The sequence below is a fragment of the Miscanthus floridulus genome, chromosome 15 (genome assembly GCF_019320115.1).
Source record: "Miscanthus floridulus cultivar M001 chromosome 15, ASM1932011v1, whole genome shotgun sequence".
In the NCBI taxonomy this organism is placed as follows: Eukaryota; Viridiplantae; Streptophyta; class Magnoliopsida; order Poales; family Poaceae; genus Miscanthus; species Miscanthus floridulus.
Window position 1 is genome coordinate 71,611,229 of NC_089594.1, and position 72,089 is coordinate 71,683,317.

Here is a 72,089-nt window from a genome sequence, read left to right on the forward strand (position 1 = left end):
CAAAATGGTAATTTGCCCGTTTGGGCAAACCAGCATACGCAGTATTATCAGAACAAATATATATTTGCATGATGGCATCAGAGTAAAGCAGATAATTGGGCTGCATGCAGCAAACAAACATCCATGTTCCACCTGAGATTCTGAGACCAGCATCTTGTACACATGGCATGTTTCAGGGGTTACCTGAACTACTGATCTGTGATATGTCAGTGTTCACTTTTAATATCTCCATAGATTTAAATTATGAGTACAATTAAATCTCTAACCAGAGTCAAAAGATGCTCCGACCATAGGTTATGTACATGTGTTAATGATTAGGGATTAGCAATGAACAGGCCTCTATGATTTGGTTTAGACAATACCAGTTGCAACAAATAGAAAACCATATATTACCACTGTCCAAAATAAGCATAATACTGAATTTGTTCTAGCTGTACAAGTCCCTGCATATAAAAGTAGGTATATTACACACTTGACAGGTACTACCTCCGTCCCAAAATGAATGCAATTCTAGGCACATTCTTCGTTAAAGTACCTAAAGTTTGACCAAATATATACTATATATAGGTAAAGACATTAATGTTGATGACACCAAATAGGTATACTATGAAAATATATCATGACAAATCTAATGAATATGTATACATTTTTTATATATAATTAGTCAAACTCATGATACTTAACTCCGTACTGTGCTAGAATTGCATTCTTTTTTTGGACGGCAGGAAAGTAACAGAATTTGTTACTGAGATCAATCAGATGGAAGGGTCGAACGTATCAAACATTACATTTTGTGGCCAACAGACCAAGGCAAGATGTGACTAGGATATGATACAAAGAATACAATTCACAAAACAAGAGCATGCCTGGCCTCACTACTACTGACTCAGCGGCGACTCCTAAAGAACCTCTCATAAATAGCTTTCAGCACCCTACTTAACTGAGAAGAAGAAGCTCATCACACAGTTATGCTCCCCTGTCCCTAAGAGCTCAAGGAGAGCTCAGATTGTTAGCCTTACAGTGGTGCCATTCCAAGAGCAGCTACTCATCTAAGTCTTCAAAGTATGAAGCAGGGATCACAACAGGGGGAAGAAGCGTTGACACACATTTGAACTGTTCCAAACGATTGGAGAGTTAGACTCACAATGCCATTACGACATTAACATTCATATACAAGGAAGATTACTAGACTTTAGAAGATGTGTATACCTTGTGTTGCTTGTACTTGTCTCGAATTGCCATTAATGATGGACATTTCCTGTTGAGCTGCAAGTCATGTATGGCTACAATGCAATCCTTGAGTTCAGAAACTTTGTAGCCTGTCATCTTCTGCAACTTCGTGTTCTATAATTACATGCAAAAAAATGAAGGATAATGAGCCTTGAGAAACAGAGAGATCCTTTGCAGGCATCAAGAAGATCCTTCAGTTCCTTACCCAAGGATTGACATTTGGATCAATGGTCAGCCTAGCAACAAACATAACTGAAGCAGCAACTACAGATGGCAAGAACCGGAGACAGCCATAATCTAGTAGGCTCAACTCAGCGAGGTAGCTCCCCAAGAATTCCATTAACAAGATGGAGCGCTGCAACAAGGATGCAAAGAAAAACATCAGACATCAATGCACATTGAAAGAAGAAAACAATTGGATATGATAAATCAGAATGGGTTAGCAACCTTCTTGTCTTCATGAGCAGATCTTGTGAACCGCCTGAAATCAGCGAAACAAAAGACATGTGCTAGCAGATATTCTATTAGCCAACATGTTCAGATGGAAATTAAGCAATAACATGAAAATATGAACTTGTGGGTCAGTGGGCATGCCACCTCAGGAAGGTCTTGATGGTAGGATTGCCCAACTCGAACTTGAGAAGCTTGAGTATGTCGCTCTCCATCTTGAGGAGCTCCTCTTTGGTGTAGGTGTTGTCTGTGATGTAGCAGAAGTCCTCAGGATGAGGCGGGCTGATCTCCTCGTACTTCCTGCAAGCACCGGACCCGAATCAATCCCCATTCTTCAATGCCCCAGAATTAGAAGCAAAGGGCACAATGTGGGTGGCACTTACGCAGCAATGAGCATGGAGGCAACGCCAAGGAGCTGCAGCTTGTCACGGCCGAGCGCATTGACGGAGAGGAAGCAATCGACATAGGAGATGGCGAGGTAGAGCGTGTCAGCAACGAGCTTATACTCCTCGGCGACCTCGACGAGCCAGTCGACGAGGATGCTCCGCATGTGGGCCGTAACGTCCGCCTGCACCGCCTCGATGTAATCGGATCTGGACCGCCGCTGCGGTTCCACCTGCACCCGCAGCCCCAAATCCGTAGCAAGCCAGCGTCATATCAGACGAGCCCCAATGCAGATGCGTCGAATCTGCGGAAATGCGAGGGGTTGGAGAGCGGAGCGGAGTGGAGTACCTCCAGGGAGCGGAGGTAGGTGTAGATGTCGGAGGCGTAGGACCCGCAGAGCTGGGGGTCGGCGGGCGCCGCCGCCGGCGGCGGCGGCGGTGGCGCGCGGCGGCGAGGAGGAGGCGGAGGAGTCGTTGTCAGCGGTGGCGCACGGCGCGGAGAAGGAGGCGGAGTTGGACTCGGCGGCGCGCGGCGGGGAGGAGGACGCGCAGCGCTCGGCCTCGGCGGCGGCGGCGGGCCCGCGGGCCTCCGACGCGCCGGGCCTCGCGTGCCTCCCGGGCCTGGACGCGGGCGTCGAGGGCTTGACGGGGCGGGACGGCGCGCGGAGGGCGGCGGCGTTGTTGGCGAGCGCCGGGAGCTCCCCGAGCGCCACCCGCCTCCGCTTGGCGTCGCCGGGACCCTCCGCCGGAGCACCGCCGCCGCCGCGCGCTTCGCCGCGGCCCGCGTGAGCCGGGGCCCCGCCGCGGCCCGGGCCCCCGCCGAGGGAGCTGCGTTCTCCTTGTCCGCCATCGTCGGCCTCGTCAGCGGCGGGGGAAGGGGGACGCGGAGGCGCGGGCCCCTAGCTAGGGTTTCGGCTCAGGTCTGCCTAGGCTGGACGGGGAAATGCCGAAATGCGGAACAAATCGAGACGGTTAAGTAACGAGCGCAGGCTGCGGAGGAGAGAGGAGGAGGCCGCCAAAACGCGATTTCAAAATGAGCGAAGGGAGGGGGAGCGCGGCGGTTCTCGCTTGGGTCTCCGGCGGGAGCAGCGCGCCCCTGTCCCCGCTCTGGCTCCTGATCTGAAATGCGGAGGCGCGGTGGTGGTGGCGGCGGCGGGCGGAGGGGACCAGGGTTTTCGCTCTCTCTGTTTTTTTTGTTTTGTTTTGGCGCGGCCCGTGGTTTTAATAAAAATTAAAAATTTGTGAGGGGAAAAGGGGGCCGGCAGCATGTGACGCCGTGACGGTGTGGGTGTGAGTGTGGTTAGGCGGGACGGCTGGCGATTAAATATTTCCGAAAATCCGAGGCGTGGGCCACCACAGTGTACCGCCACTTTGGGCTTTCGGCAGGAGCTGGTACGCCGTACGCGTCGCCCGGTCGCCGGCGCACGAGCAGTCCGGCCGAGCACGAACACGAGGAGCAGAGCAGGCAGCGCTACCTCATGGCGACCTGGCCCCACCCTGGCGGCTCTCTGATGACATGAGAGGGGCCGCCGATGCGTCGGCCTCGGCCCCGATCTCCAGGAGGCCGTGCATAGCCCAGCCCCAGCTGACGTGGATACTCGATTTGTTTTGGGCGTGCTTGATTTTTTTACCAAAAAACACTGTACTAACCTTGCCAAGTCAGAATATCAAGTGAGTGGTGTGTTTGAAAGTCAACCTAGTTTTTCTAGGGACTTGTGCAAGCAAGGATTGCCTTGCTACTTGAAGAAAGCCAAAGGCTCGCTTAGGCTGTCCGCACCGCGGCCTGGAAACAGGCCTGCAAACGGCGCAGCAGCGCCTGTATCGCGCGCAGCGCGCACCTGCATGCGGCACGTGACGGTAGCGGCCCGCGCGCGCCGCTACCTGTGGAGGCCACGCTGCCGGCCGCTATACGCCTCCCGAGGTTCCTACGAGAGAGAGAAAGAGAGCTGGGGAGAGAGAAAAAGGGGAGAGAGAGGAATAAAATATGGAATAATGGATATAGAATATGGGATAGAGATAATACGAGTGTAGAAGAAATGAGTATAGAGTAGAGAATCTCGATGATTAGGATAGAATATTCCTTTTAAGAGATGGAAATAGAGGTCGACGAGTGCGGATAGCCTTATGCTGGCAAGGTCCTCGGTGCCAATGTCGGTGAGGTGAAGCAAGCTGGGCAAATAACCAAGCACGTCCTATGTTCGTTTGTTGTGTTTTTGGCTACCTGGGTACAACAAGGGCGGAGCTAGAGCAAATGCGAGGAAGGTGTGCTTGTCTTGTGGGTGCATAGGATTTTACCGTATTGGTGCGAATATGGTGAAAATGTGATCATAATCACTGTTTTTTGATATTTTTGTGGGTACGCCCGCACCATGTACAGTGTATATAGATCCGCCCCTACGGTACACGGTATATTTCGTGGGTTAAACGAATAAACGAACCGGGTGCCCCATCGAAGAACTACCATTATATTCGCATATCTCCTACCAAGATAGTTGTAGCGGCAATAATCCAATTAACCCTTAACCCGTGTCTCTTTTTAAAAAAAACACACACACTTACTCTTGTGTAAGCACCCACGGAATCAAGAAAATATACCCAAAGATACTTGGTTTAACAAAGTTACCTAGGAGGTCCTTCGTTTTGGGGCTTAGTGAAAGGACCTTGATGTCGCTTAGGAGGCCAAGAGAAGGGGTGAATAGGCCTGTAAAAATTCAACTCGAAACTCTGTTAGAACAGAGGGCGACACTGCCGCTCTTAAAAAATAAAGCAGACAGCGTTGAGATTTCACAGATAGTAACCTGACCCTCTCAGCTGCTCAATCCTGCAACAGAAAGACAAAATCCAGTTCGAAGACTGGATACCACAGAAATCTCACACAAGAGAGGATCGAGCTACCAAACCCTAACAACAGCTAGCAAAGAGCTGAACCAGCAAGAACACAAAGTGAAGCACGCGAGACACAAAATTTATCCCGTGGTTCAGCTCGTCACCAAGACTTGCCTAAGTCCACGTTGTTGAGGCACCCACAAAAGAATTGGCTTGCCTTGCCCTTGTTCTCAAATCAAGAGAATGAACTCTTGAAGTGAGGGGTAATTTTTTAGCTACAGGATGATGTTACAAACCTCCCAAGGCTGCCACACGAGTTAGCAAGCACAAGGGCGACGCCTAGCCGGCTAGGAGCAAGCTCCAAGAGTAACAAACCCTAGAACCGCCGGCCAAACATGAACCAAATGCTCTTAGACTTTGAGAATCGGTGGATCTTCTCTCCAATCGAGTTTTACTGCCTTTTCTCTCAAGTTTTGATGGTGGGAATCAAGGATTTGCTTAAGAAATGAAGGAGCAACAATAGAGGAGAGAGAGGTGAGCTTTGGTCTGTTTAGTTTTGAACTGAACCGTTGGAGAAGAAGGATATCTGTTGAAGGCCGGCTCAAATGGTATTTATAACTCTTGGGCCCCAACGGTCGTTTATGGGCGGCACTGTCGCCCTAGCCAAAACAGGTAGAATCTGAAGATTTTTGGCTGACTACTTTGGCTAGGTAAGAGGATATAGATCTGTAGTTTTGAGCATCTAGTTGCACAGTTGACCAACTGTACTAGAATCCCTCTTTATAGTATGGCTTTTCCTAAATTTAAATTCAAAGCATAAAAGAATGTAAATGCCTTTGACCTGGTTACCACTTTATTTGGCAATTGAAAACTTCTATTATTGAATATGTTTTCCTCATTCTCATTATACCTTGATTATGTGACTTGAACCATTTCCATACATATGAGTTCACCTTCATGGCTTCAAGTCACTTCCACTAATAATTTGATCCTTAACACAATATGACTCCTCATAGCTTGATTAGTACATTGACTCAATGTAAGTACTATCTTCTTCACCTTAGCCATGGTACCTCGGTCACCAAGCCGTCGCTTGCCCTTCACCTTCGCTTAGTACCTCGAAGCCCTTTCATTGCTATCTTCACCCTATCAAGCCATACTTAAGTCACATTATATTAAGCATCCATTGAAAAATATTTCTTCAATATTTTGATCCTTGCTTGAATATTTTCTAGATATGAATGTTGAGATCAATCAAGCTTAAGTTTGTCTCACATAGAGACATACATGGATCAACATCAATATGGTCAAGCTAATTCACGGTTCCTTATTCCCTTCTCATTTTGGCTTGACATTCCAATTGATCTTTCATATATTCATCCATGTAAGCAAACCAAGGTAGAGACCGACTTATATCCACTATACATTGTCATTTACCAAGTATGTTTGCTTTTCACATGATGCTATGATATCCCACAACATAGAAGCCATTTCATTGATTCCATTTGCATTGTTGTCTTTTGCTTGAACTAGATTGCTTCCAAAAACTTCCAATACAACAATACACAGTTTGGCATTCACTTTAACACAATGTGGCATATCATAAAGTTTGCCTACTAGTTGAACCTTGTATATACTTATTAATACACAACCCACAAGTATATGCAATAGACTCAATTTTCTATTCAACACTTAGCAAACTTATTAGACCTTTAATTGTGTTGTCATTCAATTTACCAAGACCCACTAAAGGGCTAGATGCACTTACAATCTCCCCCTTTTTGGTGATTGATGACAACACAACTAAAGCTTACAAGATATTGATAAACATTAAGATTTTGAATCCTATTATATAGTGAGCTCCCCCTAAATGTGTGCATTGAAGGAATTCAAATTTTGGCCTCAAATGCCAAATGCACATATTTAAGATTAAGTGTGGGAACTCCCCTATATCTTAGCATCTATGGGGTGCAAGGTGTAACATGATAACCGTGATGCTCATGACAGTTCATGCACTCAAAGATTGCTGGCCAGCAGAGGGCGGCATTGCCACATCTGCCTGACCAGCACAGAAGAAAACAAGCATCACTCAAGGCATGAATGCCACACACTACCATAAATGGTCCTTATCAAAAGCATCAATTTAAACTATCCTTGCACACACCATAATTTTTTTAAACCTTATATGTATGCCTCTCCTTTACCCCCTTTTTATCCTCATATCAATCTCTCTCCCCTTATATTCTCCCCCAATATTTCTCCCCCTTTGGCATTAATCTCCAAAAAGGATCTCTCCATCAAAAGAAAGAAATGATGGTCGACAAGTGAGGGCAAGAGTAGGTAAAAATTTAGCATATGTGATTTCTCACCTATTTTCTACCAAACAAAGTATGCAACTTTTAGATCAAGATTCTTGAGATGTTAGCATATTTGGCTCATACCTCACTTAGACGACAGTATAACATGAGACAAACTTATGCCATCACCACACGAGGTATCAATCAAATATCTAAAGAATTCTTTAATCGCCACCACAAGAACAAACTTATGGTGTGACTCAAAAATTGCATACACATGCACACACTAGCATGTAAAGGCCTAGATACACAAAGGTAATACATGAGTTCATGGAGTGATATACCTTTGTTCTAAGCCTTATAATCTCCACCATGAAGATGATTTCAATACTTGGATTTAGTGCTTTTATGGGACTAGTACTTCTTTATGCAACATAATTTTATTTGTGCCCATCTCTCATCATCATCATCTTCAAGGAGATATCATAAACTTGTGCTTGATATCAATTGAAAGTCCATTTCTAGCTCTTGTTATCATATTGAGATATCAGCTGAAGACAAATTTCTTGATATACCAAGTTAAAGATTATCAATCAATACCAATTGAAATATGATCTTCATAATTATGACACCAATTAAGAGAGTCTTCACAAGGCTTTGTAATGTTTTGGTTGTCAGCAGCTAGTCCAGGGGCCGTGGGATGAGTATATATACACCCAAAACCAAAACTAGTCATTGAAGTTCAAAAACTAGCCATCAAGACCTGTACTGGTGTGGCACTGCCGCCCTTATGCGCGGCACTGCCGCAGCTCTCAGAAACAGCACAGGCCACCTCACAGAAAACATCATATCTCTTTACTCCGAACTCTGTTTTTAGTGATCTTGGACTTTCTGGAAAGCTTGTTTCGAGAGCTATCCAGCCCAACCAAGAGAAATCTCAAGATCAACAAGTGCAAGTGTTGTTCCATTGAAAGGATCTTCACCAGTTGATGCCAATTGGAATGAATGCCCGTATCTCATAATGTCACCTAAGAAATGCTCATAAAGACAAGAGATAGCATTAAATTGCACAAGAGAATTTCACAACTAATGATCATTTTGGATGTGGAAGGCATGTAGATCACTAATTGCAAAACCTTATAACATAGACTAAATTCCCCTTTTTTTTGATAGTGCATACATATACATGTGGAAGGCAAGAACATAGTCACTTTTGGTCAATTAAGTCCAAACAAAGGAATTTAAGCTATATTATAGAGAGTAGCTACTTAAGAGATAAAAATACAATCCAAATGAATATGAGAGATAACCAATTTGGATTAAGTCAATGTAGCATACTCATGAGAGACTCATTCTCAGCAAGAGACTACACAAATTCACTAGAAGAAAAGGTTAGTCTTAAAAGACACAAGGCATAGGATGAGCTCCCCCTTAATATGTGCATCAAGTGCTTGAATTACTTATGAAATGCACTAGAATCGGTTTAAGAGTCGAGAAAAGTTCATCCTATATCTTGGTCAAGGCATGATAAATTTGCAACAATTGAAATTATTCCAAGAAAACATACCACCACCAAGGTAGATAGATCACCACATAAATTTTCATTGATATGACCATCATAGGTGAGACTTCAATGATTTGGATGGCTATAGTTCTCACTTGATGAAATGTGGTAAAACTGAGCTCTTGTGATCATCCAAGATCCATATTAGTTTCCTAGTTCTTTCTTTACCTAGAGCAACTCATATAGAGAGCAAAGGTAAAATTCATGAAATTTGCAAGTTATGAACTAGGAGTTATCACTCTTTGTTGATAAGATCCTGGGAGATCAATGGGATGGATCATAGGTACTTGATGAGCACTTAGAGAGGAGAAATAGCAATGAAAGCCCACTCTTTAATTATTTTCTCCATCTCATCCAAATCTAGGTCCATTTAAAGGATTGGAACATTCAACATTTAAACCAGGAGCATTTGATTTATAAAGACTGAGACCTCCTAGAATAATTGTGAAACACCTAGAGAATCCAAAGGAACTACCCATCCTCCTTTTTCCATGTATGGGACTGCACATCAAACACTTGAAAGAAACCAATAATCCCACAAGATATAGGCTAAGCTCCCCCTAAATTTGTGCATACAAGAGTACACAAAGTTCACTTAAGCACATTAACAATATGAGGTCATGGGAGTGACTTGCACTATACTTCAACTGATTTGAACTCCTTAAAACTGCTTGCAATTCAATAGTCTCAGTTGATTACTTCTTGTTCCAACTAGTTGCAATCACTTGCTGCTGCTTGTACTCTGATTACAACTTATTTGGACCCTTGTGTGAGTTCTTTTCTTTCATTGAAACTCCTTTAGACCAAATTTATATTTCTCATATTTACTGATTCTTCATGACCAATTTGAGAGCTAACTCAATCTTGTTGCCACAATGCAATCTAATTTCATTAAGTCAGTTTTCATATTATGTCATCCTCAGAAAGGAAAAAGAAATCCATATCTCTCAGACCACTAGCCCAATATGCATGAAAATTGATAGAGATCTGCATCTATGAGTCCTCTAACTTCTCTAAAAAATTTAGCTCATTTGAACTCCATTTGGTCAGTGAAAATAATTTTCTACCAGAACTACTCAAATCTAAAACTGCACTATTGAAGCTGACAAAAACCAACTCAAAACTGATTTTCTTCAAAACCAATCTCCATACCAATTGTACAACAACAAGTACTAGATGTGTATAGCATGCTCACAAAGTTCCAGGTCAATTTATCAGTATTTGAGTCTCCAAATCCATGCTTGAAGGCAGTCAACTTAGATTTACAATTTTCTGGATAGATTTGATGATTGATGATTCTTCTTCTTTTCCTGTCCAATCTTTTGAGGTGATTTCAGTTGAGAATACATACAAGATGTTATATCCATTTAGTCCTCTCATCAACACTCGTAATCTTGTGAATTCTTCTTGTATAGCTTATTCAAATCAACCTCAAACTTGAGTCAAGCGAAACTGAAACTTTTGATCTAAATGGCCTTTAGCAGTAACATCTTTCTTTAGGTGAAGAATAACCTTTAAGCTTGTGAATTAAATTAGCACAACATCTTCTTATTGATTTTCTATGAATAAGCTCAATCATAAGAAGACATTAGTAACACAAGCACTAGTTTTCCATTTAGTAACCATTTATATGTGGATGACAAGTGGGTTACCAAAATGGAGAAACCTCATAACATGGACTAAATCTCCCTTGATGCCTCATGCACATTCTTTTGAGTGGAATGGAAATGTAAATGTGCATGGTTGGTCATTTAAGTCCAAAGGGCATATTTAAGCCATATTATGGTGAGTGGCTAACATAGACAAATCTAATCTAAATTAGCTAGAGAGAAAATACATCACATAGTTTTGGATTAATAGCCTTCATATAATAGCACACTCTATTTGAGAAACACATTCTCATTTAGTGAGACTACATAAATCACTTTGAGAGAAAGATTAGTCTCACAACTCTAGCCATAGATTAAAGTCTTCTTTTATAAGTGCTCTAAGTATTTGAATTTCTCACATAGCACTTTATTCATTTAAGAACTTGAGATTTTCACTCTATGTCTAGGTCATGGCAACAATAGTATAATCAATTTGAACTATGCTAAGAGATACTCACAACCATTATAGCATGTAGATGCCCATAAGATGAGAATGAGAATTTGGCAATCTAACATATGACAAGATTCCATCAAGTAGGAAGTTCTTAACTTGTGAGTAATAAGTCCCTTTACTTGACTTGAGCTTGATTCTTTATTCTTGGCCATTTTGAAGTCTACTTGTATCCTTCAATGGGTACCAAGATTCCAAATCCATCAAACCAACTCATAATATGCACGAACATAAACTTGCTTCATCTTGTTTTTCTTGGTTTGAAGTCCACAAAGGAAGGTCAAGTCATCTATGTTGCTTGGTGTGTATGATCAATTCAATTTTGATCATATTTCTATTCTATGACCAGCAACCAATGAATATCCTCAAGTGCTTCTATTATCCTAAGTGGCTACACAAGACACAAAGGAGTTTAGTTTCAAATAAATTGCACTTGAGATTTAGATGTTACCACCCTTCTTGATTGTAATGGATGAGGTGGTCTCTTCATCTTCATCTTGCACATATGAAGGTTGTAGATTTGTCCATGAACTAGAGTGAAGTCAGCTGCTACTATGTAGGAGGGACGGCACTATCACCCTTGGGTGCGGCACTACCGCCCTGCTGATTTGCAGCAGGAGTGTGCTGCACCTCTGCATCAAAGTTGTCAGTGGAATTTGGTACAATAGCAACTTGAAGAGCTTCCACTTTTGTAGCATGTACTTCTTGTGGTCTTATATCACAAATGGCCATGACCCAATCTAGATCTCCAAGTGCTTGTTCTACCTTGAGAGGTTCCAAAGAGGAAATAAACGAGTAATATTGATAAAAAATTGCTAAATGTGAACGAGTTATTACCCCCTTTCGAATGCTCCCAAGGATGTTGTCAACGGGGTGATCCTGTTGTATAGTGTGACGTAGCCTTGGATGCTCAACACCTCCTTGTTCTTCCTCTGGACTTTTAGCTTCTTCTTGTTCAAAGATAGGCTCCAGGTTGAGCCCTTGAAGTGGTGGAGTAGGAGTTGAAGGAGCTGCTGCTGAGGTGGATGGGGCGGCACTACCGCCCTCAGGAGCGGCACTACCGCCCTGCTAATTTTCAATGGGTGAGTGCTACCCTTGTTGATGGAGTACGTCAGCGGAAATTTATGCAGCAACATCATGTAGATCCTCATCATCAGTGGCTCGATCTTCTTGTGGTCTAATGTCGCCTATAGCCATTTGCTTGATTGCTTCACATGGTGGATCCTCCTTTCCTACAACATGAATAAGATCTTGCTCTACTAGAGAGCCATTAAAAGCATCATATGGCAAATGATTCACTTAGACTTGAAGTACTCTAGCCACTCTTAATAATTCACAAACACACATATATTTGTGAACTATTAGAGACTACACATGTCAAGTGGCTAGCTAGCAAGGGTTAGGTACTAGTTATCGAGGCGAATATAAAGTTTGAAGTATTTCCATTGATTCATCTTTGGGTCAACCATATAAGAATATGCAATGTGAATTAATTGATAGCTTGAGTGAATATTTTTAATCAACTTGCTCAAGCACCCCAAAGCTTTATATCACCTTCAAGTACCTACAACACTTACTAAGCACAATTTGGTACCCAAACTATGTTGGGTCCATTATGGTTAGTCACAAGAGACTTAGGCACCCAAATGGCCTGTGTGCTAGCACATGGTGAACCAATCACCTTTCTAGCACAAGTGTCATTTTTAGGCCTCCTAAGCATATTTAAATCAATTGACAAGTTGAGCTTAGAAGTGTTACCCATGGGACAATCCTTACTTAAATGTTCCTTTCCTTTGCAAGTGTAGCATAGGCAGTTCTTGTTCTTTCTAGCCTTCTCTTCTTGCACTTTGCTTGCTACCTTGCTAATGAACCTCTTTGTTGATGATGACAAGCCTTCACTTTTCTTATTAGAACATGAGCCAATTTCATGTCCCTTCTCATGATAACCATAACACTTCCTCTTGCTTCTTCTTGTCGTATTCTTTGGAAGTGTGGTTTGATCATCGACCTTGTTGGAACACATAGAAGCATTGTGTCCCATGTTGGAGAACTTGACATGAGCCATCTTCTTCTTCTCTTGGATCTTGCTCACGCCCTTCTCTTCTTTCTTCAAGGGGCAATCTCTGACATGATGACCGTCTTTCTTGCACTTGAAGCAAGTGATGAGAGTCTTCTTTGATTGATGTTGCACCTTGATGGCCTTGGGAACTTTCCTGTTCTGTCCAGGTGCGGCACTACCGTAGTCTGTGCAGCTGGCTGAACTACTGCATTCTAGACAGATTGCACTTCTTTAAGTATCCCCTTCACTTTGCCATCGTTGGACTTGTAACGCTTTTGATAAGGCTTGATGCATGCATCGGTTGATCCCTTCTCGAGCTTCTTCACCATGTCTTCATGGTTATCTTGAGAAGGTTGAGCATTGCACTTGCCCTTCCATTGAATCAAGTCCCCTTTTAGCACTTCAACTTCTTCCTTGAGCTGTTCATTTTCTTTTGCAATGGAATCATCACAAGTTTCTACAATTTCATGCTCAATGGAAGGTTGGCTTGCTTGAGAGCAACACTTGTTAGCACATGATAAAATAGATAAAACTTGTGTATATGTGCATTTGTGAGTGTGAGGTTGGTATGATTTTACCATTGTTACCACAACCTCATGAGCAACTTCTAGCATGAGATGAGACTCCATAAGCTTCTCATGAGAGCACAAAAGCCCATCATGACTTTCTTGCAAAGTTCTCATTTTTGCTAGTAAGCCTTTCCAACTTGTCTTTGAGCATATAATTTTGATCTTCTAATTGAGCAACACAAGATAGAGAGTTAATAGTATGAGTTTGTTCAATTAACAAGTTTTCATACCTTTGGACCAAGCTAGCATGAGAGCACTTAAGCTTTTCATGCTTTTTGGTCAACTTCTCCAAGCATTTGATCTTTTCAATGAGAAGTTCTTCTTGCTTGTAGAGATCTTCTTCTTGCTCTTGAATCTTCTCTATGAACTTGATCACTATCAACTTATCTTTCTTGCTTAGATGTGCAAGGTGTTGATTGATCTCATCATCATCACTACCACTGTCACTGTCACTCTCACTCTCACTCTCACTTGCCACTTTCTTCTCTTTGTTTGCCATGAGACCGATATGTGAAGTGGTATAGAGAGTTGAGCTTCTTGGTAAGGTGGATTCATCATTTGGCTTCCACCGATCATAAGCTTCTTCTTCCTTCAAAATGTTAGTCTCACAAGAACTAAAGAAAGTAGAAGTACCACATGTAAAAATATTGTTCTCACCAACTATTTCATTACCATTCAATAAGTCATATGTTGGCGAGGAAGTGGATGTGGCATGATCAAATAGGCCTTTTGAGAGAATCACTTGAGGCTCATCATTTGTCGATGAAGTTGAGCATTCCTCAAGTGGTTTTTCCAATGAGAGGTTGCTCTCTTCACATTTGGAGTTGCCATACATTTCCTTGAGCGTGGTCCAAATGATATGAGCATCACCAAGCGGTTCACCATCTCCAAATATGACAGCATCAAGTGCATCTTCACTCAAAGCACTAAATAAGACATTAGCAGCTTGAGCATTGAGTTGTAAGCATTTCACTTCCTCTTTAGAAAGGTAGATCAAATCATCATGAGGAGGTGAAATGCTCACATCTACAATCTGCTCTATTTGAGGACCCATGGTCCTAAAAACATCAAGCACACTAGCAGACCAAGATGTATAATTTGAGCCATCTAAAAGTAAAAGTTCTAGAGATACCTCCTCACTTGTCGACATCGTTCTCTCAAGGCGGTTAAGCCCGAAATTAAGAGCCAGGCTCCGATACCAATTGAAAGGACCTTGGTGTCGCCTAGGAGGCCTAGAGGGGGGGTGAATAGGCCTGTAAAAATTCAACTCGAAACTCTGTTAGAACAAAGGGCGGCACTGCCGCTCTTCAAAAATAAAGTAGACAGTGTTGAGATTTCATAGATAGTAACCTGACCCTCTCAGCTGCTCAATCCTGCAACAGAAAGACAAAATCCAGTTCGAAGACTGGATACCATAGAAATCTCATACAAGAGAGGATCGAGCTACCAAACCCTAACAACAGCTAGCAAAGAGCTGAACCAGCAAGAACACAAAGTGAAGCACGCGAGACACAAAATTTATCTCGTGGTTCAGCTCGCCACCAAGGCTTGCCTAAGTCCATGTTGTTGAGGCATCCACAAAAGGATTGGCTTGCCACCAAGGCTTGCCTTGCCCTTGTTCTCAAATCAAGAGAATGAACTCTTGAAGTGAGGGGTAATTTCTTAGCTGTAGGATGAGGTTACAAACCGCCCAAGGCTGCCACACGAGTTGGCAAGCACAAGGGCGACGCCTAGCCGGCTAGGAGCAAGCTTCAAGAGTAACAAACCCTAGAATCGCCGGCCAAACATGAACCAAATGCTCTTAGACTTTGAGAATCAATGGATCTTCTCTCCAATCGAGTTTTGCTGCCTTTTTCTCTCAAATTTTGATGGTGGGAATCAAGGATTTTCTTGAGGGATGAAGGAGCAACAATAGAGGAGAGAGAGGTGAGCTTTGGTCTGTTCAGTTTCAAACTAAACCGTTGGAGAAGAAGGATATCTGTTGTGGGCCGGCTCAAATGGTATTTATACCTCTTGGGTCCCAACGGTCGTTTATGGGCGGCACTGCCGCCCTAGCCAAAATAGGTAGAATCTGGAGATTTTTGGCTGGCTGCTTTGGCTAGGTAAGAGAATATAGATCTGTAGTTTTGAGCATCTAGTTGCACAGTTGACCAACTGTACTAGAATCCCTCTTTATAGTATGGCTTTTCCTAAATTTAAATTCAAAGCATAAAAGAATGTAAATGCCTTTGACCTGGTTACCACTTTATTTGGCAATTGAAAACTTCTATTATTGAATATGTTTTCCTCATTCTCATTATACCTTGATTATGTGACTTGAACCATTTCCATGCATATGAGTTCACCTTCATGGCTTCAAGTCACTTCCACTAATAATTTGATCCTCAACACAATATGACTCCTCATAGCTTGATTAGTACCTTGACTCAATGCAAGTACTCTCTTCTTCACCTTAGCCATGGTACCTCGGTTGCCAAGCCGTCGCTTGCCCTTCATCTTCGCTTAGTACCTCAAAGCCCTTTCATTGCTATCTTCACCCTATCAAGTCATACTTAAGTCACATTATATTAAGCATCCATTAAAAAACATTTCTTCAATATTTTGATCCTTGCTTGAATATTTTCTAGATATGAATGTTGAGATCAATCAAGCTCCAGTTTGTCTCACATAGAGACATACATGGATCAACATCAATATGGTCAAGCTAATTCATGATTCCTTATTCCCTTCTCATTTTGGCCTGACATTCCAATTGATCTTTCATATATTCATCCATGTAAGCAAACCAATGTAGAGACCGACTTATATCCACTACACATTGTCATTTACCAAGTATGTTTGCTTTCACATGATGCTATAATATCCCACAACATAGAAGCCATTTCATTGATTCCATTTGCATTGTTGTCTTTTGCTTAAACTAGATTGCTTCCAAAAACTTTTAATACAACAATACACAGTTTGGCATTCACTTTAACACAATGTGGCATATCATCAAGTTTGCGTACTAGTTGAACCTTGTATATACTTGTTAATACACACCCCACAAGTATATGCAATAGACTCAATTTCCTGTTCAACACTTAGCAAACTTATTAGACCTTTAATTGTGTTGTCATTCAATTTACCAAAACCCACTAAAGTGCTAGATGCACTTACACTTAGCCCTAAACCAGTTGGGTGCACTTTAGTCATGTTTGGTTGTATGTGTCATGCTCGTTGCTAGGCCTATCTAGTGCAAAAGATACCCCTTAGCCAGTCTTGCTTGGAACACACGCATCAATCGTTTCTAGCAAACAAAGCTTGTGCTAGTGGTCAGTGGATTCCAAAAATAATCCCATTCACCTATCCGTTGCCACCACTAACCACCCAACGACCACTTGTAGCCCTATCATCCTCCTCAAGCAATGTATTTGGTGGCATCGTACGGTAGTATGCTCTAGGGCGTCTGCATGTGCTCATACCTGATGCCTAGGCAACATCTCTGCACACACCACACAATGCCCTAGCATTCGCTGCAGTGCCATACATTAACTTCCCCCCTTGGCAACGACCTTTGTGGTGTCGATCATCCAACCTAGCCCCACACTCTCGAGCACACATTGTGGATGCGTCGAGTTCCAGTAGCTAGAGCCATCAGCCCTTCCAGGGCCCAGCACATTGTTCCCCTGTTGCTTGCTCGCCAGCGCCTTGGCAACAACCTTCCCCTCCCCTCCTCCTCGACATACATGTGTTGGCATAAGAGACACACATAGATGAGTGATCCGACTATTGTGAGGGTGTGAGTAGCCATGACAGTTGAAGGTTGCTTTCAAGAACGCTTGAGATCATATCCATCATCTGATGGAGACGGTGGTCTTCATGGCGGTTCCAAAGGTGATGTGGAGCAGCCCGTATCAATGTGTGGGGGACTAGGAGACCCCCTCCTACTACATGGAGAAACTATGTGCTCGTACACTGGAATGGGTGGATGTTTGGTAGTGGGACTTGGTGACTTACGCCTTCTTTGGTTTGTGGTACAACATTGTGACCTTCTTTAGTGATAGTGATGACAATGTGAGACTTGGTCACTCACAACATTGTCTTTAGTTGGGTGCAGTCCAACACCAGGAGTGTGGGGGTATTCGGTTGACTAAAATTATAGTGAAAATTACAAAGATTTTGTGACATCAAATATGTATACTATAAAAATATAACTAACGAAGAATCTAATGATACTTATTTAGTATCATAAATATTATTATTTTATTATAAAAATTTGGTTAAACTTAAGATGTTTTGACTCTCTAAAAAAATCAGAATGACTTATAATCTGAGATAGAGGAAGTGCAACGGTCTTCTTAGCTCCCACGGGCGAGCTTGTAGTGCATCATGTCAATATACTACTTAGTTACTATTACTATTACTAATAGAAATAATACGTACTGAATGCACGTGAAGGAGACTGAATGAAAAGTAGGAGTAACAAGGAGGTCTCACTATGTAAAAAAAGACATTACAGACGCGCGTTGAAGCACATTATAGATGCGCTTCGGCGCGTCTGCCATAACGCGTCTGTAATAATGTCTTATTACATACGCGAACACGCGACTGTAATGAACAAAACACGCATCTGCGAGAAGAATACACACGTCTGTGTAAGGAGTTCTCACAGACGCATTTAGTCAAAACGCGTCTGTGATAACGATTTGCAAAAAAAAAAATCCCTAATGCCAGGGTCTTATATACATGTCACTTGCTAATTATATATAGTACTCACTTCTAATTAGCAATTTCATATTACATGTCCCCACCAACATACTACAAGTAAACCTACTTGCTACTCGAACTAAGATAAGAAGCTCTAGTAACTAATAATCTTCTTAGGAAATATTCAAGTCATTGGATTCTGCTATCTGCCAACCTACATACAGGTATGAATAGAAGTAACAGAAGTACAGGTATCATAGGTCATACATGAGTAACAGAAGTATAGGCAGCATGTTTGCAATTAACCATGTCTAGTAAGTTTCTAGCTATGACAGAACTTCGCTACTACTTCACCTAGGTGCATGAACTTGCCTTGTTATCTGGTTTTCGGCACAATATTTGGCAGATTCATCTTCTGGCATATCCACTAGTTTCTGTTCAAAAGCACAGCTGAAAGGAAGTATGACAAGTGTGAAAGGAAGCACAGCTGAACACAGCAAAAATATCCCTACCTGTGAAGCAGCACCTTAGATCAGAACTCTTCTCCACACTCCACTTGGCTCTCCAACCTTTCACCTCTGCAAGCACCCTATCAATGGCTTTATGCTGCAAACAGAAAAGAAAATCATAAGAATGAGTAAGCTTACCAAACTGCTGCAGCAAACAACTGATTTGGCTACCATCCTTGACTATCTTGATTTGGCTTCCATCTGTTCCAAGTACCTGATAATTAGCACTGAGGCTTCAAACAGCTGTGCAGCCAAACTGTTGGTAATCTAACGCTTGTACCGCCAGTGATGCAACTGAAGCCTCAGTGATGCAAGACATACATTATTGGAGATGACGACCCTCCCCTATTTTAAAATAGATGCCCATCAAGTGATCTGAACAAGCACGTAGAGGATGGCCTTAAAGCCCACATATCTGCACAACTGCTTTTGGCCAACTGCTTCTGACGTGGGCGGCTCGACGACGGGCTCCAGCGGCGGCGGCGGGAGCGTCGGATCCTGGGAGGACGCCATGGCCAGCCCTGCCCGCGTCTGGCGGATCCGCGTCACGCCGCCCGAATCCGTGCCAGCGGCGGCGCTGCCATGGCCTGCCTCGAATCCTAGCTTTAGGGGGCGCTCGACCTGCGGCCTGCGCCATCAGGTTGACGAACCACCACGCAGTGGAAGCCCCACCTCCCCACCTTTCTAGATCTAGACTAGATCGGAGAGGGAAAGGAGGGGGTGGTGGCCGCACCGGTGGAGGAGGAGGAGGTGGCCGCGATGGTGCAAGGAGGGGGCGGTGGCGTCATGTTGGTGGGGGTGGGGGTGGGGGGTTATGGTTTTTATACCACTCACATCGTAATGATGATAAATATGTAAATAATTCTATGTTTAACACCCTATTTTGATTGGGGAGATTTCAATATCATAAGATTTGCTCGTGAGAAAAACAAACCGGGTGGTGTACACACCCTGATTGACTTTCATGAGTTGAGAGAAATCAATATGTCTGGAGGCTGTTATACTTGGTCTAATAATCAGGAGATCCCAACTTTGGAAAAACTGGACAGAATTCTAGTGAATAAAGAATGCGAAGATCTCTTTCCAAAGGTTACTGACCATAAGCCTTTGATTCTCTCCTGTGGACTTGGCCAAGTGATTAAAAAACTCCAATTCAAATTTGAGTCGGGCTGGCTCAACAATCCAGACTTTTATACAATTGTAAAAGATTGGATAAAATTCAATAGAAATTGAAGATACTAAAACAGTACTTCAAGGGTTGGGGATTTAATCTCCAAGGAGAGCTAAGAAAAAAGAGAGCTGTTATCTCTGAGGAACTCATTGATTTGGAATCTATTAAGGGGATAGAAGGTCTTAATACGGAACAAATGCATAGAAAAATGAAGTTAATTACAGAAACTTTAGCTTTACTAGATCAGGAAGAAACATACTGGCATACTAGATGTCATGAACAGTGGTTACTGAAGGGTGACAATAATACAAGCTACTTTCACAGAATAGCTAATGGGAGGAAGAGCAAAAATGCCGTTATCTCACTGGAAAGTGAAGGTAACACCATAGAAGGAAATGATAATTTGGTAAAACATGCCACAGACTATTACTTTGATCTTTTGGACCAGGGGAGAGTCATAACATTCATATTGATCAGAGCCTTTGGGATAAACTCGAGAAGGTATCACATGAGGAAAATGATGATCTATGCAAACCTTTCTCTGAGTCAGAGATTAAAAATGCATTAGATCAAATGGAAAAAAACAAGGCTGCTGGACCGGACAAAATCCCAATAGAATTCTACCAGGCGTGCTGGGGAATTATTAAGCATGATATTATACAGCTGTTTGAGGACTTTTTTAATAAAAATGTGAACATCAGCAGGATTAACTATGGAGTAATCACTCTATTACCAAAGGTGTCTAATGCAACCAAGATACAACAATTTCGGCCTATATAATTGCCTATACAAATTGATCACAAAAACATTGACTCTCTGATTTGAACATGTGGCTGACAAATTGATTCATCCCAATCAAACTGCATTTATGAAGGGAAGAAATATTATGAATGGTATAATGGTCTTACATGAAATTCTGCATGAGACTAAAAGAAGAAAGCAAGTTGGGATCATTTTCAAACTAGACTTTGAAAAGACAAATGACAAGGTGAGCTGGAGCTTTTTATTTGAATGCCTTGCTGCCAGAGGGCTATGTCATAAATGGTGTAGATGGTTAAAACAAGTGGTGACAGGTGGGACTGTAAGTGTCAAATTGAATGACCTAATTGGACCATACATAAAGAGCCATAAAGGTGTTAGACAAGGGGACCCTTTATCCCCAATTTTATTCAACTTTGTGGCTGATGGTTTATCTAGGATGATATTGAAAGCTCAATCGAGTGATTTGTTCTATGGTCTTATTGATCATATCATTGAGAAAGGAGTGGCTGTTCTTCAATATGCCGATGACACGATTATATGTCTTGATCACAACATTCAGCCTGTTCGCTTGTTGGTTTCAGCTAGCCCAAACCAGCCAGGCAACAGTGTTTTCCTCTTACAATAAATCAGCACTAGCCAGCCCAAACCAGCCCAGAATCCAACCAGTGAACAGGCCGATTGAAGGGGCAAGAAACTTGAAGTTGCTTTTGTATATGTATGAGTTAATGGCAGGCCTCAAGATAAATTTTCACAAGAGTGAGATAATGGTATTAAATGATGAGGAAAATTGGACCACATTCTATGCTGAAATGTTTAATTGTCAGATTGGTAATTTTCCCATTAAATACCTGGGGGTCCCTATTAGCCCCAGTAGATTGCACCTTATTGACTATCTGCCTTTAGAAGAAAAGACTAAGAAGAGGTTGGCTGTATGGAAAGGGGGGTCAATGTCCATTGCAGGGAGGTCCACCCTTATTAATTCTAGTCTCAATAATGCTCCCATATATCAAATGTCTATCCATATGTTGCCAAAAACGGTGGCGAATAATCTGAATAAACTTAGACGAACTTTCTTTTGGCAAGGGGGGGTGGGGGGTGGAATAGAAGGAAGTACCATTTAGTTAGATGGCCTAAGATTTGTAAAAGCAAGAAAAAGGGAGGCCTGGAAATAAAGGACATTAAACTTATGAATTTCAGTCTGCTCTGTAAATGGTGGTGGAAACTTGAAAATGAACAAGGGCTTTGGCAAGAGATTATAAGATACAAGTATATCAAAAATAAATCTGTCTGTACTGTGAAACATAGGCAGATAGATTCCCCTATATGGTATGACTTGATGAAAATCCGAAATATCTACTTGCAAGGAAGAAAGATAAAAGTTAGAAATGGGCAGAAAACTCTTTTTTGGAAAGACATCTGGTTATATGATCAACCCTTATATCTACTTTTCCCTGATTTATTTGCCATGTGTCAAAACAACAGGAGTTGACTGTATTTCAATTCAAGTCTGATCCTCAATTGGTAACTTATACAAGATGGTTAGTTGACATTTGGAGAGTAGAATGGGATAATATTCTTGTGGATGCTGCTAGTGTACAACTTTGTGAGGGTGATGATATAGTCACTTGGAAATTTGGTTGTCATGGGCGTTTCACAGTTAAATCAGTATATAACGCTCTAACTAAGAATGATACTGGACCTTATCATAAGAAAGTTTGGAAGGGTAAAATTCCGGCTAAGATTAAGATTTTTTTGTGGTTAGTTTTGAACAATGCCATCTTAACTAAGGATAATATGTTGAAAAGGAGGTGGCAGGGTGATCCATCCTGTTATTTCTGTAGTCAAGCTGAAACTGTCAACCATCTTTTTATTCCAATGCAGTGTTGCTAAAGCCGTATGGGCTATCATTGCTTTAAGTTTGGGAGCAAACAATATTCCTAAATCTCTTGAACAAGCTTGGGTTTGGTGTGAAAAATGGTTAAAAAAATATCACACTCTTGGTATTACTGCAGTACGTTGGGCCATATGGAAAACTAGGAACAAAATATGTTTTGAGGGCAAAACAATACATGACCCTGCTTCTATTGTGTGTTATGCGTGTGTCCTGATGAGTTACTGGGCAGGCCTCTATCCAGATGTTGATAAGGAAGCGCTGGAGGCTGGCATCAACACCATGCTACAGATTGCGATGAAGCTGGTGAAGAAGAAGAAAACAAGTAATGTGCAGCTCCGGCCTGGAGGACAATAGCGACAACAGGGATGCAACCTGAAGCTCAACAAGAAGAGGGTTCCAGATTGAAGCAAGGTTTCTACGTTGATTCATAAAAAGACGCTGCCTTCTTTTTGGTGTGCCAGATCTGTGGTCCTGGCAAATCTGTAGAATGTTACTTCTGTCTGCGTCTTAAACGCTGCTTTTGTTAATCTGTGATGCTCGAGGTGGTTGTATTGGTCGTAAGGAAGTAGCCTCTCTTAGTTTCTGTTTTTTTTTCTGTTCATCTTCTGGAAACTCTTAAACATGATGTATTTCCATTAATGCCGTTTAATGGAAATGGGGGATCCCCTCCGGTTCGAGAAAAATACATGCATCTCAGGCTCATCATGCGCTATACTTTGAGTTGTGACTTGTGAGTTGAGTGTGCCATTTGGGTGTTCCACAAGCACATGCATGGTGCTCTCTGCTCACTGTTGAGTAGTCATGGCCTCTTGGTTTCTAATTTACCTCAGGCCTCAGCCGTCCATTTGAACTCCATTTTCCATGGTAGGGTCAACAGAGGCAGGGGATATATGATAAGGATTTTGATACGGCGACAGGACAGTCTAGGACCCAGATCGAGGTTATCTTGCAAACAGTATTTTTTGTCCTGCCTATAAATAAAGCCTCTTTGATTATGAATAGTGAAATTCCTTATGTAGCTGGTATTCAATTCAAAATACCAAATACACGAGAGCTGGGACCGTGCTATTTGAGGGTAAGATAAGTTTTCAAAAAGGCCTAAAATGCAAAAGTTTCGCGATGCCCAGATGTGCTCTCTCTCCTCTTTGGACATCCTCCAATACAATCACATGCTGTGGAGGGCCTTAATAATTAAAAGAAAAATATATAGTGAATCTCTCCTCTTTGGTGCTTGTGGATGCGGGGCAGCAAGGCGAGACGGCAATGGGTGGCAGAGGACGGCGGTTGAGCCAGTGCCAAGGAGGGGACATCATAGTAACAGCCCGGTTGCAGATATCCGGCGGTGAATAGCAACCAGAGATGAGGTAGGTAAGCAGGGCGGAGGCGTCGTCGGCCATGAAGCTCTGTGAACAAATGAAGAAAGGAGAAATGGCTCAAGGTTGAAGATGAAAGGAGAGCTATCCTATATTTTTGATCGGGTGGGGGGAAAAATCTGAGTGCTGAGCTATTGTAAAACACCCATATGTTCAGTATAGACAACTTGTTTTTTTATAAGGGTAAAGTGCATGTTTCAGCCTTTAACTTGCACGAAAGTTCGATTTTCAACCCTAAACTACGAAGCCGGATACTGAACACCTTCTAACTATCAAAACTAGACATATTTGGTCCTTCGGTTAGTTTCCAAGGTGGTTTACTATTTTCTAAAATAATAAAAAACTTGTTTTAATCTCTAAAAATTAATAACTTATGTATTTTAAATAAAAAATATAAAACTAATACATTTTTTCTAAAAATATTATCTAACCATTGGTAATCTATTTACGGTTATTTGGAATTATTTCGTTCCTATTGAACAAATAAGATTCAAATAACTCTAAACAGAGGACCAATGAATAAATAATTTTTAGGACAAAATGGTATCCTTTCACATTTTTTTGATTTAAAATAAATAAGATATTAAGTTTTAGATATTAAAATATTTTTAAGATAGAAACTCACCTTTTGAAACTAGTTAAAGGTTCAAATTTATCCGATTTTGATAGTTAGAGGATGTCCGGTACATGGTTTCAAGGGTTAAAAATCGAACTCTGATGTAGCTTGAAGGTTGAAAATGCGCTTTTACCCTTCTTATAAAAGCGAAAGGTTGCTTCTTTAAGCGGTGACGTTTAGCCTTTAATTTCTCGCTCGATTAAAAGGTTGTTGCACGAGAACTTATTCATCAATCTACTGCCATTTAATTATGAGCTCGTGGGAGAAATCAAGGGCAGCAGAAACTCGCTGGAGTCTCTTACGTGCCTTCTGCAAGCAAGGCCGATCGATTTCGAGAAATCTAATTACTTTTTTTTTTCCTCAAAAGACCAATATTACCATTGTAATGACGGGTGCACTTTCGATTGTACGTGGAGTATCATTTCCTTTGTCGTGTTTTCATATAGTCGTATCTGTGATTGCGATTATTGTTTTTTTTTGAGAAAAACATGAGGGGTTTGATCCCCTACCTTTCTTTTATTAAAATTAAATACAAGCCCTCCACACTAGTATCATGACACAAAGAAAGTTACAAAGAAAATTGAAACCATTACACATAAGCTTCTAGCCATAAATCTATAATAGGGTGATAAGAAGGCTTTGCCCTTAGTATAACTAAGGCGAATTCTGACTTGAAGATCATTTTGCAGTGCTGCACAGAAACTGAAATATTTCTGAAGATGACATCATTTCGACATGTCCAGATAGCCCAACACATTGTGATCACAACTTCCATGAAGAAAGGCAACTGAAGCTGGAACCTGATGGACTCAAAGATTTGCTCAATTGTTTGATTCACTGGGATCAGCAAATGCAGAGTATCCCAACAAGCTTGACCAAAGGGGCAGTCAAAGAAGAGATGGAAAAGTGATTCCTCCACCCCATGAGAGCAAAACACACAATTATAGTTCTGTAAAAACATGTTCTTTCTCCTTAGCAATTCTCTAATACTTAGCCTGTCTTTGAGTAGCAACCAAAAGAAGAATTTTCTTTTGTTTTGGCACGAATTTTTCAACAGCCATTTATAAATCTGATGAACTTGTGAACGTCCATTAAGGACCCTGTAAGCTCTTCGTGATGAGAATAGATTATTTCCCCATAAGTAGCACCATTGGTCTGGCTCTGGATTGCGATTATTGGTTGAGGAAATGGGATTGGCATTTAAGCAACCTTACCGTACGTCTTAATGCATGCCCGTGTCTCAGTCTCAACAACCTCCCAAATCCCTTCTCTCTGTATAATAATAAGCTGATGGCTGAAGCATCACTGCATCAGCAATCACCCATCAGGTAAAGACAGCTGGTCCAACTTTTGCACCCACACGTCCAAGAGAAATTACACAATTGATATCTCTCGATCTGTTGAAAACGTCACTGGAACGGAATTAATGTGGCTCTGCATATACATGCATCTCATCAGGTAAGTACTTGTGACTTGTGAGTTGAGTGAGTGCCATTTGGCGAGCGCATGGTGCTGCTCACTGTTGACTAGTCATGGCCTCTTGGGTTTCTATTGTACCTCAGCCGTCCATATGAGAATTCCATTTCCATGGTAGGGTCAACAGAGGCAGGGGATATGTGATAAGGATTCTTGATAGAAAAAACATTTTTATAGGCAGACATTTTCCACTTCAAAAGCAGGTGATCCCGACTGCCTCTGCAAAAAAAAATCTATATTAATGGACGAGTAAAGTACACTAACGGTCCCTAAACTTGTACCGCTGTGTCATCCCGGTCCCTAAACTCGTAAAAATACAGTTTAAATCCTCAAACTTGTTCATCTGTGTCATCTCGGTCCCTAAACTTGTTCGGCTGTGTCATCCCTGTTCCTAAACTTACAAATCACCCGTTTAGGTCTTCAAACTTATTCAGTTGTGTCATTTCGGTCCCTAAACTTGGTTTAAAGTCTTATCTTGGTCAAAACCCTAAATAGGTGATTTGCAAGTTTAGGGACCGGGATAACACGACCGAACAAGTTTAGGGACCGAGATGACACAGATGAACAAGTGAAGACCTAAACGGTCGATTTGCGAGTTTAGGGACCGGGATGACACAACGGTAAAAGTTTAGGGACCTCTGGTGCACTTTACTCTTAATGGGCCATTCGGGGAGGTGGGTGGATTAACGTCCTGTTCGCTTGGCTTATAAGCTGTACTTTTTCAGCTAACGAATAATATTTTTTTATAACAACAAATCAGCCAACAGTACTTTTAGCCATGACTTATCAGCCATCAGCCAAGCGAACAGGGCAAGTGTTTTGCAGAGCCTCTTTAATCGTGAATAGCGAAATTCCTTATGTAGCTGCTAATTAAATAGGAATACCAAATAGACTAACTGCTAAGATATTGATGGATTTTTTTTTGACAAAAAGATATTGGCAGAGATAATAATATGCAAATACTATCCAAAGGCTATGTGAGATAGCAGAGAAGGGTATGAGAAGAAAAAGAGATGCATTCCCTCTGTTCTCAAAAGTAAGTTGTTTTAAGTTTTGTTGTAAGTCAAATCTATCAGTTTTTTTTATTGACTAAATATATAAAAACTACAAAAATATCTATAACACCGAACAAGAACACTGTTTAAGCGTCTTTTTATGGTACATTTAATTAGATTAATCTGGTCCTGTAGACGCTCGAGTGATTTTCTCTATAAACATGGTGAAAGACAACAAGAACAAGATTAAAATGCCCCTATATTTTTTTTAAGAATGAACGAAGTAGTATGCCACAGACAACAATGACCATGGTGATTGATGTCCGCTCTAGCTACCAACAGGTGCTGTATTTTCGAGAAAAACGCTAAAGACTCGTGTATTTTGTACGGGCCACCATCTACAGTGTCTCTGTGTGTGGCCATGATATTCTGTCACTTTATTCTGAATGAAATGAACTGTCGCTACTCATCGTATCTTTCTTTCTGGCCCGTTCGATTTTTCTTAAAAGCGACGGCTAGCAATCCATCAAGGCTTAGAAAAACGCCATTTGGTACTTTCACCACAAAAGCTAGTACAAGATATCAGTGGATTTTTCTACTCTCCTTCACGAACCATTTCCCCTTGTAAGTTGTACACATGATGGTGGCGATGTAGCAGTCCACATTTTGTTTATTGGTGGAGTTTGGCTGGCAAACATGCACAACTTAGCGTTCAGGGCATTACAAAACTAACTGTTTTTTCTTCACATACTGTCAACAAAATCGGTCTATCATTAATTTGACCACTCAGATAGATCAGATACCACGCAGACGCAGCAACGCCGGTTTCAAATTGGACTAAGGCTCTTAGCCCGAAATGAATCTAGAACCATTCCGGCTGATGCAAGATTATACAAATTAACTAATCATTTCGGCTGGGAATCGTTCCAAGAACCCAAAAAGCCCTAAGGAATTACAATTTTACTGGAGTATGAAACATACATATATTTATTACATATATAACTAATCACAGCAAAGATGACGCTAAAGTATATAAGGGTTACGTCCCCAGAAGGGACAAAGGCATTATCACTTGAAGAGCAAATCCAAAGCATCCTGAACCGAGGCGGGCACGTGCCAACCACGTGCCTTACCCGCCGCCCGCCTCGCGACGCATCTCGATGGCCGCCCCCGCCGGCGGTGCCGGGGACGCCGCCCCCGCCCCCGCCAGGGCCGTCGAGGAGGCGCGCGCGCTGCTCCCCGCCTCCGCTCCGGCGCCGGACTACGACGACGACGACGAGGAGGACCTGGAGGAGCGCGCGTACGAGGCGGCGGAGAAGGTCATCGTGTCCATCTCGGACGGGCCGGACCCGGCGGACGGCGACGACGCGGCGCTCTGCTCCTCCTCCTCCTCCTCCTCCACGCCGCCCTTCTCGTGGCGGAAGCTCTGGCTCTTCACGGGGCCCGGGTTCCTGATGAGCATCGCGTTCCTGGACCCGGGCAACCTCGAGGGGGACCTCCAGGCGGGCGCCGTCGCCGGGGACACGCTGCTGTGGCTGCTCATGTGGGCCACCGCCATGGGCCTCCTCGTGCAGCTCCTCGCCGCGCGCCTCGGCGTCGCCACGGGCCGCCACCTGGCCGAGCTCTGCCGCGACGAGTACCCGGACTGGGCGCGCCGCGTGCTCTGGCTCATGGCCGAGGTCGCCATGGTGGGGGCCGACATTCAGGAGGTCATTGGCAGCGCCATCGCCATCAAGATCCTCAGCCGCGGGTACCTGCCGCTCTGGGCCGGCGTCGTCATCACCGCCTTGGATTGGTGAGTTCGCAATTTTTATTTGAGGAAAATTCAACAACGGTCCACGAAGTTGGCACAAGGTGTCACTTAGGTCCCCAAACTTTCAAAGTGATATCTGTAGGTCCCTAAAGTTGGCAGAGGGTGTCATCTAGGTCCCAAACTTTCAAAGTGATCACCGGAGGTCCCTAAACTTGGCAGAGGGTGTCATCCAGGTCCCAAACTTTCAAAGTGATTACCGCAGGTCCCTAAACTTGGCAGAGGGTGTCATCCAGGTCCCAAATACTGTAGCGATTCGGCACAAAATTTTAAAAAAAGAAATCTAAATTTTGGTAATGTAGCTACATTCTGCAGAAAATTCTAAAAATTGTATCTTTTTAATACAATCTCGCACGAAGATGATTTTTATATAAAAGTTGTAGCTCTCGACGGAATCTACAACTTTCTAGTTTTGAGTTTTTTAATTTGAGATCGCTAATACACTCAAAAAAATTAAATAAATTTTCAGCAGTATATTAATCGCGTACGAACGCTTGTCGCCTTGAAAAAAACATATCTTTCTTATATGCTATCAAATGGAGATACTTTTTATATGAAAGATGTAGCGCTCGATGAGATCTACAACATTCTAATTTTGAGTTTTTCAATTTGAAGTCTTTAAGATATTCAAAAAAATTTAAAATTCAAAACCACTATACATGAACTGAAATCAGCATTTTAACTTTTTTAGCATCTTACCGACCTTAAATTAAAAACTCATAATTAGAAAGTTGTAGGTTTCATCGAGCGCTACAATTTTTATATAGAAATTATCTCTATCAGATGACATATAAAGAAGATTTGTTTTTTTTCAAGGCGACAAGCGTTCGTACGCGATTAATATACTGCTGAAAATTTATTTAATTTTTTTGAGTGTATTAGCGACCTCAAATTAAAAAACTCAAAACTAGAAAGTTGTAGATCCCGTCGAGAGCTACAACTTTTATATAAAAATCATCTTCGTGCGAGATCGTATTAAAAAGATACAATTTTTAGAATTTTCTGCAGAATGTAGCTACATTACCAAAATTTAGATTTCTTTTTTTAAAATTCTGTGCCGGATCGCTACAGTATTTGGGACCTGGATGACACCATTTGCCAAGTTTAGGGACCTGCGGTGATCACTTTGAAAGTTTGGGACCTGGATGACACCCTCTGCCAAGTTTAGGGATCTCCGGTGATCACTTTGAAAGTTTGGGACCTAGATGATACCCTCTGCCAACTTTAGGGACTTACAGATATCACTTTGAAAGTTCGAGGACCTAAGTGCCACCTTGTGCCAACTTCGTGAACCGCTGATGAATTTTCCTCTTTTTATTTGTTTGTTTGTTGACCTGTTCTGCCATCTTCCAGTTCTTCACGGCAATTGGTACTGAATCACAGGATAGTTCCAAAAGATTGGAGCTTTTTTTCTTCATGGCAATTGTTTCCTTGAAAATGCTTTCTCTTTGATCGGCATTGGGGAATTCGTCATTGATAGAGATCTTTTCATCAATCAAAGAGGAAAAAAATTACAACTTTAGGCTTGCTCCTTGCTAGTGTAGCCAAATTAAATCACTAGGAGGGGCGATTTGGGTGAAACTTTGGTTCAAAGGGAACTATTTATATCTCAGTTACATAGGATAATTGTTTTCCGTACTTCTCAACTTCGAGGAGTGTTTCAATTTTGTGGTGAGGTTGTACTTTAGTTGTCTCAGTCACCAATCACCATTGGTGTTGCACTTGCACCTGATCCATTTTGAATTTATTGTGTTCTATGGTGTAGGAAGGTTGGAGACACTTACCTGCTTTGACAGTGGACATAAAAAAAATGATTTCACTACTGCTTCTAACCTTCAAGTTTCAATTTTTGACTTTTGGACCAGAAAAAGAGTGCCAGAAATTTATTTTGGCGTTGCTTTAGATTGTTGGTGGCCAAGTTTTCCTTTTTATATGCAGATATGCCATTTGGTTCACCCCCCCCTAGTTTGTTTTATATAAGACCCTAAACCACTGGTTAGTTTTTGTTAGCAAGCTGGGTCAATATTCATTTTCAAGCAAAAGAATATATTTTGAGAGTTCCCAATGACTGGTACTCAATTACATGAATGTTTTCTATCAATTCAATTTGGCTTCACATGTTAGATTCCGCTCTCCAAATAATTGGTGTTCCTTTCTCTTAAAAAAATGTTTGGTCTTATAGTCTACTACGTTGTTGTTGTTTGTCCTGATGGTGTGTATAATTAATATTAACTAGTGTGTTGTGCTGACTTTTGCACAATGAAGTGATGCTGTTGACAGCTAGAAATCAGATGCTATTTAACAACAGCTGTTAGAATACTACATGAATGTGACATCCATCTGCTTTCTTCTTTGTTAGTGTTCAGTGCTCATGCAACACTTTGCTGAGACTTTGGGCCTTTTACTGCTTCAAGAAAAAGTTGGAGAAGCTTTGATGTGAGATTTTATTTTTCAATCTTGTTCCAAAGTTTTCTGGATTGTGATAGTCATTGCTTGGCTTATAGAGTGACATACACACATCTATTCAAATGGTTGCAAGATAAAAATTATAAGTGCATTTCTTTAAGCATATTAATAAATATTGTCTGTCTTCTACCTTGTGCTTTGCACCTGGAAAGCATAACTTCGATATACTTAAACACGTCATGTTTAATTAAGTGCCTTATGACAGTTAAGTAAACTTTTTTATTTGTACCATCACTGACCTTTATGTTACCTCTTTTCAGCTTTATTTTTCTTTCGCTCGAAAACTATGGGGTGAGGAAACTAGAAGCTGTATTTGCATTTCTAATTGCAACTATGGCTGTCTCCTTTGCATGGATGTTCACAGACACGAAGCCGAATGGGAAAGACTTGTTGATTGGTAAGGATCTCACTGACCTTTTTTTGATGCTGCAAATTCAGCTCAAGGACAATAATTGACCTTTTTTTATGCTGCAAATTGTGTAACTTTATCCGCTGATCACACGTAATTTGTAATGTCAGGTATTTTGGTTCCAAAATTGAGCTCAAGAACAATAAGACAAGCGGTTGGGGTTGTTGGCTGTGTCATCATGCCCCACAATGTGTTTCTTCATTCAGCACTTGTGCAATCACGAAAAATAGATCAAAATAAGGAATATCAAGTCCGTGAAGCATTGAGATACTATTCAATAGAGTCAACTATAGCATTAGCTATCTCTTTCATGATAAATCTCTTTGTCACAACAGTTTTTGCAAAAGGATTTTATGGAAGCAAGGAGGCTGGTAATATTGGCCTTGAAAATGCTGGACAGTATCTACAAGAGAAGTTTGGTGGAGGATTTTTCCCTATACTGTACATCTGGGGGATTGGGCTTTTAGCGGCTGGGCAGAGTAGTACGATTACAGGAACTTATGCTGGACAGTTTATAATGGGCGGATTTCTGAATTTAAAGTTAAAAAAATGGGTCAGGGCATTGATCACCAGAAGCTTCGCAATTGTGCCCACTATAATTGTTGCTTTGTTCTTCGACACATCTGATTCCGCACTGGATGTTTTAAATGAGTGGCTCAATGTGCTCCAATCAATTCAGATCCCTTTTGCGCTCATTCCACTCATAACCTTGGTTTCCAAGGAGCATGTTATGGGGGTCTTCAAAATAGGCCCTAACACCCAAGTAAGTTATCATGAATTTGATACCCTAATGTACCTTTTTTCATGTACTGTGCACTTTCTGCCCTTTGTTTTATACTTTTATTCATGGTCCATGCATGCCAAACCCAAAACTGATAGAATATAGGGATATGATACGGTGTTAGTTTGTAATTAATCAAACTAGTGATAATTGATACTCCCATTACACAAATTCATTGCGTTCTTGGTAGTGCCTTATTGCCCATTTTTGCTGCAGAAAACTCACTGTTTCATGCCTTGGTGAAATAGCCTCCTCACAAAACTTCTTGAAATAGATGATTATTAGAGTTATATTTTTTTTTGAAAGAAAAATTATTAGAGTTATATACTAGAACATATTTTGAGAAAAATAAAAACCTGAATTTAATCACATCTCCACCGGATTTTCAGCTAATTTATCAATCAAATCTCACTGCACTAACTTGCCGACTTGATTTGGCATGTCAAATCCCAAACCTGATGCTATCCTCATGACCTCACCGAGCTTCAACATTTTTTTATGCAGGCTGTAACCTGGACCGTGGCCACTCTGCTGATCACTATCAACGGATACCTCTTGATGGATTTCTTCTCTTCTGAAATCCGAGGCCCCCTATCCGGCTCGCTTCTCTGCGTGGCGGTCCTCATTTATGCTTCGTTTGTACTGTATCTCATATTGCTGGGCACCGAGCTGTCTGAGAAGATTGTCAAAGCGATACACAACAGTTTTTCATTACAATAGTCACCAGTTTTGGTCTTTTACATCTTGACAAGAAGTTTCTCAGACACAAGAGACGTATAGAGAGATACTATACTACCAGGCTCTGTCCGGTGACTGCGGACTGGATACTACAGCACACCGGTGTACACTGTACAGTGACTACTTGAAAGGGCCATCAGTTGCTGCGAGGAACTGCAAGCCTGCAGCAGCAGCTGCCCGTTGCATCTGTTTAACAGCTTGCTGACTTTACCAGGCCGGAAGTAACACAGAGAGAAGAGTGAATTGCTGATGTTGTTGAACTTGAACATTCAGAGAAGATCGGTTCTCTTTGCAAACAATTGTCTCTGATTTTTCTTTTAATATAATCAGTGAAGTAAGCTTAGACAAAGAGGACGTTGGGAATGGAAGAATAGAAAGTAACGTGTTCCATTTTCACAGGAGGGTATGTGCTCAACCATTTTTCAGGGAAACCATTCGATTAATTGTTTTGAGGGGGAAAGAACCATTAGATGAGAGGAACTGAATTGGCGCGGACGTGTTGTAAAAGGGCCCAGCCCATCGTAACAGGCTCCGGTTAGAAGCCGATTTGGTGCTTAGATTGGGCCAATGGCGTATCACGGCCCATGGCGTAGGTTAGAAGAAGCACATCATATTCTGTCATCGGGCTTCAGCAGCATGCCGTCATGCACACACAGCCCAAATTAAATTCCGCCCCCTACCCGCCGATCACCAACTTTGTATCGGTCAAAAAAAAAAATCAGTTCGCTTCAACTTATCAGCCATGGTATATTGTTTTTCTCTCACAACAAGTATTTGCGATCATGTAGCATATTGGTCATAGAGAAACATTTCCTGGTATGTGTACAAATTAGAGAGAAAAAATGAATGCGAAAACATAATAAATAGAAAAATGACTATTGAGTATTGTATGTTTTTAGAAGATATACTAGAAGGAATTGTATCATATAGAACAGTACTCGATGCTATTTGATACAGTTGTTACTGACCAAGGATAATACTGGAAGGTACTGTATCATACAGGAAAATACTAAATGATACTATATAGAGTTGTTACTAGCCAATAATACTGTGGTACGAGATGCTAGTGGATACAAGACAGTAATGTGCTGGCCAAAAAGTGTATGAAACTGAATGCTCAAAGCAACTAAAAGCTAAAGAATACTAAGAGCATCTACGCTTTTTTTTAGCGCTGAGTACTGTAGTAACAAAAAGTAAAAAAAAAAAAACAGAATACTCTCTATTCCAAATAAGACATTTTGGCTTTTCTAAATACATAAATTTTGCCATGCATCTAGATATACAATTATACCTAGCCTATGTAGTAAAATTAAAACTAAAAATGCCTTATAATTTAGAATAGAAGAAGTAATATGTTCAATATATGTGGTGGGAATGTGTGGTAGAATCGTCCGAAATAGCATATTTACGAAGGCGCTCATCTTCCACAGTTCCACCAGACACTAAGCATCCCGAAAGCAAACTACAATGGGCAGTATCCGTCGGGCACACCCCAAGGGAAAACCCGAAAGATCCACATTTTTCCCAAGAATCCAATAATAAGAACGAGTTACAATACTTGTTCATTTCATACACCAGAGTTTCTTAAAAAGTACATTATTACAATATCAAATATCAGAGTGCAGAATGATGAACAACGAAATTTAAAAATAAACATCTAGCGATAGGGACGAGGATCCGTCTGAGCCCACCAGAAGCATCCTCCACACAAGATACATCTCATTAAGTTATTATTGGCCGCATTAAGTTATTAGCTATGCAGTCTATATAAGCACCTATTCTACTTTCCAGCAAGAGTTGAGCAATCAGTTACATTTTATCACCTTTCATCTTTCAGTTCTTACTACGGTGCTAGAGTTAAGACAAGTCGTACCGACTCGGCGGCGATTCGCGAACCAATGTGTCCAGCTGGGTGCCCAAAAAATACACGCCCCGCTTATACCCCAGGCATAAACATGACTAACCTATCCCTCTCCTGTCCTGGGTGTCTAGGTTCCCGTCTAAATTTGGACTCCAAGCCCCCACTCCTGAGTCCTGGACTCAGTGTAGTGCTAGGACCTCCACCATCTCCGCCTCCAATCAGTCGGTCCGGAAAGAGCCAGATCCGTGACAAGAGAGCAATAAGTCTTCCCTGTGCCTATACCCAAGTATGCGCTCGGGATAATAGATCTGTGACTTACCTAGCGTCCATTATAATGACCGGTCCTTAATCGACACGGATAGGGAAAAAGTGTAGCCAAGTCGTGCCATGTTGGCCGCAGGACACAGCCCCTTACACCCACCAGTACCCAAACCATATCCATGCCCGGTCACTATTTTCCTTTCCACCATTTTATCATGAGTGATCATATTTTATCACCTATTTGCGAGTAATGGCAGGTTACTCACGCTACCGATATCCTGAGCATAGCAGCTACTCGACCTGTACTAGTAGGACTCATGGGTAGATATGTTTATGCAGGTAGTTTCCATAAAATGCCGGTAACTTAAATGCACATCACACACACACACACACACACACACACACACACACACATATATATATATATATATATATATATATATATATATATATATATATATATATATATATATATATATATATATATATATATATATATATATATATATATATATATTTAGTGATAATTAAAAATAGGGGTTATGCACCGGGGCTTGTCTTGGGCAGGCGATGGGTCAGTAGGGTCAGCACCAAACGACTCTGGGGCTCCTTCCTACACGAGGATCTCCTTCTCATACTCCTTGATGACCTCGTCATACTCCTGTTCGTCGACGGGCACGACTTCTACCAGCTCATGATCTACATGCATGAAATGATGATGTAATACTTAGTAATCTAGCAACAACAACTCTTAAAATAAAGTACCTCTGTCTAACTACTACGCTAGTGCTACCGACAACGGTATTAAGTTATCTATTGCTATCAACAACAAGTATGAAGTATGTCATTTATCATTATCACAACTACTGCTGTCCATACTCCTAATGCTGATTTACGCTATATACAATTAAGCAAGGATAACAGTACTCTACTTATCAACCTACCCTAGGGCTACAAATTTTACAGCAAGTACCTACCAACCTAGCAAGCCTACTGTAAAATTTTATATCTATAGCTATCACCAATCTTCCACAAATATTCCTACAAATATTAACCTACATAATATTAGCTCTCTAGTTTTGAATTTATGACCCAATCCTTGTCATAGCTAACTGCAATCTAACTGTACTAACAAGTAGATGGTATTTTTGTGAACCTAACAAAATTAGTCCCTCTATTTTTGGACCACTACACAATTTACTACAAATTACCAAAGTTCAGCTAAAATCTTTATTGAATAAACACTTCCTATTTTACTAGAAATTGGAAAACGCCATTCTATCGCGCGCCCCACTCGGTTCGGCTCGGCCCACTTAGGCTTCCCGCCCGCGCGTAGGCGCAGCGACTGGCGCGGCCCGCTCGGCGTCGCGTGACGTGGCCCAACGCAGGCGGCCCACAACAGAGCCACGTGTGGCTGGCGCATTTAGCGAATAAGCCCCTGTTCTTTACCCTATTCTCAAAACTAACACGAGCACTATTACACTGAGTCACAGATTTTTCAACTACCGCCCTCTCCTTTCCCTTCTTCACCGCGGCGACGTCCCCCGGCACCCGTGCGCGCACCAGCACGACGGCGCGGCACTGGGCGGCAACGCTGGCCACACCCGACCCTCCAATCCCAACATAAGGAGCCGATGCTCACCTTGACTTCAACGCGCAATGATCGGAGGCGATACGACGAATGGGGACGCTGTCCCGAGCTCCCTCCCCGATGATGGCCCTTTCCCTACGACGACGGACGTGTTCCCATGAGCCACAACCTCAATAGCGTGAACCAACTCACGGGTAGGCAACAGAGACTCACCCCATGCTTACCGATTGCGGTGGCCTAATCAGAGACGGCTCGAGTAGACCTGGCCACGCGCACTCGGTAGGCCCTGGGCGGCGGCTATGGCAAGACTGCAGTGGCAGCGCTGGGCAGGCTGTAGGAGGGCGAACTAGGGCACACACATGGTAAAGCAAAGCAGGGCAAAGGTGCGGTGACAAGCAATTAGACAGCGGTGGATGTGGGTAAGGCAATTTCACGATGCGGCTGTGGGTCTTAAAACGACCAACGACGACAGAACTATCCAATTAAGCATGGCAAAGGCCAGCAACAATAGTGGACGCATTCGGCGTGGGGCTAAGTTCTCACTCCATCCCAAGGCACACAACCTTATTGCCTTTGCAGACACTACGCTGTCTTGGTGTGGCCCGACGACGGAGGAACAGGGGAAGGTAGGCACGTCGGCTTGGTGCTATCGCCGCAGAGGCTGGTGGGGCAGAGGAGACAATGGCGTAGAGTGGCAGCGGACATTGATGCGCTGGTGAAGTAGGCAGCCATCCCACGCGCGCGTAGCTGTGGCGGGTCAATGGAAACAGTGCCGCACGTGGCAATGGACGGCACGCAACGTGACCAAGTGTCATGCGACGTGAAGGCGAGGCAGAGTAGCTGGTCCACCGGCACAGTGCGATTGCGTGTGTGCGTAGTGTGCCATACAGCAACGGCAGCGCGAGCAGCAGCGCAGGACCCGACGGCGCAACCGACCCATGTGTGGGCAGGGCACGGGCAGGCGCCTAGGACGTGGCACAGCAGCAGCGGCGGTGCTAGCTGCACGCCAGCACGTGGTGGCAGACGGTCGTGGCCTACAACGCAAGGACCACATGCGCGATGTGCTTGCAGGGACGGTAGCGAGGACGCGGCCAGCGTGGCAGCATGCTGGGTGGCCAACAGCGGCGCTAGACCGAGCCAAGTGGTGACAGCGGCCAACAGCGGCTCTGTTCGCAGATATGTGACCTGCACACTTTTTAAAGCGGCTCAAAAACTCAAATCCGATGCTACATCCGTCCAACCAGTTGGTCTACATGGAAAAGGGTACCTAAGGCTAGCCAATCATGCCAAAACATCTCGCCACTTCTTAACCCGGTCAATCTACAAACTTTGTCGAACATGGCTTCGTCAACCCCTTTTCAAACTTATGCGAAATGACTTAAGCTTCGAACGGTTTCGCGTCGAATTCCAATTCCAACCTACTGGGTATACTAGCTAGCGAACCTTGTCCTTGACCACACCTATTTCATTATCACCTATGAAGTACGTACTATAAACTCTATCAAAGTTCGCATAAATGTGCTATAGCATTTTTGTTCGATAAAAATTCACTTAGAATACTAGACAATATTATGCGACATGAAACGTAACATTTGTTTCTTGTTTTGGATAAACGTTTCAAGTGTCGAACATTGATTTATACTTCATGTTACACACTATTGCACATAAGTATGATGCTCATGCAGTGTTTTAGCAAAAACAGTACAATGTAACATCGAGGGTGTTACAAATCTACCCCCCTAAAACAAAATCTTGACCCAAGATTTCATGTGCCTAGTGTGAGAAGGAGATAGGAATTACATTTCGACGCAGCAACTTACTATCAGAACCAGAGAGAAGGTGGGGGTAATGCTTCAATAGGTAACTCTCTTGCTCCCATGTGGCTTCATCCTCATAATGGTTTTGCCACTGCACTTTGTAAAACTTTACCACACTGTTCCTGGTTACTCTTTCTTTCTTATCCAGGATTTTTATAGGGTGCTCAACATAAGTCAAATCTGACTGGAGAGGAAGTCCTTTAATCTCCACAGCTTCATCAAAAACCCACAAACATTTCTTCAACTATGATACATGGAACACATTGTGTACTGCAGATAGGATATCTGGAAGCTGTAGACGGTAAGCAACTAGGCTACACTGCTTCAAGATTTTGTAAGGACCCACATATCGGGGAGCTAGCTTGCCATGGATACCGAACCGATGCACCTCTCTCATAGGAGACACCTTGAGGTACACATAATCTCCAACTTCAAACTCTAAAGGCCTTCTATGCTTGTCTGCATAGGCTTTCTGTCGGCTCTGAGCTGCCTTCAGATGACTCTGAATACGAACGACTTGCTCATGGGCCTCCTTGATGAATTTTGGCCCAAAGTATCCATGGTCTCCCACTTCAACCCAACTAAGTGGCGTCCGACATTTATTTCCATAGAGAGCTTCAAATGGCGCCATGCGGATGCTTTCTTAGTAGCTATTATTGTAAGAGAATTCTGCTAGCTTCAAGCAGGCATCCCACTTCTCAGGGAAAGAAATGGCACAAGCTCTTAACATATCTTCGAGCACTTGATTTACCCTTTCAGTTTGGCCATCAGTCTAGGGGTGATAGGTAGAACTATGGAGAAGGCTAGTCCCAAGGCACTCCTAGAGTTGCTCCTAGAAGCGAGAGATAAAAATTGATCCCCTATCAGAGATGATAGTGAGGGGAACTCCATGTAGAGTCACAATTCGGTCCAGGTACAACTCAGCATACTGTTTAGCAGAATATTTAGCATTCACTGGGAGGAAATGAGTTGACTTGGTGAGGTGATCCACAATAACCTAGATAGAGTTATAGCCTTTGGTTGTGCTGGGTAAACCCATAATGAAATCCATGGAAATATCTTCCCACTTCCAAACAGGAATGGGCAAGGGCTGTAGATATCCTGGAGTACACATATGATCTGCCTTAACTCTACCACAAGTGTCGCACTCCGCGACATGCCGGGTGATGTCTTGCTTCATGTTGGACCACCAGTATAAGTGGCATAGATCATGATACATCTTGTTGATGCCAGAATGGATAGACAGCTTTGAATGATGGGCTTCATTCAAAATCTTCATCTTCAGCTTCTCATTGGATGGAACCACCCATCTATCTTTATATCTCACCACTCCATGTTCATCAACACTAAAGTGAGGGCCACGTGTGACAGAACCGACCAATTATACGAAATTAAGTAAGAAAATCATCCACCAGAGCAGACGATTGAGCAAACTTAAGCCCGTATAACCCGGTAGTCCGTGAAATCACGAAGGATTTCAAACCAACTTGTGTCCCAGCCATGATCGTAATAAGTTTAGCGGTCACCATCACATATTACATAAAAGTTCGCGATCTCAGATACATCAGAGTTTAAACATAGTTATTACAAACAAGTTCGAATAAAAGTAGCAGAAGTCATTTGTTCAAACCACACACACACACACTCACGCGGAGTTTAAATATAGTGCCAGCGAATGATCATTTCCAACAAAAGCATCAGATGAGACGTAAGGAATGACCATGCCCATGGTCCTAAGCATCACCCATCGCAGGATAAAGGCAGTTGATATAGTAGCCGTAATACATCTGCCCATCTGCAACAAGTGGGAATAAAACCCTGAGTACGAGAAGGTACTCAGCCAGACTTACCCGACATAACCAAAAATAAATGATACCAAGGATTATGAAGGGCTTTATAGTAGGGTAGCTGACTCATTTGCAGAAAGAAGCATTTTTAGCATTTCAAGAACCTTTCTAAAAGCATTTTTTTGCCAAGTTAATTATTATTAACCTGTCGACTAGATTTGCACCTATACTAGAGTAAACATGTGATTAAGCAGATAATGATAACCAATGATCATTAAACAACTTCCATACTATCATATTCACTATAACTGTCCAAGTGTTCCATAACATTTACTACGATGAAGTAACTCAAGTCAAGTGCTCACTATCTAGGAGCGATGGCGATTCGAATCGATTTCTAATCAGCTGGTGATTTGTTCCTTACACAAACCTCACTCACCCGCTAAAGTGAGATATTGATCACCGAGTCAACTTTCCAGGAATCTCGAGTTTGCCAGGAACCACATGTACCCGGGGGCCGACCGACTGCACTTTGGTCTTATCATCCCACCCCCATGTCCTACCACACCTGCTCCGGTACAGTGCGTTGCGGGCAATCTACTCGGCCCAAAAAATCTCCCAGCTTCACGATCGAAAGGTACTTTATCCGGCCAGCTAAATGTAAGGCATGCATTCAACATGACTCGAGGCCCAACAACGGTCGGTCCTTAATCGACACAGACAGAAAGCACTACAGTCCAAAACTCTACAAGTCTCCGTCCGATCTCAACTTCATTTAACACTTAGTTATACCATGACTTTATAGTCATCCAAGCAGATCTAGGTAACCACCTATAGCTCGCAGGTGACAGGAAATCACCTGACTTCTACCGGTCTAAGCCAGCTAAGCATTGACTCGACTGCGGATACCAGGGTAACAAGGATATAGTATAACAAAGGTAAGCAAGGTATAATGCAGCAACGGTTGCAAACAACTCCTGAACGTAATGCATTACTTTAAAGTAAATTATTTAATTAAATCATTGCAAACCGGGAGAAAAATGCTCTGGGGCTTGCCTCTCTCGAATGAGCTCAGACGGTGATCGGGGCACTCCGGAAGTTCCTCAACGTCCTCCTCGTCGGCTTCTGGCACTTCCTGCTGCTGCACCTCGAGCTGCTCCTCTGGCTCCTCGGGTATGACGACTGGGTTCTCGGTTTACGATCCTGTATGATGCAATGCGCGTAAGTGATTATGCAAACGGTGCATCGAATGAGATTAATACAATGGATATGTTTGAATGCAAGGTAGTCAACATCATCCAAGAAAACATACTACAAGCACATGTCATCTACTGCATTCTCTTCTACTACCAATATGTTAAGTTAACATATCTTATGAAATGCTTCAAAGATACACCAAAGCTTTGCTAATTTCTTAATCACACTTAAAGCAACACTTGCTTAAACCCTAATTAATAATAGGTTTGAATAGCAACATATATTTCTGATGCTCCTAAAAATCTGAGAAAATTACAGTAGCATAATACTACCCTAAACAGACTACCATAAAAATTTCATGACATTTGGATAAGTAAACTATCCTACACAAAAATGACAAGCTATAGCATAAAAATGAGCATGAAATTACTTTGTACTATGAAAAGTGTCAAACAACAGAATTAATATTTTTCCTAGGTTCTTCATAGCCTATAATGACTGTACTAAAATTACCACATGCATGTTTTATACAAAGTTTGCTCTCTAGCAAAAATAACAAAAATCAGCCATTAAAGGCACTTGAACTACACCTCAAAATTTTCCCACAGCACATGCATGAAACATATTTTTCCTAGGAAGTACATGACCTAAGAAGATTAACAAACTTGAAATCATATTTTTCTGCAGACTATAGATTTTTCTACATATTTTTCAAGTTATCAGCAATATCCATGATTAAATAAAATCCTACAGAAAAGTATCCCAAAAATGACATGCAATAATTTTCCCAAGTAGACCTGATGATAAGGAACCTAGCAAAATTTGTTTCAACAAATTTGGAGCAAGTTTGATCACCCAAACAATTTTCAAACCATTTTAGATTTCAGATAATAAAGAATAAAAGGGAAATCCAATCACTTAAACAGTACTGGGCCGGCCCGAAAAGATCCGACGGCCCACGACACAGCGCAGCCCAAGCCTGGCTCCCTCTTCGGCTCAGCGACTAATGCACGGGACCCCCGTGTCAGCGAGAGGAAACAGGGGACGGAGGGAGACGACGGCACGGCAGCCGCGAAATTCGCCGACGGCGAGCTCCCCCGGTGAACCCGACGGCACCGGCGTGCTCACCTCGGTCTCCCGCACCCATAGCACCCCTAAAGCTAGACTCTAATGGACTCCCTGGATACCGGCCATGGCCCATGGTGGCTCGGCCATGGCGCACGGTGGTGCTCCGGTGAACCTCGACGGTTGGTGGCCATACAAGGCGCGCGCAAGCACAGGGTAAACAAGGCGGACCTTCCTATGCTACGGCTAGTGGCTACGATGAAGCGGTCAGGCGGGACCGCGTGCGATCATCGGTGGCGACCATGGTGGCCATGCCGCGGTGGTGCACGGTGGCAATGTCGCTCACCTACAGCTTGGCTGGCTCCGTGAAAGCGCTGACGAGGTCCGAGAGGCGATGGTGGAGCTGCGGGTTGAATGGTGGTGGCTATGGCACCGCGGCGAGCTTGAGCGAGCTCGGCGGAGCTGATGGCGTTGGCGGTGCGCTGCGGCTACGAATGGGGAAGGCAAGGAGGGGTGAAAGGGGGCAGAGCGCGTGCGGAGAGCAGCAGGGCGCGCTCCTCTTCAAGCCAGCCAGCGCGCTGCGTGGTCAGGGCGAGCCGAGCGCGTGGTGGATACGCGGCGACCACCACCTGACCTTGGTCGGCCATGGACTGACTGAAACCGGAACACTGTAGCTCGGTTCAGAGAACAACAGGGCTGACTGACAGCGCCAAAAGATGATGCTCGATCTCCTAATCCGTTGAGTGTTAGCGAAAGAATTCAAAACGAAAGTTGTACACCTACATGCCAGCTACAAAACTTATGTAAAGATCACTGTCTAATTCGCAAAGGACAGAGAGTAAAATCGTGTCAAAGTCGTGTTCAAGAAACTAAAAACTGGAATTTAAACTTAGAAATTTCTAAGTGTTGAAACCAACCCAAATTCTGACTTGTGGGACCATTTTGAGCATGTTGTGCACATTTTCATGACTTGGTCACAAAATACTTTTTGTTCCTCATATAATTTGCTACAACTTTGCTTTAGGTTGCTTAGACATGCAAACATTCTAAGTGGTACTTTTTGAACAGTCAAACCAAAAAGTCCTAGGGTCAAAACAAGTCAAACCATGATTTGAAATCTTAATTGGGCAAAATGATCAACATGAACATTGTTCCTAATGACTTTCTAAGCATAGCTAAGATGTTTAATAATATATTTAGCTATACCATAGATTGGTCATACAAAAATCAAGCACTAAAGGTACTGAAATGATGAAAACACTTGAAATGATACTCTTGTTTCATAATCATGTTTCACATGTTTCAAGTGATATATGCTTATGAATGGATGAATGATGCTCATGATCAGGAAATGCAAGTGCAATTAGGTAAGACTAACACCAGGGGTGTTACACCACGCCCTTCAGCCATCAACTTCTTGATGTGAGGAATCTCTTCGGGTCTTCCTTTTGCTCCCAAATAATCTGCTCCAACAATTCTGAGGTCACTGCAATGTGAGCCAATATCTCTACATGGTTGAGAGATGAAAGTGTTTCCTCATCCTGATGTGACCTTCGGCTCAAAGCATCAGCTACAACATTTGCCTTTCCTGGGTGATAATGGACTTCCAAGTTATAGTCCTTTATCAATTCTAACCATCTCCTTTGCCTCATATTCAGCTCAGACAGAGTGAAAATATACTTGAGGCTTTTGTGATCTATAAAGATATGCACTTTGTTACCCAATAGATAGTGCCTCTAAATCTTTAGAGCATGAACCACAACAGCCAGCTCTAAATCATGAGTGGGGTAATTTACTTCATGCTTTTTCAGTTGGCGCGAAGCATAAGCTATCACACGCCCATCTTGCATAAGCACACACCCCAACCCCATCTTTGAGGCATCATAATATACATCAAAGGACCTATCAATATCTGGTTGGGCCAACATAGGAGCAGTGGTTAGAAAAGTCTTCAGAGCTTGGAAAACTTCTTCACAAGCTAGGCTCTAGTCAAACTTGGCTTCTTTTTGGAGCAGCTTGGTCATTGGCTGTGCTATCTTGGAGAAATCTAGGATGAAACGCCGGTAGTACCCAGCGAGGCCAAGGAACTGATGAATCTGATGCATAGACTTGGGAGATTTCCAATCCAAAACATCTTGCACCTTGCTGGGATCTACAGAAACACCTTCAGGTGTCAACACATGCCCCAAAAACTACACTCGATCCAACCAAAATTCGCACTTACTGAATTTAGCATACAACTTGTGCTCCCTTAGTCGAGTCAATACTATCCGAAGGTGTCGAGCATGCTCTTCATCATTCTTGGAATAGATCAAGATGTCATTAATGAAAACTACCACAAACTTATCCAGCTCCAGCATGAAAACTAAATTCATTAGGTACATGAAGAAGGCATGAGCGTTGGTGAGACCAAAAGACATCACTAGGTACTCATACAGCCCATACCTAGTAGAGAAACTTGTGTTTGGTATATCATGTGGCCTGATCTTGATCTGATGGTAGCCTGATCGGAGATCAATATTTGAGAACACCTTGGCACCGGCCAGCTGGTCGAACAAAGTATCTATGCGAGGCAAAGGATATTTATTCTTAACTGTTACTGCATTAAGGGGGTGGTAATCAACACACTTCCACAGAGTACCATCCTTCTTCTTCATAAAAATGGCTGGGCAACCCCATGGTGAAGAACTAGGATGGATGAAACCTTTGTCCATCAACTCTTCTAGCTGCTTCTTCATCTCTGCTAGTTCCCTTGGAGCCATGCGGTATGGACGTCTGGAGATAGGGGTAATACCAGCCTCTAGCTCAATGGAGAATTCTACCTCTCTATCCGGTGGCAACCCAGGAAGATCTTCAGGGAAAACATCTAGGAACTCACACACTATCAGAATGGAGGTAACATCAGGAGAGGCTTTAGCATGGGCAACAATAGGTAAGACTGGATTTGAGGGTACAATAAGAGATATCCTATCCTTAGAAGAAGGAAGTCGTAACTCCACACTTCTCCTCTTCATATCCAAGACTACCCCATACACCCGCAACTAGTTCATTCCAGGAATAGCATCAATGCCTTGCCCAGGCATTACCATGAACTATAGGCGGTAGGTGTGGTGGCTAATACCAAACTTACTGTATCTGTGTGGGTATTGATGAACATTTGTGAACCCACCGTACGAATCTTATAGGCATAAGACATAGCCATAAGTGATAAATTGTGTCGCTCTACAAACCCCATGCTCATAAAGGAATGTGATGCACCAGAATCGAACAACACATAAGCTGGATGGGAGTCGATGGTAAACATACCAGCCATCACCGGCTCCTACTACAAAATCTATTCAACATCTATGAAATGCACCAGACCGGATCTGCTGGGCACTTTCTTCTTGATTATGGTCCTCTTGACAAGCCTGGAGTTTGTTAACGGTTGAGTAGACTGAGCTGGCTGGTTTTGGGGACAAGCTCGGGCATAGTGGCCATCTTTGCCACACTTGAAGCAAGCACCTGACTTGTTCCCAAACCCCTGACAAGGTGGGACCTACTGTCCCTAAGACTGCTAGGGCTGCACCTACTATGGGGGTGCATGGTACTGTGTGGAGGAAGTTTGGGAAGTCTACTAGGGTTGCCGGAACGAAGGCCCGCCTAATGACTGATAGGGCCCCCGTCGGAGAACCTGTATCTTCTAAGCGTGAGGGTGGCTAGAAGACCCCGTAGCCACCTGCTTCCTCTTCCACTCAGCTTGGGACTCCCGCTGAAAACCCTCCATGGCAATGGCAGTGTTCATCAGTGCCCCAAAGGTGTGATAGTTCACCATGTGCAGCTTCTCCTGAAGGATGGGGGAGAGACCGCGAAAGAAGAGGTCCTTCTGTAACACCCCGGATGTTTAAATATTAAAAACAGGACATGCCATCATATGCATTACAAGGCATTTGGTCATATTGCAAACTTTGATATGCATTCACTAAAACAAGTTTACATTTGTGTTATGAGTGTTGAATTGAATTGTTAGAATCGAGTCAGAATTTGATTTGGATTTGAATTTTCCAGAAAACCCTGATTTTCAGTATTTAAATCCTACCCTAAAAACTCATTTCAAAATCTAAGCATATTTTGGGGTTGAGCCCAAAAGCAAAAGTGTAGATCTTGTCAAGTTATACAAAGTTTGTTTTTGGAGTTTTCAAAGTTGTTATGAAAAATTTGGAGTAATTCGAAAAGGCGTAATTCATTAAATATTCCCTATTTGAATTCAAAAGTTCATTTCAAAATGTAGACCGAATTAGGGGTTGGTTATAAAAGCAAAGTTGTATAACTTTTGATTTTGAACAACTTTTATTTTTGGAGATTTTTGAGTTATTATACAAATTTGGGAGTAATTTGAATTTGAAAATGATGGGCAATTATGTAAATTCTGTGAACAATGTTCACCGCCTAAGCTACACCGCCGACGACCTTCGGTTGGCTTCCAGGCACGGTCGTGGCCGTCTTTGGCGTCGCGCTGGCGTGGTGAAGGCCACAGCGTAGCTTCCTTGTGCTTCTAAGCCGCTCTATTTAGCCTTGGCCGTCGCCGTTTGCCTCCGCTCTCTTGCTCTGTTTTCACGACGCCACGGCCATAACTTCGATGAGCTCTTACCGTCGCTATAGCGCACTCCAGTTGCTGCAAAGCTTGTCACAGCTCCGCCTGCTACTTGCACACCCAACCAACCTACTTTTGTCGCTTGTCTTTGTCGGAAACTCACGGTGCGTGCTCTTCTTCCTCACAGTCGGCAACCGCACCCGCGATCTCGTTTCATCGTGGCCAGAGCTCCATGGTGTGCCTCTGCCCCTACTGAGTCTTGCTTCAGCTTCGCCATGATGTTGTGGTACTCTATGACCCATTGATTTCTCATTTTGACCACCACAGCTACCGGAGCATCGCCACCGACGACGGTTTGCTCCGCCGTGCCTGCTCGAAACGTCGACCCACCTCTCCGGTGCTCCTCCGGCCTTGTGCTCTACTCAGTCGCGATTAGGGTGAGCTGCTGATGCTTCCTAGGCCATCTGTTTAAGCTTTACAAGTATCATGTTGCCAGCGTAGCGTAGCCACGCCGTCGTGGCCGCCATGGCCGACGTAGTGCTCGGTCCAGTCCGTAGCTGGTCCAGCTTGTGCCCCAAATCGATGCGCTTAGTCGAGGGTAGTGTTTTGGTACCTTGGTTGTCACCGTTGGTCTCGCCGTCGACGAGATATCGCCGGTCAGCGCGCGTGTCGTCGGAGTCAAAGCCTGAGGTTGAAGATGACATGTGGGGTCGGGATGTCAGTGACTGTGTAGTTCAAAAATGGATTTTTCTATTTTCTAGAATGAATGAATAGTGCCTATTTTTGCTATTTTTGTGTAGATTTATTTAGAGCTCCAAAAATTATGAAAATGTTTGTGTGACTTGTCAGTGATGTATAGTATTTAAGAAAAATATGAAATAATATTTTTTAGTACTTTTTGAATGTGATTAAAATTGCTCAATTAATTAATAAATGAATTTCCATGATTTTTTAGGCTTATTTATTTATCCAAAAATTATGAAAATTGTTTTGCCACTTAGTTATCATGTGATAAACATTTACAAAAATTTTGAGGTCAATTAGAACAAGTTGATTTATTTCATAATTCTTAATTAATTAATTAATTCATAAAAGCAAATAGTAACCTTTAGCGATTTAGGTTTTGTTTGAATTTTTGATTGAGTGATGTCCTTGGGTCATTAGTTGGTAATGATCTTTGGTAATTGATGTTGGTATTCTGGAAAGGTTTAGTTAGTTTGACTTGTAACTATACCGCGAAGGAAAGTTGTATTCCAGTTGTTAACTTTTGTATCCATCATCAAGCATCATGTTTCGTATTCTGCATCATGTTAAACATGGTATTGCTACTACGTGTAGTGAACGAAGGTGAACATATGATAGTTAACCAAGTTGCTGAGGAAGTTAGTCCGTCTGTTGAGGTCGGATCGAATACTTGTGGAATGTCGCAGGAATCGAACTTTTCCGTCAACGAAGGCAAGCCCCGGATGCATACAACCCTACCTTGTGTTTTACAAATTAATATCACTTTTGCTTTTCTTTACTGCATCAAGTGATTAAGAGTTAAGTAAAAGCCTAATTGATGCATTACCGACATTGTTTTTCCGTATATACATTGTTACCAGTTTTACGTCGTAAGTGTCTCGTTATGCTTAGCCATGCTTAGACAGATCAAAGTCGGGTGATTACCTATCATCTGCAAGTTTTAAATGGAACTTTGGTTACTTATGTTATCATGTGATATGAGCATGTGGAGTAATAAATCTAGACCGAACAGACTTGGTGTGCGTGAGCCATAAGACATGGAGGTCTTGTGAGTGAATTCTTTTCGTCTGTGTCGGTTAAGGTCCGTACCGTTGTTGAACTGTGTGCGGTGAGACTTTGTAGTACTAACCATATACTCCGGTAAGCCTTAACTTGGCAATTCTATTACGAGAATGGCTATTCACGCACTGGGAGTGGAGAGATGGCAGGAATAGCGTGTACCCACGTGGCAATGGGATGGATTGGTGGAGTACTGTATTCTCGGGTGGCGCGGACCCGTTCTTATTTTAGAGGATCCGAGAGTAGGTTGATATAGGTAGGTCGGGGACCTGCATATGTCGTGTGGTCTAGAATTCCCAGCTGGGTGTTAATCGGTTTGAATCGTCGTTGCTCCTCGGTTATGGAGACTCACTTCTCTGTTCATCATCGTAGTTTAATAACTAGAACTTGAGTGAGGTTTGAGAAAGAGATTGATATGAAGTTCATGATCTCATTACAGATCATGGCAGATTCATATGTGGTACTTATAAAGTTTTACCTTTGAAGTATAGAATTTTGTTAAAGAGCTTTTACGCAAAAGAACTTTGATTATTGTTAAAGCCATACCTTAAATCCCATGAGCCGACATTCCTGAGTTCTATCAGTTTTATTTCGGTTAAGTCTTGTTGAGTACCTTTGTACTCAGGGTTCGTTGACCCTTGTTACAGGTGAGGCTCATGAGCAGATCTATTTTGGATCGTGCTGCATGACGGTTGTTCCTTGTGATGACGATGAGAAGTAAATGTGTGGCCCTTGGGCAGGGCAGTTTCATTGTGTGTTTTGTATGATATTATAATGCCACTCCACTATTTCGTTTTGTAATAATCATCAAACTTAGTTGTGAGGTTTAAAACTACTATTTTGTAAATTATGTTATTGTAAGACTTCTGCTGTTTTTACTCTGGTATAGATATTTGAATAAATGTTGTAATACTGCAATGACTCTGTAATGTGATCCTACTTGAAAATCATGGATGATTCAGGGTTCCCCGAGGACACCCGACAGTCTTCTTAAGTTACCAAAAACATATGCATAGATGTCAAAGGTCGTCGGACAGTGATAGGTGCATGTGGGCCCTATAATTTAGGAGGTTCTGCCACAGAATGGTATCAGAGTGATCATTATAAAGTTTTTGTTGTATTGTTTTACAAAAACTTCAAAATAATTTGGGATGACTAAATTTAACTTGCTAATTTGGTCCAAATTGCTTCTGACTTATCTTATTTCTTTCTCACCATTCCTTATTTGATTAAAAAGGTTTTATGTGGTGGAGTAGTAATCTTACTATGCCCTATATAAAAACTAATGTTGTTTATGTGCATTATAAACTTTGATGTTTTGTTCGTAAGAACGATTCATGCATCATGATTAATTCACTCGTTACTTCCTTCACCCTGAGTCTGGGTTGGGTAGTGAGTTTGGGCTGAGTTATGTAATCCATCTTTGCTGCTCTTTAGACTTTGATAAAATGGTCTTACTTGGATTAAATTGGCTTCCTACAGTATGGCTCGTACCAAGATGATGCCCCGTAAGTCCACTGGACCTAAAGGAGTTCCTCGTCACCAACTTGCCCCTAGGAATGACGGTGCTAGCAGTAGCAGCTCTAGGCCTTATCCCCAGGCAGAGATACAGAGGATTTCTATAGAGTTAGCACAAGCTACTAGAGATAGGGCTTTGGATGCTATACAGGTAGGAGAATTACAGGATCAATTGAGGTGTCTCACCACCACGCATAGGAACTGCAAAAGCATGTTAGTTCATACGGTGGAGGGAAGGAATAAAGCTTGGCATAGGGAAAATGTAGCTAGAGCTAGAACTCATGAGCTAGAATTCTATGTAGAAGATTTAGAAGAACATAATACCTATCTGCATGAGGAAGTTCATAGGCTTAGCAATCTACTAAATCCAAATCATGAACCCCAAGCTAATGCTGTGGACCCCGGTGTCATCCTTGCTAATGATGATGAATCAGAAGAAGAAGAAGAAGATCCTGAAGAATTAGTAATGATCAATGAAAGTGATAATGAAGGCGGTAATATTTCCAGAATGGATACCGAGTCTAAAGTTTGAAGTGATCAAGGAAAGGAATAGAGTTGTATAATAGTTAGTTCTAGTTAAAGTTAAGTAGTTTTGTTTAGGTACTTGTGGGTTTGTGTTTATATTAGTAAACTCTATGTAATATATCTGGAGTAAGCTTTTGTGCAATTCAATAAAGATTTGTGAATAAAGTTTGGTTTGTTATGAGCAGATGCGTCGTACGCGGGGTTCGTATATTCCTAGAACTTCACAAGATGAGGACGGTATTTCAGATCCGCCACCAGTTCCAACAAATCTGGCTGATGCTATAACTGCACTTGTCAATGTGATGGCCGAAAATTCTCGTTTGCTTCATGAGATAGCTCAAAGTAATCAGAATCAGATGCAAGGAAATCGTGGTCGCCACCATAACAGATAGGAGGCTACATATATTATTTTATAGACACAAGGCCACCGGTGTTCACCAAGGCAGATGAACCATTAGAGGCTGACGATTGGCTTCGAACCATGGAGCAGAAATTTGATCTTATTCCATGCATGGAATATCAGAAACCTACATTTGCCACCCAGCAACTTAGAGGAGCAGCAAGTGCTTGGTGGACAAACTTAGTGGCTATGCAACCAGCTGGCATTCCAATAACTTGGGCTGAGTTCTGTACTGCCTTCAGATCTCATTATATCCCTAAAGGAGTTATGGCTATGAAGCTAGATGAATTCCTTGTTTTGAAGCAAGGAGATTAAACCATGATGCAGTATGTGGGAAGATTCAATCACCTATCACAATATGCATCTGAACATGTCAATACTGATGCCAAGAAGAAGAGGTGGTTTATGAGAGGCCTGAATACCAAATTACAGACTATGATGACCACTTGTACCAATGTCACATACCATGAGGCAGTAAATATTGCAATTGCTTCAGAGGCAAAGTATCGGTAGCATAAGGAGCTCAAGAAGAAAAAGAGTATGCCGTCTGGATCCTTTGGGGGAAATCAGAAGAGGCAGAGGGTGATTTATCATCTAGTACATCATAATTGTCCTCCTTATCATCCGCCGTAGTCTCAAGCTGGGCAACAGTCAAATGTCTGTCCTGCTATAACCTACCTAAATTCTCAACAGACCAATGCTCCTGGTGGCAATGCTCCAACATCCTAGGGTCACAATTATCCGTGTTACAATTGTGGAAGGACCGGTCATTTCTCCAGGGAATGTCCGTATCCTAGGTAGGTTAATCAAAATTATCAGAAGGCCCCTGCCAATCAACAACAGGGTCAAGCACCAAACAAGAACCCCAATCAGAATGCTCAGAAGGGCAAAGATGAGAGGAAGACAGGACGGGTGTTCTATATTCAAGCTAGAGAAATTCCGGAAGGGGAGCCAGTGATGATGGGTATGTTTCCTGTTGCTAATCACCTTGTAGTTACACTTTTTGATTTAGGTGCATCTTATTCATTCATCAATAGAACATTTGTGGTAAAGCATGAAATTTCAATTGGGGCAACAAAGGAAAGTTTCTTTATACAGTCACCCGAGGGACGTCTGTGTACTAAGGAAATGGTATACCAGGTACCCATAAACCTGGGTGGGCATATTTTTTCCACTACCATGATTATCCTTAAGGATCAGGATATAGATGTAATCTTAGGAATGAATTGGATGTATCAGCATAAGGCTGTTATAGATGCTTTGAATAGGACATTAAGGGTGAGTTTGCCTGATAGTAATTCTTAACTTCTCATCCAACTTCCAACCTTAAGAAGATCAGTGGGCAAGATTTGTGCAACTGCTGTCAAAGAGATTAGAGATATCCCGGTAGTGTGTGAATTTCCTGATGTGTTTCCTAAAGATTTACCTGGTCTACCACCTGATAGGGATGTCTAGTTTAACATAGAATTGCAACCTAAAACAGCTCCGATTTCTCGAAGAGCTTATAGGATGCCACCTAAGGAATTGACCGAATTGAAGACTCAGTTACAAGAATTGATTGAGAAGGGGTTTATCCAACCTAGTTTCTCACCTTGGGGATGTTCGGCAATTTTTGGGAAAAAGAAAGATGAGACCCTGAGGTTATGTGTTGACTACCGTCCATTGAATGAAGTGACCATCAAGAATAAGTATCCCTTACCTTGGATAGATTTGCTTTTTGATCAATTGGCCGGAGCAAAAGTTTTCTCCAAGATAGATTTGAGGTCAGGATATCACCTAATCAAGATAAAGCCTGAAGATATTCCCAAAACGGCATTTACCACAAGATATGGATTATATGAATACTTGGTGATGTCTTTTGGTTTGACAAATGCTCCAGCTCATTTCATGTATCTAATGAATTCAGTGTTCATGCCTGAGCTAGACAAGTTTGTAGTAGTGTTTATTGATGACATTCTAGTATATTTCAAGAATAAGAAAGAACATGCGGAACATCTCAGAATTATTTTGACCCACTTAAGAGATCATCAACTATATGCCAAGTTCAGCAAGTGTGATTTCTGGCTTAAGGAAGTACAATTTCTTGGACACGTCTTGTCAGCTGAAGGCATTGCAGTTGATCCAAGCAAAGTGAAGGATGTGCTTGATTGGAAACCGCCAACCACAGTTCATCAAGTTCAGAGTTTTCTAGGATTGGTAGGGTATTACCGTCGGTTTATCCCAGATTTCTCTAAAATATCAAAGTCCATAACTGAATTATTGAAGAACCAAGTCAAGTTTGTCTAGTCATCTGATTGTGAAGAGGCTTTCCAGACCTTGAAGAGACTATTGACCACTGCACCAGTATTAGCCCAACCTGATATCGAGAAGCCATTTGATGTTTATTGTGATGCTTCAGGTAATGGTATTGGATGTGTGTTGATGCAAGAAGGCCGAGTCATTGCCTATGCATCCAGGCAACTTAAGCAACATGAAGAACACTATCCGACTCATGATATGGAGTTAGCAGCTGTGGTCCATGCTCTAAAGATTTGGTGACATTACCTGCTTGGTAATATGTGCCATATTTATACAGATCACAAGAGCTTAAAGTATATCTTTACTCAGTCAGAGTTGAACATGTGACATCGAAGATGGTTAGAACTGATTAAAGATTATGACTTGGAAGTACATTATCACCCCGGTAAAGCAAATGTGGTTGCAGATGCTCTTAGTCGCAAAAGTTATTGCAATTGTCTGACAGTGAGAACAATGGGTTTGACTTTATGTGAAGAAATGGAGAAATTGAATGTAGAAGTAATTCAACAAGGTAGCTTGACTAACATAATTGTTGAAGCCACTATTGGAGATCAAGTTATTGCTGCTCAGAAGGAAAACAAGGGTATAGCCCATATCAAAGAAAGGGTCAGGAATGGAAAAGCATAATGCTTTAGCATAGATGATGAAGGTGTGTTATGGTTCAAGGATCGCCTGGTGGTACCAAAGGCTCCTGAGTTGTGGCAGTCAATTCTGGAAGAAGCACATGCTACTAGGTTATCTATCCATCTAGGAAGCAACAAGATGTACCATGACTTGAAGCAAAGTTTTTGGTGGACTAAAATGAAAATAGAGATTGCTAGATATATAGCAAAGTGTGATACTTGTCAAAAGGTGAAAGCTATACATTTGAGGTATGCTGGTGAATTACAACCATTACCTATTCCATCTTAGAAGTGGGAGGACATAAGTATGGATTTTATTGTTGGTCTACCCAAGACGTCAAAGGGATTTGACTCAATATGGGTTATTGTAGATCAACTAACCAAGTTAGCACATTTTCTTCTAGTTCAGAATACATATCCTACTCTATGGTATGCCAAGATGTATTTAGAACGAATTGTGAGTCTCCATGGAGTACCCAAGACTATTGTGTCAGATAGGGGCACACAGTTTGTCTCCAGCTTTTGAAAACACTTGCATTCTTCATTGGGTACCAAACTCCTATATAGTACAGCTTATCATCCACAGACTAATGGACAAACTGAAAGAGTCAATCAAGTACTTGAAGATAAGTTAAGATGTTGTGTTCTTAACTATTCCAAAAAGTGGGATGAATGTCTGCCTTTGGCCGAGTTCTCATAGAACAATAGTTATCAGGAAAGCATTAGAATGACTCCATTTGAAGCACTCTATGGTCGTAGGTGCAGAACATCGCTGAGTTGATCTGAGCCTGGAGAAAGAAGATTCTTTGGGGTTGACCTTGTGAAAGAAACAGAAGACAAGGTTAAGCAAATACAAAGTAATTTGAAGATAGCTCAATCCCGATGTAACACCCAAAAATTTGCCTCTTTTAAATTAGAGTTAAAATGATTTATTTATGAATTTTGTGCACATGAAATATAGGAAAATAAAATTTTTCATTAATTTAAAATACATCATAAGGTAGCAACATGTTTGAGCATACATGCCATTGCATTTGATTTTATTGGTTGAGTGGTTTTAGTTGAAAAGCCAAAATAGTTAAAATGCTCTTGAAATGAAATTAAAAATGGCTTTGAAATAAAAGAAAAGAAAGAAAAGAAAATTAGAAAATAAAAGTATTTTTAAAGTTGTAAAGTTTATCTTGGAAAGCCTAATAGAATTGTCCATTTTTATTGAATGGGAAAGTATTTTTGAAACCATACTCGAATTGGATTTGAATTTAGCTTAGAATTGGAAGATTAGAAAAAGAAATAGAATTCAGAAATGGAAAAGGATTTTTATTTGAAAAATATTCTATTCTTCATTTTTGGCCCAACCTCGAAACCATCCTAGCAGCCTCCACTCCCTTTTCTTCCCTGCTTTCTCTTTTTCTCCCGGCCTCGGCCCACTGCCGGCTGGTCCAGCGCACGTCTCCCTTCCCTTCTCACGTGGCCGCTGACGGCCCACAGCTTCGCGCGTGCAAATCACTGTCCCAGCTCCCCATGGCCTGCCTTGGCTTCACCCGCATGCACCCACTACTCGTCACCTGGCCCAGCTCGGCGCTGCGGCCCGCTCAGCGCCCCAACCCGCTCGGTCTGCCCCGCATGCGCCTGGCCGTTCGGCCCTTCACCGCGCGCTTACGTCGCCCGCATGAGCCGTCCGTTCCATCTCACTACCCCGATGGCCCCACTCATCAGCCATCTTCTTCCCTTTCCTTTCTTCCCTGTGCTTCTTTCCTTTCCTCTGCCGCTGATGGCGCACCACGGATGGCAAGCCACCGGTCCACTGCGCCCGTTTGGCAAGCGACCGAATCACCTCAGCGTGCCCCGCTCCCCTTCCTTCTACGCTGCACCGTCCGCCGTCTATAAAGCCGAGCCACACCCCTCCTTCTCCCCCTCCATCTCTCCCTTTTCCTGGCCATGCTCAAGCAACTCACTGCCGTCGGTGAATCCTCCACTCCCGAGCGCAAAACTCGATGCCGACGTGTCCAGGAGCTCCGCCGTGACCCACTGGTGCCGTAGGTATCGTCGATTTCACATTTTGACCTTCAATTCCTCGGATTCAACCTCAACCGCGCATCACTTCTCTCTCCAGATCACGGTCGCCGTCGACGACCCGCTTCGGAGCCCTCCCGAACGCCGAAACCACCTCCAGAAGCATCGCGGTGAGCTTCTCCACCTCCCGGTGCCCCCATTTCTGTAGTTGGCGCCCTAGAATGCCGTGCCTGCAAGCACCGGTCACCGCCGGCCATGGCACCCTCGTCGGAGATGAGGAGCAGTGCTGGACAATCGCCCACGCTCACGTACGCCGTCAGATCATAAAGGAACGGCCAAGATTAGATCGCCGGTTTGGATGTGTAACCGGTCCACCGTGGGCTATGGACTCAGTCCACTGTGTCGAGTTAGCGCGTGTCCACCGCCCACGTGGTGCACCGCACCAGTCCCTGGCCACCATGTGTCGCCCAGTCAGCAGCCATGAGTTAACCCGCAGTCAAAGCCGTGTGTTTTGCACTTAAGCCCCCCTGTTTTCCAGTAATCAACCCGCAATCCAATCAGTTCAAAATAATTTCTTTTAGGCCCTGTTTTTATTCGTTCAAGTCCCTATAGTTTCTAGAAATAGTATGCCCAGTCCAAAATACATTTAAATTCAGAATTTTAATTGTTTAAATTCAAAATTGAGTTCAAATATTTACAGAAATGCCACTGAATCTTATTTCATGCGTAACTTTTGCGTTTTAAGTCTAATTTGACCCGTTCGAATTGTGTTAGGATCGTATTTATGTTTTCTACGTGTTTATACAACTGTTAGGCATGTTTTCAACACTTGGAATTCATGGGTAGATTTAATTTATTTAACTATAGGAAAACTTGTTTAAATCATAACTTGTTCATTCTAACTCCGAAATAGTCCGTTCAAGTTGCGTTTGTTTCATAACGATGAGATCTATGCTTTAGTAATGATGTTTACTACATTACTATTTCATAAAAATCATAGTTTAAATCATATCTTGATTAATAATTATGCAACTGAGTTTTATATATAAAATATGATTTGTTTTACTTTTGTTTTATAATTTAAATCTAAAATTGACTTAAATCAATCCATATTATTTATAAAATATCTTTTGTATATGAATTCATATGGTTAACATAAATGAAGCCTATAGCTTTCTTTTCCACGTATAACATAAATCTCTTGGTAGTTATAACTTTTCAACCGTAGCTCCGATTAGCGTGCCTCTCGCAACTGTGTGTTCGTAGCGATGCGTAGAATCGTATTTCAATCTCTTTTACTTAATTTTTATATGATTGATGTATTGTTCTGATATAGATGCAATTGTATGCTATGCATGTATGTGTATGGATGTTTGTGTGGTGTTCTATGAATTACGTCCAGTCGGTGAGATATACATAGTGATCTAGAAGAAGAAGAAGGACGTGAAGAATAAAGCTTACCGAAGGATCGGTGTATAAGGCAAGTATAGCATGGGATTATCCTTGTTACCTATTCACATTTAACCACTTAATTCATATTGCACGTGTCTACCTTGTTTGTTAAATAGGATATCCTAGATATTTGATAACTTGTACCTTGATACCTTTAGGATATTGCATGGGATAGTTTTTGCTAGTGCTTAATCAAAACCATGATCTTGTAACTTGACTAATGGTATATGCAATAAACATTAAAATATGACTTTTTAGTAACATGGACACAGGGGCTGAAGTGTTTATATGCTTCAGATTCCTCTCCCTAAGGACTTATCTGTAAGCGATCATCCGGGACTTACAGTACAGCTGTGAGGGCCATATGGCTCTGGCTTTAGCTTAGTATGAGGATCTTTTCTAGCTTGTTAGTGATTACCTTTGAGGCATAGGGTATGTTTCCTTTGCTGCTGGGAAGTGTGTACCGTGCTACGATGCCCACGCGTGCCACTCCTAGAGATGGGCCACATACGCCTAGTGGCCCTAACTTGTTAGACGAATTCTTTGAAAGGCTTTATAGTGAACCCTGCCGACCTTCCTTGGAAGTGGGTCAAGAGAATAGCTACTTCGGGCGAAAGGGTAAATCACGACTCATAGTGAACGTGTACAACCTCTGTAGAGTGTAAAACTGTTATAACAGCCGTGCTCACGGACACAAGCAGCCTTGGACCCTTATGGAATAGAGATGATCACCAATGGATAATGATGATGCAAATAATTGACTGTCTATGCTATACATTATCATGTTTACCTGATCATATGTTTAAGGGAATGATAAATCCTTTGCTACTCAATTGCTTAAAAAGATGATCTATTAAAGCTAATCGTAGTAAACCAGTGTCAGCCCTTTTGAGCCTCATGAACCCCATGATATAATTATTAAGTATGACATGTACTTATGCTTGTTTTACTTTTCTATACATTGGATAAAAATCTCGGATGGGTACCAGATTGCTGGTTTGGAGGAGTTAGGCTTGTGGTCAACTAGTCAGTCGTCCCTGTGGATTTGGAGTCTTCGCCAGAAGATCAGAGTCAACTTTCCACTATCTATACTCTGAGGGTACTTTTCTTTTACTAATATGTTATGTAATAAGTATTGTCTCTTGATATTATCCTTATTTGTGGCTATATGTGAGATTTGACTTCCTGGGCTCACATATAGTGTATATCTAGTTTTGTCTTTAAAACCGGGTGCTACAAAGTGGTATCAGAGCAATGCTGACTATAGGACACAAGCCTAGATAGAACTAGATGTTTTAGCATGCTTTTATCTTGCTTAGTTCTTGTTCTCTCTCCAACCTTGTTATTTGCTAAAATTTATGCTCACTTCGGCCTCTGTCTATTATGAAAACTTTGTCTCTATTCTCAAATCCTCTATCTTTGTCTATATAGATGGATCGTAATGAGGAGACCACCGATATCAAAGGTCAGGAGGACCAAGCTATGTTGTCCTTGACTGCATTCGATAAGGAGAAGTTTGTAGCTATGCAACAACAAGCACCAGAAGGTATGGCTCAACCTAAGAGTTTTCAACAGTGCTTGCCACAAGGTCAAACCAACATACCAAAGGGACCAGTGAAGAGACAAGTAGTAGAAGCTTGGAAGAATATGAAGTCCAATGAAGATATTGGAAGAATGGCACATGAATGCCAAGATCACCCACAGTAGAAGCAAGAACAGAAGATCCTGAAGAAACTTGAGCAAGGAAGTAAAGCAAAGAGAAACTACATCCAAGGAAGATTGAATAATGTGGATATGATGACCACTCATGGAGCTGAGGAGGTTATGTATGGTATCATTCCAGTAAACTCAGTTTCCGCCACAGTGCTGTTTGACCCCAGAGCTTCACATTCATCTCTAGTGCATACGTAAAGGAACATCAGATAACTATGCTTCCAATGAGGAGACCAGTGATAGTTAAGACCCCAGAAGGAGAAATGAAGGCAAACCGCAAATGCCCAGGAGTTAGTCTTAACATCAAAGGAGTAAAATTTGAAGCAAACCTTATTGTATTAGAGTTAGTGGACATTGATGTCATTCTTGGAATAGGATGGCTATCTGCTTGTAAAGGAGTGATCAAGTATGCCCAGCGTTCGGTGCTTCTAACCACACTGTCAGGAGAAAGAATTGAGTATGAAGGTATTCAGCCTGTACCTGAGAACAATGTGGATAAGAAGAGAAAGGAGATCTCACCAGAGTCAGAATCAGGAAGAAATCAACATTCGAGTTCTTTTACATCGTCACATCCAGCTTCAATCCCTAGTTAGATAAACTCAGACTCTAAAGAATTAGAAGTTTCTCAAGCTAAGGTTACTCCAGTCTTTCCACATGAGGTATGCATAGATGGGTGGACAATCACCTACACGGAGTTTCAACCCCGAAAGATCAAGCGAGCTAAAAAGCGGTCTAGTCAAACAAAGATGAACTTACAGAGTTAGCAAGCTAACAATACTCTAATCAACAATTCTATGGAGTATGACATCACTAAAGATCTAGCTAAGAGAAAGTGTTATCATTACCAGCAAGGATATTATGTTAAATCTTGCCCACAGAAGAATCAACAGTTATGCCATGGAGGTAGCCAGAGTTAGGTCAATACGGGACTACCACCAGCAAGCGATGGTGACACACAGTACAAAGGAAGCCCATGGTGAAATTGATGTAGTGGATGACGCGTCACTCCCATGCGAGAGATGTCCCTGTAATCATGCCATTTTTAAGAATTAGGAATTTGTGCCCCTTATGTAATAAAAACAATAGTATCGCAAGTGAGTCAATAATTGAGTTGTGCATCTTTAAGTGCTTTGTTGAATTGTCATTATGCTTATGATTGCTTTGCATCTTTGTAATGATTGCAATGATCTTGTTGGGTGTTCCCGCAATTTCATTTAGTTCATAGGTTTAAGGTATAAGGATTAATGAAATAAATAGTTGGGTTATCGTTCTTCTATTTTTACTATCCTGTCTTCGGAGCAACCTGTCTTTATCGGTTCACATCTCTGATTTTGGATGATCAAAAATCCTGAGGGAATCCTGAACAACAGTAGACTTCAATCACAAGATGATGCAAGCTATACTTTGGTATCTCCTACTTTACCTTATCTTAAGCGGGGTAGCCAAGTTGAAGAATTGGTAAGATGAAGTATCACACGTTCGAGTTTGCGCAGCGGAAGCGTGGTGGTACTCAAGGATGTAAGAGAGAACTCAGAGTTTCAATGAGTTTTGGTTAGAAGTCCAAGAAAGGTCTATCCAAGACCAGCAAGATGTTGATAAAGTTACCAAAGATGCTTTTAAGTTAGTTTGGATCGAGAAACCTCAGTCAAGTATTTGAAGAAATCCAAGAAGAGGTTAACGTAAAATCTAGGTATTAGCTTTGTTAGATCAGGATGAGAGCTTTGTATCTACAATAATGCATCTTGTGAAGGTATATGATGTGTTTTTATAAGCGTGAGTTGAACTAACCTGTTATCTGGAGTTATCCATTGAGATGCATGAAAGTACCATCTTCTTGAAGGTAAAAGTAATATCTAGGAGGATCACAAGAGTATATAGGACATCTTCACCAAGTTAGTCTTTGAGCTTGTGATATAATTATTAAGTATGACATGTACTTATGCTTGTTTTATTTTTCTATACATTGGATAAAAATCCCGGATGGGTACCAGATTGCTGGTTTGGAGGAGTTAGGCTTGTGGTCAACCAGTCAGTCATCCCTGTGGATTTGGAGTCTTCGCCAGAAGATCGGAGTCAACTTTCCACTGTCTATACTCTGAGGGTACTTTTCTTTTACTAATACGTTATGTAATAAGTATTGTCTCTTGATATTATCCTTATTTGTGGCTATATGTGAGATTTGACTTCCTGGGCTCACATATAGTGTATATCTGGTTTTGTCTTTAAAACCGAGTGCTACACCCGACAAAAGAGTTATGCGGATAGAAGACGAAGACCATTGGTATTTAACAAAGGAGATTTTGTATATTTGAAAGTATCACCAATGAAGGGAGTTACCCATTTTGGTGTTAAAGGCAAGTTGGCACCTTGATATATTAGACCATATCAAATTTTGGAGAGGTATGGAAAAGTGGCATATCGCTTGAAATTACCAGAACATCTCATAGCCATGCATGATGTGTTCCATGTTTCTCAATTGAAGAAATGTCTCCGAGTGCCTGAGCAGAATGTTGAGGTTGAAGGAGTGGAACTTGAACCAGATTTGACTTATTTTGAATATCCTATCCGAGTTTTGGATCAGAAAGATCGTGTTACTCGAAGGAGGACAATCAAGTTCTACAAGATACAATGGAATCAACATTCAGAAGAAGAAACTACTTGGGAATCGGAAGATTACTTGTTAGAAAAGTTTCCAGAGTTTCTAGCGTCAATATAGAATAGAGTAATGTTAGTTGAGCTCGGTTGCACAAGTTGTGTTTTGTAAAGGGACCTCAACTATTTTATGAACAGATTTTGTATGTGTTCTTGTGACACATTTCCTTTTCCATTACTTACCCTATGGCTTTGAATCTCGGGGCGAGATTTCTTTTAGGGGGAAGGATTGTAACACCCCGGGTGTTTAAATATTAAAAACAGGACATGTCATCATATGCATTGCAAGGCATTTGGTCATATTGCAAACTTTGATATGCATTCACTAAAACAAGTTTACATTTGTGTTATGAGTGTTGAATTGAATTGTTAGAATCGAGTAAAAATTTGATTTGGATTTGAATTTTCTAGAAAACCCTGATTTTCAGTATTTAAATCCTACCCTGCAAACTCATTTCAAAATCTAAGCATATTTTGGGGTTGAGCCCAAAAGCAAAAGTGTAGAGCTTGTCAAGTTATACAAAGTTTGTTTTTGGAGTTTTCAAAGTTGTTATGAAAAATTTGGAGTAATTCGAAAAGGCGTAATTTGTTAAATATTCCCTATTTGAATTCAAAAGTTCATTTCAAAATGTATACCGAATTTGGGGTTGGTTATAAAAGAAAAGTTGTAGAACTTTTGATTTTGAACAACTTTTATTTTTGGAGATTTTTGAGTTATTATACAAATTTGGGAGTAATTTGAATTAGAAAATGAAGGGCAATTCTGTAAATTCTGTGAATAGTGTTCACCGCCTAAGCTACACCGCCGGCGACGTTCGGTTTGCTTCCAGGCGCGGCCGTGGTCATCTTTGGCATCGCGCTAGTGCGGTGAAGGCCAGAGCGTAGCTTCCTTGCGCTTCTAAGCCGCTCTATTTAGCCTTGGCCGTCGCCGTTTGCCTCCGCTCTCTTGCTCTGTTTTCCCGACGCCACGGCCATAACTCCGGCGAGCTCTTACCGTCGCTATAGCGCACTCTAGCCGCTGCAAAGCTTGTCACAGCTCCACCTGCTACTTGCGCACCCAACCAACCTGCTTTTGTCGCTTGTCTTCGTCGAAAACTCGCGGTGCGTGCTCTTCTTCCTCGCGGCCGGCAACCTCACCCGTGATCTTGTTTCGTCGTGGCCAGAGCTCCATGGTGCGCCTCTGCCCCTGCTGAGTCTTGCTTCAACTTCGCCACGATGCCATGGTACTCTATGACCCATTGATTTCTCATTTTGACCACCACAGCTACTGGAGCATCGCCATCGACGACGGTTTGCTCCGCCGTGCCTGCTCGGAACGTCAACCCACCTCTCCGGTGCTCCTCCGGCCTTGTGCTCTACTCAGTCGCGTTTGGGGTTAGCTGCTGATGCTTCCTGGGCCATCTGTTTAAGCTTTACAAGTCTCACGTCGCTAGCATAGTGTAGCCACGCCATCGTGGCCGCCATGGCCGGCGTAGTGCTCGGTCCAGTCCGTAGCTGGTCTAGCTTGTGCCCCAAATCGATGTGCCTAGTCGAGGGTAGTGTTTTGGTACCTTGGTTGTCACCGTTGGTCTCGCCGTCGGCGAGATATCGCCGGTCAGCGCGCGCGTCGCCGGAGTCAAAGCCTGAGGTTGAAGATGACATGTGGGGTCGGGATGTCAGTGACTGTGTAGTTCAAAAATGGATTTTTCTATTTTCTAGAATGAATGAATAGTGTTTATTTTTGTTATTTTTGTGTAGATTTATTTAGAGCTCCAAACATTATGAAAATTTTTGTGTGACTTCTCTGTGATGTATAGTATTTAAGAAAAATATGAAATAATGTTTTTCAGAACTTTTTGAATGTGATTAAAATTGCTCAATTAATTAATAAATGAATTTCCATGATTTTTCTAGGCTTATTTATTTATCCAAAAATTATGAAAATTGTTTTGCCATGTAGTTATCATGTGATAAACATTAACAAAAATTTTGAGGTCAATTGGAACAAGTTGATTTATTTCATAATTCTTAATTAATTAATTAATTCATAAAAGCAAATAGTAACCTTTAGCGATTTAGGTTTTGTTTGAATTTTTGATTGAGTGATGTCCTTGGGTCATTAGTTGGTAATGATCTTTGGCAATTGATGTTGGTATTTTAGAAAGGTTTAGTTTGTTTGACTTGTAACTATACCGCGAAGGAAAGTTGTATTCCAGTTGTTAACTTTTGCATCCATCATCAAGCATCATGTTTCATATTCGGCATCATGTTAAACATGGTATTTCTACTACATGTAGTGAACGAAGGTGAATACGTGATAGTTAACCAAGTTGCTGAGGAAGTTAGTTTGTCTATTGAGGTCGGATCGAATACTTGTGGAATGTCGCAGGAATCGAACTTTTCCGTCAACGAAGGCAAGCCCCGAATGCATACAACCCTACCTTGTGTTTTACAAATTAATTTCGCTTTTGCTTTTCTTTACTACATCAAGTGATTAAGAGTTAAGTAAAAGCCTAATTGATGCATTACCGACATTATTTTTCCATATATACCTTGTTACCAGTTTTATGTCGTAAGTGTCTCGTTATGCTTAGCCATGCTTAGACAGATCAAAGTCGGGTGATTACCTATCATCTGCAAGTTTTAAATGGAACTTTGGTTACTTATGTTATCATGTGATATGAGCATGTGGAGTAATAAATCTAGACCGGACGGACTCGGTGTGCGTGAGCCACAAGACATGGAGGTCTTGTGAGCGGATTCTTTCCGTCTATGTCAGTTAAGGTCCGTACCATTGTTGAACTATGTGCGGTGAGACTTTGTAGTACTAACCACATACTCCGGTAAGCCTTAACTTAGCAATTCTATTACGATAATGGCTACTCGCACACTAGGAGTGGAGAGATGGCGGGAATAGCGTGTACCCACGTGGCAATGGGCTAGATTGGTGGAGTACTGTATTCTCGGGTGGCGCAGACCCATTCTTATTTTAGAGGATTCGAGAGTAGGTTGATATATGTAGGTCGAGGACCTACATATGTCGTGTGGTCTGGAATTCCCAGCTAGGTGTTAATCGGTTCGAATCGTCGTTACTCCTCGGTTATGGAGACTCACTTCTCTGTTCATCATCATAGTTTAATAACTGGAACTTGAGTATGGTTTGAGAAAGAGATTGATATGAAGTTCATGATCTCATTACGGATCATGGCAGATTCATATGTGGTACTTATAAAGTTTTACCTTTGAAGTATAGAATTTTGTTAAAGAGCTTTTACGCAAAAGAACTTTGATTATTGTTAAAGCCATACCTTGAATCCCATGAGCCGGCATTCCTGAGTTCTATCAGTTTTATTTCGGTTAAGTCTTGTTGAGTACCTTTGTACTCAGGGTTCATTGACCCTTGTTGCAGGTGAGGCTCATGAGCAGATCTGTTTTGGATCATGCTGCATGACGGTTGTTCCTTGTGATGACGATGAGAAGTAAATGTGTGGCCCTTGGGTAGGGAAGTTTCATTGTGTGTTTTGTATGATATTATAATGTCACTCCACTATTTCATTTTGTAATAATCATCAAACTTAGTTGTGAGGTTTAAAACTACTGTTTTGTAAATTATGTTATTGTAAGACTTCCACTGTTTTTACTCTGGTATAGATATTTAAATAAATGTTGTAATACTGTAATGACTCTGTAATGTGATCCTGCTCGGAAATCATGGATGATTCGGGGTTCCCCGAGGACACCCGACAGTCTTCTTAAGTTATCGAAAACATATGCATAGATGTCAAAGGTCATCGGACAGTGATAGGTGCATGTGGGCCCTATAATTTAGGAGGTTCTGCCACACCTTCTTCTTGTCATCAGTGTCCACATGAATGCCAGCATACTGGGCCAAGTGATTGAACTTATTCACATAGTCCATCACTGTCATGCTCCCCTGGCGTAGCTCTAGGAACTCAATCACCTTCGAGTTGATGACACCAGCAGGGATAAAGAACTATCAGAATGCGGTGGTGAACTCCTACCAAGTTGTCGGATGATCAGGCTGCTCCATGGCATGGAAGGTATCCCACCATGCACTTGTAGACCCCAAAAGCTGCTGCGCTGCAAAGCGCACCTTCTGCTCATCGGCCACGTCGAGCAGCAGAAACTTTTGCTCTAAAATGTGAAGCCAGTGCTCTGCATCTAGGGGCTCACCAGACAGGGTGAAGGTGGGTGGGTGCGTCTTGAGGAATTCCTGGTAAGAGGATGGTCCCTCAGGACAGTGGGCACCACCCCCGTTCCCACCATTGCCCCCATGGCTTCCGCGGGTGACGCCCGCAACAGCTTGTGCCATTATGTCCATGGCACGAGCTGACTCTCGGCAAGCAGCCAACAACTTCACCATCATCTCAGCATGGGTCATCAGGGGTGGCGGTGGTGGAGGAGGAGCTAGAAGTGGAGCCCCATGGCTCTCCCCGTTGGGCTCATGGCCCCGGCCACTCTCATCGTGGCCTTCGCCAAGACCGTGAGCCACCCCCGCACTGGTGCTCCCGTGTCTAGACCTTAGATTCATCTATAGGAGATATGAACCATCCATTAGAACACCCTCCTGATCAGAATTAAGGGATTAGAGAAATGACAGCACAATTATTAAAGCATTCCTTTAGTTAGTCCTATCAATTTACTAACTTAATTATATGTGAAGGGGGATTTCAATTTGAGTAAGATGCTATTATTATGATGCATGCTTCGGCCTAGACGTTCACTCAAGCTAGAATATAGCGGCATTCGTAAAACTTTTTGACACATTGCACACTCACTTTCCGTATACTAAGCGATTTCTTACGCAACATAAGTCAGTGTACCTGTAGAAAATTAATTAGATAAAACCTGTGCTGCTATCCTAGATAGACCATATTGCTAGGGCTTATACTTATTTAACTTAACTTAATCGCATCCTACTTTTCACAAAGCTTTTGTTGGTCAATTTTTTTAGTTTTGAAAAAGAATGATGAAACTCGTGACCATTATTGGCTCTGGTACCATCTGTGGCAGAACCGCCTGGAATAGCATATTTATGGAGGCGCTCGTCTTCCACTAGGCATTAAGCACCTCGAAAGCAAGCTATAACGGGCGGTATCCATCGGGCACATCCTAAGGGAGAACCCAAAGATCCACATTTTTCCCAAGGATCTAATAATAAGAACGAGTTACAATACTTGTCCATTTCATACATCAGAGTTTCTTAAAAGTACATTATTACAATACCAAATATCAGAGTGCGGAATGATAAATAACGGAATTTAAAAATAAACATCTAGCGATAGGGACGAGGATTTGTCTGAGCCCACCAGAAGCATCCTCCATAGAAGATACATCTCATGCATCACCTGCAACAGGGGTAAATAAACCCTGAGTACACAACATACTTGTAAGACTTACCCGACTAGTGAGAATAAGTTCCCGACTCCAAGAAATATGAGAAGCTTTATGGCTTGCTGGTTTATTTTAGCAGAAAGCAATATAAATAGTGAGTCCTTATTTAGGTTGTTATTATTGGCCGCATTAAGTTATTAGCTATGCAGTCTATATAAGCATTTATTCTACTTTCCAGCAAGAGTTGAGCAATCAGTTCCATTTTATCACCTTCCATCTTTTAGTTCTTACTATGGTGCTAGAGTTAAGACAAGTCATACTGACTTGGCGGCGATTCGTGAACCAATATGCCCAGCTGGGTGCCCCAAAAACACATGCCTCACTTTTGTACCCCAGGCATAAGCAGGAATAACCCATCCCTCTCCTATCCTGGGTGTCTAGGTCCCCGTCTAAACTTAGACTCCAAGCCCCCACTCCTGAGTCTCGGACTCAGTGTGGTGCCAGGACCTCCACTATCTCCGCCTCCAATTAGTCGGTTCAGAAAGAGCTAGATCCATGACAAGAGAGCAACAAGTCTTTCCTGTGCCCATACCCAAGTATGCACTTGGGACAATAGATCTGTGACTTGCCTAGCATCTATTGCAACGATCGGTCCTTAATCGACATGGACAGGGAAAAAGTGTAACCAAGTCGTGCCCTGTTGGCTGCAGGACACAACCCCTTACACCCACCAGTACCCAAACCATATCCCTGCCCGGTCACCATTTCCCTTTCCACCTTTTTATCATGAGTGATCATATTTTATCACATATTTGCAAGTAACGACTGGTTATTCATGCTACCAATATCCTGAGCATAGCAGCTACTCGACCTGTACTAGTAGGACTCTTGGGTAGATATATTTATGCAGGTAGTTTCCATAAAATGCCTGTTACTTAAATGCATATCACATACATATATTCAGTGATCATTAAAAATATAGGTTATGCACCGGGGCTTGCCTTGGGCAGGCGATGGGTTAGTAGGGTCAGCACTAAATGGCTCCAGGGCTCCTTCCTGCATGAGAATCTCCTCCTTGTACTCCTTGATAACCTTGTTGTACTCCTGTTCATCGACAGGCACAACTTCTACCAGCTCGTGATCTACATACATGAAATGATGATGCAATACTTAGTAATCTAACAACGACAGCTCTTAAAATAAAGTACCTCTGTCTAACTACTATGCTAGTGCTACCGACCATGGTATTAAGTTATCTATTGCTATCAACAACAAGTATGAAGTATGGCATTTATCATTATCGCAACTACTGCTATCCTTACTCCTAATGCTGATTTACGCTATATACAATTAAGCAAGGATAACGGCTACTCTACTTATCAACCTACCCTAGGGCTACAAATTTTATAGCAAGTACCTACCAACCTAGCAAGCCTACTGTAAAATTCTTATATCTATAGCTATCACCAATCTTCCACAAATATTCCTATAAATATTAACCTACATAATATTAGCTCTCTAGTTTTGAATTTATGACCCAATTCTTTTCATAGCTAACTGCAATCTAACTGTACAAACAAGTAGATGGTATTTTTTTGAACCTAACAAAATTAGTCCCACTAGTTTTGGACCACTACACAATTTACTACAAATTACCAAAGTTCAGCTAAAATCTTTATTGAATAAACACTTCCTATTTTACTGGAAATTAGAAAACGCCATTCTATCGCGTGGCCCACTTGGTTCGGCTCGGCCCACCTCGGCTTCTCACCCGCGCGCAGGTGCATCGATTGGCGTGGCCCGCTCGGCGTCGCGCGACGCGGCCCAACGTAGGCGGCCCACAACGGAGCCGCGCGTGGCTGGTGCATTTAGCGAATAAGCCCCCATTCTTTACCCTATTCTCAAAACTAACACGAGCACTATTACACTGAGTCATAGATTTTTCAACTACCACCCTCTCCTTTCCCTTCTTCGCCGCGACGACGTCCCCCGGCACCCGTGCGCGCACCGGCACGACGGCGCAGCACCGGGCGGCTACGTTGGCCACACCCGACCCTCCAATCCCAACCTAAGGAGCCGATGCTCACCTTGACTTCAACACGCAACGATCGGAGGTGATACAGTGAACGGGGACGCTGTCCCGAGCTCCCTCCTCGGCGATGGCCCTTTCCCTGCGACGGCGGACGCGTTCCCATGAGCCACAACCTCAACAGCGTGAACCAACTCATGGGTAGGCAATAGAGACTCACCCCATGCTTACTGGTCGTGGTGGCCTGACCGGAGATGGCTCGAGTAGACCTAGCCACACGCACCTGGCAGGCCCTGCGGCGGCGGCTATGGCGAGACTGCGGTGGTAGCGCTGGGCAGGCTACAGGAGGGCGAACTAGGGTGCGCATGTGGTAAAGCGAAGCAGGGCGAAGGTGCGGTGACAAGCAATTGGACAGCGGTGGACGTGGGTAAGGGAATTTCATGATGCGACTACGGGTCTTAAAACGAGCGACGACGATGGAACTGTCCAATTAAGCATAGCAAAGGCCGGCAACAGCAGTGGACGCATTCGGCGTGTGGCTAAGTTCTCACTCCATCCCAAGGCACGCAACCTTACTGCCTTTGCAAATGCTGCGCTGTCTCAGCGTGGCCCGGCAATGGAAGAATAGGGGAAGGTAGGCACGTCGGCTTGGTGCTATTGTCGCAGAGGCTGGCAGTGTAGAGGAGATAATGGCGTGGTGTGGCAGCGGACACTGACGCACTAGCAAAGTAGGCAGCCATCCCACGCACGCGCAACTATGGTGGGTCAACGGAAACTGTGCCGTGCGTGGCAATGGACGGCGCGCAGCGCGACCAAGTGCCGTGCGACGTGAAGGCGAGGCAGAGTAGCCGGTCCACCGACGCAGTGCGATTGCATGTGTGCGTTGTGTGCCGTGCAGTAACGGAAGCGCGAGCAGCAGCGCGGGACCCGGTGACACAACCGACTTGTGCGTGGGCAGGGCGCGGGCAAGCGCCCAGGACGTGGCACAGCAACAGCGGTGGTGCTAGCTACGCGCCAACGCGTGGTGGCAGACAACCGTGGCCTACAACGCAAGGACCACGCGCGCGATGTGCTTGCAGGGGCGGTAGCGAGGATGCGGTCGGTGCGGCAGCGCGCTGGGCGGCCAACAGTGGCGCCAGACCGAGCCAAGTGGTGACCATGGCCAGCAGCGGCTCTGTTCGCAGATATGTCACCTGCATGCTTTTTAAAGCGGCTCAAAAACTCAAACCCGATGCTACAACCGCCCAACCAGTTGTTCTACACAGAAAAGGGTACCTAAGGCTAGCCAATCGTGCCAAAACATCTCGCCACTTCTTAACTCGGTCGCTCTACAAACTTTGCCGAACATGGCTTCGTCGACCCCTTTTCAAACTTACACAAAATGACTTAAACTTCGAACGGTTTCACGTCGAATTCCAATTTCGACCTACTGGGTATACTAGCTAGCGAACCTCGTCCTCGACCACACCTATTTCATCGTCGCCTACGAAGTATGTACTACAAACTCTATTAAAGTTCGCATAAACGTGCTATAGCATTTTTGTTCGATAAAAATTCGCTTAGAATACTAGACAATATTATGCGACATGAAACGTAACATTTGTTTCTTGTTTTGGATAAACGTTTCAAGTGCCGAACATTGATTTATACTTCATGTTACACACTATTGCACATAAGTATGATGCTCATGCAGCGTTTTAGCAAAAACAGTACAATGTAACAGCGATGATGTTACAGAATGTGTCTTGTCCCATTTTTTTAAAGAATGTGTCTTGTCAGCTGTCGCATGCTCCTTGAACATTATTGTTGTTCTACTATAACATTTCTTTTATCTAGTCCTTTTATTTTTGCTAGAACAACTTATACGCAATATAGTACAAACGCAACATTCACAACATACTCCTTGAACTTTTTTGTTTGATATACAAATTATGCTAATCTTTTGTACAAACATAGTCAATCGTAAGAAAGTTTGACCAGCACAAATATCATAGCGACAAAGGTAGATGTTAAGAAATTAAGGATCTCCTAATAAACACCAAACACAAAAGAAATTGATCATGTCTTTGTGATCAACTTATGTGATTCCTGACCTCAGGCTAGCGTGTAGCTCTTCTAAACCACTCCACCCACAAGTCACTTCTGTCCATATGAGATATTCTTTCTTCTCATATTATCTTCATTCGATTTTTAAATGAGTATTTGAGACCCTAAACGAATTCAAATGAAAAAGTTTTTAACTACAAAGTTGTATAGCTCTTTGGTTTTGGTTATTTCTTTACTGAGCCCATTTAAAAAATATGAATTTCAAATGTCAGAAATTCAAACATAATTTTCCTTAGATCTTGTTTTTAAATAAAAAAGTTGTCAATTACAAGTTGTATAATTTTTCGGGATCTACAACTTCGAT

The 72,089-nt window shown here is 42.4% G+C and overlaps 1 protein-coding gene and 1 pseudogene across 1 annotated transcript; one reads left to right on the forward strand and one right to left on the reverse strand.

The window, feature by feature from the left end:
* Window positions 1-730: 730 nt before the first annotated feature.
* Window positions 731-3,285, reverse strand: LOC136508256 (cyclin-A3-2-like; annotated as a pseudogene).
* A 24,673-nt stretch (window positions 3,286-27,958) lies between these two features.
* LOC136508100 (metal transporter Nramp6-like) lies at window positions 27,959-33,466 on the forward strand. The gene is made up of 4 exons (XM_066502716.1): window positions 27,959-28,758; window positions 31,500-31,636; window positions 31,759-32,411; window positions 32,934-33,466. The coding sequence occupies exons 1-4, from the start codon at window positions 28,124-28,126 to the stop codon at window positions 33,147-33,149; spliced, it is 1,641 nt and encodes a 546-aa protein (XP_066358813.1). The 5' UTR covers window positions 27,959-28,123; the 3' UTR covers window positions 33,150-33,466.
* Window positions 33,467-72,089: the final 38,623 nt, after the last annotated feature.

Excerpts from the sequence above, each read along its gene's own strand:
- LOC136508100 (XM_066502716.1), top strand. The coding sequence starts at position 28,124 with ATGGCCGCCCCCGCCGGCGGTGCCGGGGACGCCGCCCCCGCCCCCGCC. Across the intron at positions 31,637-31,758 it reads TGGGAAAGACTTGTTGATTG|GTATTTTGGTTCCAAAATTG; the intron begins GTAAGGATCTCA and ends TTGTAATGTCAG. Across the intron at positions 32,412-32,933 it reads AAATAGGCCCTAACACCCAA|GCTGTAACCTGGACCGTGGC; the intron begins GTAAGTTATCAT and ends TTTTTTATGCAG.